The sequence below is a fragment of the Phodopus roborovskii genome, unplaced genomic scaffold (genome assembly GCF_943737965.1).
Source record: "Phodopus roborovskii unplaced genomic scaffold, PHOROB, whole genome shotgun sequence".
In the NCBI taxonomy this organism is placed as follows: Eukaryota; Metazoa; Chordata; class Mammalia; order Rodentia; family Cricetidae; genus Phodopus; species Phodopus roborovskii.
Genome location: NW_026126461.1, coordinates 14,827,249 through 14,891,895, shown reverse-complemented (window position 1 = coordinate 14,891,895; position 64,647 = coordinate 14,827,249). Strand labels below are relative to the sequence as shown.

The 64,647-nt window shown below is 41.4% G+C and overlaps 1 protein-coding gene and 1 long non-coding RNA gene across 2 annotated transcripts; both read left to right on the top strand.

Annotated features, from left to right (window-relative positions):
- The first annotated feature begins 6,113 nt into the window (after positions 1–6,113).
- On the top strand, positions 6,114–22,531 carry Tmem232 (transmembrane protein 232). The gene is made up of 6 exons (XM_051190673.1): positions 6,114–6,232; positions 17,179–17,290; positions 17,600–17,705; positions 18,668–18,825; positions 20,631–20,730; positions 22,335–22,531. Exons 1-6 carry the CDS (start codon positions 6,114–6,116, stop codon positions 22,529–22,531), a joined length of 792 nt encoding a protein of 263 aa, XP_051046630.1.
- A 6,547-nt stretch (positions 22,532–29,078) lies between these two features.
- On the top strand, positions 29,079–36,526 carry LOC127226756 (uncharacterized). Its single transcript, XR_007834922.1, has 3 exons — positions 29,079–29,217; positions 31,699–31,822; positions 36,365–36,526. It is a non-coding gene; the product is annotated as an uncharacterized LOC127226756 (long non-coding RNA).
- The last annotated feature ends 28,121 nt before the right edge of the window (positions 36,527–64,647 follow it).

Here is a 64,647-nt window from a genome sequence, read left to right as displayed (position 1 = left end):
TTTTCTGGATCGTGGCTATTGATCAACTTGCAGAAACACAGGCCGGTTTCCTAAGTGTTCAAAGCTTGCTTCCGCGCCTGTTGGTGCTGTAGGAGAGTTCCACTGCTCCTCTTTACAATGGAGTTAGAAGCAGAATTCCACTATAATCTTAGTCTTCATTTTCCTAAAGAATCTTATTTCAAGTGTATTGGCCTTTTAAAATCTCTCAGGTGTTTCCTACATATCACTTATATTTGTTGTTTAATAGAGTAAATTTTGCTATTTTTTTTTTTTACCCTTTATGATATTGCTTAATCTCAATACGTCTCAATGCAGATTCACCAACACGCGGCTCTTACAGGGGATCTGGAGAATGGGGCAGGCTGTGCAAGTGTGGGGAAAGGATGCTTATCAGATACTATCTTTTCTTCTCATTTTTGTGAACTTAAAACTGCTCTCAAAATAGAAAACCATTATTAAATAAGAACCTCACAGAACAAACACTGAATTTGAACATCCACCTTCTGAATGTGACACTTGACCTTCACGGTTCAATTGTGATTGCCAATTAAAGGAGACTTAGAAGCACCGTGATGACCAAGCCCTGGGCATGACTGCAAGTTCTCCCATTAAGTTGTATCAAAACTAATGTCTAAGAAATACATTGATTCTGTATTTACAAACCTCTGTCCTTGAATATTTATTTTCGATAGACAATACATTTTTGTTTTAGGTTGCTATCACCACAAAACCAATTACCACAAATCAGAGGTACAAGACAACATTTAGTACACCATGGTTCTGTATATCATAAATGTAGGTGAGCTTGGGTATATTCTTTGTTCCCTGTCTTAAAAATTAGAAACGTAGATACCAAGCACAGAACGGATAAGAGGTTGCCATGGAAGGAATAAGAGCTGACTAGTGCCCATTCTGATGGAGTCTACGGAGACGGAGATGGCCTTGGGGGGTGTTCATTGCAGGCTAAGAGCCTAGATACGGAGTCAGCACAGACGTCTGGTGATCAATCAGCAGAGAAAGAAAACACAGCATGTAGGTATGAGTAATAAAGGAAAAAAGAAAGTGTACTTATTCATCACAGAATGAATGGGCCTGAAAGATGTTTTGCTAAGTGAAATAAAGCCAGACACAAAAAACAGTTACTGCCTGACCTCACATGTGTGTAGACTCAAAATATCAGGCTCAACAGTCAGAGAGTAGAATGGTGTTGGCCGAGGCTGTAGTCAAGGGTAGACACAAACCCTTAGACAAAGGCACACATCTCAGTTAGACAGGAGGGTGAGTTCTGTGGATTTATTACAACTTGGAGACCATAGTTAACAACGTACACATGAAATTTGCCAAGGTAAGCCTTAAATATACTTACCACACAGACAGACAATCTTTCGTGACGGGATATGCACTTTTGTTAACTATGGTCATCTTTTCACAACATTTACATACTCAAAGCACCGCAATCTACTCCATAAACACATACAGGTTTGTCAATCAAATCTCACTAAAGCCAGGAGAGAAATGGCAGATGAGCCACAGCCTGACCTGGACGGTGCATTTGGTAATGAATGCACTTCAAGGTCAAGCACATGGCTTGCCAAGGTCAGAAACCAAATGGTAGGGCTAAGGTCACCTGGCTTCATTTTTAAAAAAATGTTTGTTCCATTGTTCTCTGCTTGTCTGAATTACTTCCCACCTCTGACAGAATCTGATTCCAAGATGATAATTTGTCACTGCTGGTGCCTTACGCAAGCTTAATTTTAGCAATTTCTCTTCCATCTCTGTCATTTTTAGGGTAGTGCACTGCTAATTTTACTTGTACACAATAATTACTTTTGTTATTTTTTAAAAAATAGATTTCTTTGTGTGTTGTTAGAACGTGGCCCAAGACTGAATTCTGAGTGCTTGTGAGAAAACTCCAAGAAAACAAGACAGGGTCTCATGGCATGCGCTTCTTCAGGGACAAGGAAGTGTTCTGGATTAGCTTCATTGTCCTCCCAGGTGCAGTGGTAGGGTTTATTTCAGATTATTCATTGCAGCTGGATATTATTAATTGTTTATGTGCTCCTATGGAAAAACATGCTTTTGCCACGTGCGGCTTGTCTGTCATGTGCCTTCCTAGTGACTGCATATTTTACTCATGTGACTCTTCTATGGAACAGAGGGTTATACCACAAAACAAAAACAGGCTTCCTTCCGTTTGGGGGGGATGTTTTTTATTTTTTATTTTGTTGATGAATGTTGTCTAGAATCCTGGGTCACAGGAAAGAAAGTAGTTAGCCACCCGGATGCTTCCGTGGTGAGCATAGATGCTGTTATTTTAGACATGACTCCTCTTAATCCGCAGAGTTTAAATAGTCTGATTCTCTGAGTAGACTTTAGTAGTCTGTCTCGTTTATCAGCTCTGCTCTCGCAGGTTTTTACCACCTCCAGAATGGTGACTCTGTGTGTGTGTGTCTGTCTGTCTGCCTCGAATATGCGCCATTGCATGCCTGTGGAGGTCAGAGTTTAACTTCCAAGAATTGATTCACTCTTTCTACTACATAGGACCCAAGGAGCCAGCTCAGGTCTTCAGGCTTTGGAGCAAGTACCTCTACCCTCTGAGCCATCTCACCGGCCCTAGTAATTCTGACTGTAGCTAGCTATTATGTTAAAATTACAAGGTAGCATAGCAATGGTCAGTGTTAGTAATATGTGCATTTATCAAGTTGCAGTGGAGACTTTTACTGGGTTTATGTGTTCTGTGACTATGTTCCTATACTGTAATGCTAAAATACACTGAAACATGGTGTTATTGGAAAGCATTTTGTGAGCTGATGTCTGTGCTGAAGGACCAACCTTTTATAAGGAAACAGCTTTGATGCAGCCCTTCACTGTTGGCTTCCAAAACTGAACGCATTTTAAAGGCTAAGTAACAGAGTGCCAAATTAAGAGATACTACGATGATTTGAGTCTTCTGCTGGCTTTTAAACTTAATGCTTCCTGTCAAAATTCTTTTAGCTTTGAACTTTTGTTTTTTTAAAACTTAGGTGGCATTTAAGGGTAACATTTATTTCTCCCTTACACAGAAAGAACACCCTTTTGTCTCAGTAGTTTAGAAACATCAAACTTGATATGATACACCCACACAGATAGAAGTTTGTATCTTGTTGTCTAGTGTGTACAAAACATGGATTCATTCCCCAGTGCCACAGGGCCAGGCTGGTGACACATTGCTGTGATCCCAGCACTTGGGAGGTAGAGAAAGTAGCATCAGAAGTTCAAAGTCGTCCTCAACTACATAACGAATTAAAGTCCAGCCTGGGGTAAAAAGACCACTGATGGGATATGTGATTCTGTAAATATGTTTCTCATACTGGTTAATGAATAAAGCACGGTTGGCCAATAGGAAAGCTAGATAGGCAGGACTAGGAGACAAGGAGGAGAGAGGAAGTAGGAAGGAGTCAAGATGGAGAGACTGGGGAGACGAGACACCTGCCCCATTCCCCGGTAAGATTAGAGCACGTGGAATACTTATATTTAACAGAAATGGGTTAATACTTAAGACAGCCGATAAGAAACTAGTACCTGGCCAACAGCATTATATCAAATACAGAGTCTCAGTGTGTTAATTGGGGCTGGCGCGGCGGCGGGAGGAAAAACCATATTCTTTACAGACCATAACCTATTAAACATTAGCGTTTGAAAAGAAAAAAAAATTCTTTTGGTTTCTTATCTTTAAAAACACGCTTGACACTATTTGGCATATTACTGTTGCCGGGGTCACAACTGCTTTGTATTGACAAAAATAGTCTGGTGAGGCTTATCTGTCATGAGAAATTAGAACAAATTTATCAAAATTATATTTAAGCTTTGCTCTGCTAGTTATGCTAAAAAGGGAACAAGACTTTATGTTAAGTAAAAATCATTGAAAGTATTAAAATGTATCTTAGTTGAGAAAAACTTAAAAAAATGGATCTCAACATAGCACACAATGTAACAGCGTTGTTCTGAAAACACAATAAGAACAGGAACACTGGTAATTCTTTTACTGATGCATTCACATTGGTAGCTGTACTGAGAATTTGATTAAAAAAGTCAAAGAAACCAAAACCACTTGAGAAAAGCACTGACCCTTCTTACCTACTTTATAAACTGGTGCCTGATGTATCCAGTTTCCAGGGTTACCAAGGGTCAACCAGAAGTGGAGAGTCAGCTTTTGCAGATTTTAACAAAAATGTGATGTTCTCCTCTACTCGGAGACTGTCCACTCTTGTACTGAGCAAAGGCCAGAGGCATCTGACACAGTGACCAGTAGATGTGAGAATCTTGGAGCGATCAATCCCACGCTGTAAACTAACTAGGGGCTGGCTTCCTGAAAGCTTAAAATCATAACTAGTTCTGTGTTAAGTGCTGAGTCAACAAATTCAAAATGCGGCCCCAGAGACCCCACCCTTCCAACACTTGTTCTTCCTGTACATTTTCCTGTCCATCCATTTGACATGACTTTAATTAACCTGCGCATCTCAGCTGTGTTTTGGGTATTTGCAACATTCCACCAATGGCTAACCCTTGGAGATTGGGGGAGGGGTGGGCATTGCCTTCTTTGGAAGATAATCGTTCATAGGTTACTTGAACATATATCAAGAATTTTATATCATGTTAAAACCTTGTCAACTTTGCAATATTTATTTGGTTTATCGGATGGAGGCAACTGCTTATTTCTGCTTCTGGGCTGTCTGTGAAAAAAATCATATGAATTTGATATGAATTTGAAGTTTTCTTTCCAGGCACCTTTCAAGGTGGAAAGGCACAGTTTTAATATTAGTAGCTGTTAAATAAAATATACTCTTAACACATTAATTCTGCATGGAGTAGCTTGCATTCTACACTCATTCTGAATGACACCACCCAAAGTTGCTCTGCGAGCCTGCTGACTTAGGACTTCGCCTCAGCATTCCGAAAGGTGGGCATGGTTGAAAGCAAGCCTTGCCATGGAGCGACAGAAATAGAACGTTTTACATTTGTGAGCCATTTTGTGGCAGACATTGTCCTGCCACCCTCAGCGCTTGCTTCCCATTTGTCTCCCTTCTGCTCCAGTTTGGCTTGGCCTAACCAGAAGCACAGGCAGATGCTGGTGCTGGTGCTGGGGTGGGGTAAGTGGGGTCTAGTCTCCAGGCCTCTTAGAGGGCAGCCTCCGGCTGGTGGCATTGCTCAGCCAAAGGACACGTTTTAAATTAAACCCCATTCTCCTGCAGTCTCTCATTCTGTGATTCTCCTGCAGTCTGGTCCAGAGAGAGGTATCTTCTTGTTAGGCCCTAAGAACAGCCTCTTGTTTATAAGTAGCCATGGTTGTAGAAAGAGTTCCTTCAGTTACTCCTTTTGCACATACTTTGTTTTCTGTCAAACTGTTAAATTACACGAAGGAGTAGCTTTTGAATTCAGTTATCGTAGAAATGAAAAACAATTCAGTATAAACGTGATCAACCTATTTCTTTACTCTATTTTTTTTGCATTAAATATTCTACTACACATGTATAGCATGTCCCGGCTTTGTTTATGCATCCATAAAAATATGCTCAGGCATTTTGCAGAAGGAAACAGAAGATGGGTAGTGGAGAGAGCATAACCCAAGTGTTCAAAAAGACAACAAACGTAAAAAGACATTAACACATTGTCTCAGAAAACCTCACTAAGCATAATGGTCTACAGTCACCAGCATTGAGTGGAAAGCCTGCTGCATGCTAGCTAGTCCCTGCTCTGGACAGCTGACATACTCCATGCTACTCCCTTCCCCTGCACAGGGCGGAGCCATTCTCCCTGCTTAGAGTGGAGAATTGGGCGCAGGGCAGTGATGCTACCCCACCCACCCGGGCCTTGTTGTGTAGCCCGTTATTCCTGCATGGTTTCTCAAATCATGGGACTGGATAAACTTGCACAGTGACATAATAGAAAGCACACGGGTTCCAGCGCCCGCATTAGATTTGAGTTCCACAAACCAGTTTAAATGACTCCTCAGTCTGCCTGGTTTTCTTCTTGATACTTTCTGTAAGTTTTCACATGACTTGTTACTTTGTGTTGTGTTGAGTTGTATCCTAACAAGAACTTACAATTTTTCTTTAGGTTTCTGATCTGTAACTATGTCGGTTTACAAGTCACCCGTGATGAATAAGTTTGGAGTAATATCTTCCACTTACTATGAAAAACTCTTGAAAGCTAATTTGGAAAGTGCAAATAGAAAGAAGGATCACAAACCAAAGTGAGTTTGAGATTTTGTGTTACTTTATGTTGGGCTCCAGTTCATTATAGATAACTTTGAAGGTTTAAACAATTGTGAAGTTTACCTTTCTTTTTCTTTCTGGTCTTGTTTGGTACTATCCTAGGTCTCTGGGTCACCGGTCTCTGGTCCCTGGTTCCAAGCTGCGTCAGGGGGGTATTTGTGGTTGTGTAGCTTGATCTTTTCGTGGAACTCCTAAGGGTGGGAGTGGGCTGTCTCTGACTCTTTTGCCTGTCATTGGGATCTCTTTCCTCCTTTTGGGCTGCCTCATCCAGCCTTAACACAGGAAACACACCTATTTATTATTATTATTATTATTATTATTGCAACTTGAAGTGCTGTGTTTGGATGATATCCCTTGGAGGCCTACCTTTTTCTGAAGGGAAATGTGGCAGGAGTGGATTGTGGGGGAGGCTTGGGGAGGTCACTGGGAGGAGAGAAGAGGGGGGGAAACTTCAGTCAGGATGTGATACATGAGAAAAGAATAATTAAACATTTGTGAAATTATAAAAACAATTGCAGCTCTATAACTGGAGATAAAAATGTGAAGGGCGAGTATTTCCAATTAGTTTCATGTATTAGTACATGTTGCAAGAAGTTGTGAATTACACAAATTTTGTTTGAAACAAACATTTTCTATACTTTCAAAGAATTTAAATTGCTATTGGATTAATAAAGTGCATGAGCAAAAACTTTTAACAGTTGCTGTTTTAGTTGCTTTTAGGCATTTGCTTTTACATTTAGACATATTAGGATGTTTTCCCATTTTTAAGTTATTGGGATAAAGTTTCTGAAATGGAAGCAAGTGCAGCTTAGGATTGCTGTTACAATCAAAAGAAATGGACTTTTCCTATGTTTATTTTGTTTTTCTAGTTGTAGTAGTTCTGGTTTTTGTTCTAACATTGTACTAATCTGTATAAAAATGAGGGAAGGCAGGAGAAGTTATTATCTATCAGCAACCCCATAGTGATGTATTCAATATTGTGCCAATAATCAGATAAACAAGTAAAAGTGGCCATGTATCTAAACAGGCGAAGACATTAGAAATGGAAACAGTAGGCCCGAGTGATGTCTACTTAGTAATTCCTTTACTCTTAGAAACTCAGCCAACAGAGGAAATTCATGTGTATGAAGATGTTCATAGCAGGACTGGCTACGTTTAAAATTGCATGTTTTCCAGTGCTTAATGTAGGCATAGCCACATAAATGAAGTACCCTTAACAGTGGGCTATACTGGAATATTTGTAAGGAAAAAGAAATTTTATTTTGTCATGTTTAAAGGAGTTTCACAAGGAACTGGATAATTCTAACTGGTTAATGTGTATCCCACTAACGTGTTTATATGTATCTAACTAAGTTGTTACTGTGTATCTCATACATGTCTAGTTCATTGGTGACCAGAGTTAACTTCAGGTATCTTAGGGGCTCAAATAAGTGCTCAATACCAATTCTACTTACCTGACACAATTTGAAAGGGCTATTCTTTAACTTTTCTCCAGATCTGAGATATTCTCCGGTAGTCTGACCTGATCACAGATCCGTGTCTCACACTCTGTCCCAACACATCCAGGAAATCATTAAACTTCTCAGTTGTAGAAGCAAGCACGCTCCGTCCCCATTTTTCCCCTTCACCCTCATCAAATCGACATTGCCAAGATCACAGACGCATGATAGGGTAATGGTGCATATGCTTTTCCTCCACGGTCTAACATTTACCTTAATGGGGTTACAACTGGAAATTAGCCCCATGCAGCAAAAATGATAACCTGAGAATTGATCACACTAGTGACAGTTGGTATGATCTACTCAACTTGGGGTGTAGTCACTGTGGCAAAGACTGCTAATTGCTCCTCTCCTAGGCCCATCTTCTCGTTTGCTCACATGGATAGTTTTTTTTAGTAGGATACACAGTAAAGCATCAAAGCACTCATTTCCCAGATCTCCTAGCTCTTAATGTGACCATGGGTGTGGTCCCTTTAAGCGCCATGTTAGCGGAAATTTTGTTAGTGTTTAGATTGTTAGTGTTTAGTGCGTGGTTGGTTCCTTGTAGTGAGAACTGGGATGTGATTGCAGCAGCTAGTACAGATGCTTCCAGATGTCTTTTAGGACAACAAAGTAGCAAGAATCTCCTATGCAGACACACCATCCTACATTGCATATCTTAGGTCTTCTACCTGAAAAAGAAGTGTCTGTGTTGATTGTAATACTTTTGCCATTTTATAGCAGTTAAACTCTTGCCTTTGAAATGTTCCAGGTGGATTGCGACTTTAATGTCTCTGTAACAAAGCTACTAGCAATGCTCTATAACCCCAGTTTGTTTTTATTCTCTTTCCGGAGGGCTCACTGATTGCTCAGCTGAGTAAGACATTCCCTTTTGGGCTTTGAACCGGTTGGATTAATGAAGAATATTTACCTCTTACGGCCATAGGAAAGAGATGCTTGTATGCCTTACTGACAAATAGTACGCTGACTGATGCCCACTTGCAGACACCTGTGTTTCTACTTGAGCTGTCTAAATTTTAGTGTTCTCTGACATAATGCCTACCGATGGGAAGAAAATTAACCTCCCCCCATCTCACTGCTTTTTCTCCTGGGATGTCATTTCCATTACACATCTGTGAGTTTATTCCCAAGAAGGGATATTATGATTTCATCTTGTGGTGTCAGAAGGTTACCTCATGCTCAATGAAAAAGTATCATGCATTTAATATTTAAAATTTTACTTTAATTGGTATAGTATAGACATTACATATTGTGATAATTTTATACTTATGAAGAGCATGTGATGTCAAGTCGGAATGCTCATCATTTCTTTGTTCAGGGAACCCTTGAACCCTTCAAGATATTTTTATTTATGGTTGTGAGCCTAGCCTTTAATGGCTGAGCTATCCCTCCAGCTCCCTTCAAGATATTTTTGAGGCACATAATTTCTTTTTCTTATTGAGACAGGGTCTCTCTGCGGCTTTGGAGACTGTCCTGGAACTAGCTCTTGTAGATCAGGCCTGGTCTTGAACTCACAGAGATCCGACTGCCTCTGCTTCCTTAGTGCTGGGATTAAAGGCGTGTGCCACCACCGCCCAGTGAGGTACATGATTTTTAAAGATACTCACCTTGCTATTCTATAGTATACTGTCTAGAATTTATTACTATCTGTGTGTTGATTGGTATCTGATGTTATCTTTCTCTATCCCTTCCCTTTCCCCCCATTATAGACTTTATGATCACTATTCTACCCTCAAATTTGAAGAAACAAACTATGTTAGCTTCTACATATAACTATGAGAATCTGTTACTGTGCCTGGATTATTCCAACCAGCATAATGCTCCCTAGCTACATTACATTGCTGGAAATGACAGGCTTTTATTCTTTTTATGGCAGAATAACATTGCACTGTGTGCTTATACCATATCTCCTTTATCCATTTATTCCACAGTGGGGCTTCCTTTGGCTCCCAGAACTGATGGGTCATCTGACAATAGCATCATTTTTAGTTTAGTTCTCTCTATTTTCTTTCTTTCTTTCTTTTTTTTAAAGAATATTGACACCATTTCCAATATTGGCTATTCTAGTACCTACTCTTACCCACAGTGGAAAGAGTATACTTTTCTTCTTACTTTACTGATTTGCCCTTCAAATATAGCCGCTTTTGTCAGGGCAAAGGGGCGTATTATTATCATTGGGATTTCCATTTCCCTTATTATTAGCGATGCTGAGAATTCTTTCTTCAGATTTGTTGGCCATTTATGTTTCTTCCTTTCTTAAAAAAATGAATATCTATCAAGACCATCTCTCCATTTTATTGCTGTGTTGTCTAGTTTTACTGCGTTGAGTTGTTTGCGTTCCTTACACATTGCACTCACCAGTCCTGGTCAAATTAATCTTGGCGAATGTGTCACCCCTGTCTCTCGGCAACCCTTTTCAGCTTCAGTCCTTGTCTTTGTCGTCCCAAGTTGTGGTCCCTGCATCTCTCTTGCTTTTGTTTGTTGTCTGTGTTTGGGGAATGCTGTTCAGAAAGCTTTTGCCCAGACGCATGTTTCCTCCATATTTTCTCCTGGTGTTTCGCAGTTTATGTGCTGCGTTCAGTTCTTCGATCTATTCTGATTTTAGTTTTGTGTTTGCAGTCTACTTTTACTTCTGGCGTACAGCGGCCCAGTTTCCCCAGACCCACTTCCTCCAGGATCTATGTTCTTGGCATCTTTGTGAGAAATCATTTGGCTGTGAGCACATGAATATGTTCCTGGGTTTTCCGTCCTGGGCATGTGTGTGTCAGGAGTTTTGGGAAATCACATGCATGTGAATCTGTCAGTCATGTTATTTCACTTCCGATGAATAACGTGAGAAATGCAGAGGTGCAATGCGCGAGTGTCATTTCTTTTTGTTTTGAAGATTATATTATTATTTATACATGTATATAATGTATTTATATCTAACCTACCCTCCTCCACTTCAATTTTTCACCTACCCCTGCTTCCTCTATTTTTTCCCGGAAGGTCCTTTCTTAAGCAAAACATTTCAAGCAAAACTTGTCTTTGTTATTGAAATACATGAATTCAAATACGGTTACCCCATGTAACTGACTAGATCTCTTTGAGATCAATAACAGCATTTGAAGACAGATGACAGTAAACATCAGAAGTCTGGGTGTTTTAATGTGTGCTTCATAGGGACAACCTTGAGAGGCCCTGGGCCAGTACCAAACTCAGAAGAGAAAGTTTATAAAGTCAAGAGCAAACATTTAGAAAGGAAAGCATTCTGGATGTTCTTCTACATGGCTTTTGCTCAAAATTCAGCACGTGTTAATGTTTACTAGTGGCTATTAAGTTGGAGGACCTGCATTTTCAAAGTGTTTACAAAGACTGCATCATGGATTTTAAGTCTAAGGACACATAAAAATGGAATTAGAGAGTATATCAGATTACAGATGTTCTTGTTCTGGTTTTGCACCATGAAGCCCATTGGACATGCACGGTGTGAAGATGCTGGAGCCGTTCACGCAAGTCAAGTGTGACAGAAGGTATTTCTAGGCCAGGCCAGGATCAGTGAGCCAGGCATGGCCAATTCAGGCCAGTGCTGTGTTCACACTGCTGTGCACTGCCTTGTCACCGAGTCAGCTCCTTGTCTATCCTCTTCAGGTTAATGAGTCTGCCCCAGAGTTCCTGCCACATCTATCTACATGCATCATGGCCACAGCGGGGGGGGGGTAGACCTCTTTCATCCCGGGGGGGGGGCACTTCTGATTTTTAGGAGAATTGATTTGAAATTGCTACCTGTGATAGCGTGAATGAAATTGGCCACCCTAAGATCACTGGGGGTAGTACTATTACGAGGTGCGGCTTGTTGAAGTAGGTGTGGCCTTGTTGGAGGAAGTGTGTCACTATGCAGGCAGGCTTTGAGGTCTCATATATGCTCAAGCTACTCCCAGTGTCTCAGACCACTTCCTGTTGTCCGTGGATCAAAGACGTAGAATTCTGAGCTCCTTTTCAGCACCGTCTGCCTACGTGTTGCCATATTGCACGGTGATGATAATGGACTGAATCATAAGCCACCCAATGAAATGTTTCCCTTTATAAGAGTTTCTGTGGTCATAGCGTCTATTCACAGTAATAGAAGCCCTGACTAAGATACTGTTTTTACCTGCTGTGTCAAATTTATATATACAAAGAGTCAGTATTTTAAGTTTTTGTTGCTTTTTTTCATCCACGTATTGACTAACACTTCAAAAAACAATTTTTTAAAAATGTCTATAATGAAATTACTTTCATAATGATTTCACCAACTCTTTAAGTATGAATTTTAATGTCCTTTGGTCTTAAGTATTGCTAATTCAACAGATATGTACAGTTTAGGGATTGTTTTCCACTTTTTGTTTGTTATTTGGGACTATGAAGTTTTTTTCATGAAATAGGTTAATTTTCAATTAATAATGATGAAGATGATGATATAAAAGGCTGCCTTGTGGAACTCCACACGAAAGGTACAGCCAGGCCTGTTTTCTTCGTTGAGTACTAACTGTGTGTTCTTAGCACATATTGAAGGAATCATGATTAAGTTGACAGATACAGTCTGAACATTACTGCCTGTCTTAGTTACTTTTCTATCGCTGTGAAGAGACTCTCTGACCCAGACCCAGGAAACTTATACAACAAAGGATTTAATTGTGGGCTTGCTTACAGTTTCAGAGTGTGAGTTTGTTGCTACCATGGCAGGGAGCATGGTGGCATGCAGGCAGGCATGGTTCTCAAGAAGGAGCTGAGAGCTCACATCTGATCTACAAACAGAAGATGCAGAGAGTCGGGGGGTGGGGGGTGGGGGGGTGGGAGGGCCTGAGGTGGAATTTTGAAACCTCAAATTCTCCCCACCTTCTCCAACAAGCCACATCTCTTAATCCTTCCTAATCAGTTGTGAACAGAAACCTCTCACACGAAGCTGTATCTTCGCATATGATGGACTGATTAGAATTCCAGTTCTCTGGAGAGGTTGGAATGTTGCAGTTCCAAAGGCTACCTACGTCATCTTAACCTAGACCTAGCCTCAGGACAGCTGTTCTTTGCCCACCTCTGTGTTAGAACTAACACCCTGTGACTAATAGAAATGTGGAATCTAATAACTCAGCAGACCACTAGCTTCCCCCAACCCCAAAGCTCAGAGAACATCTCTCCCATCTCCCTGTACCCGGTGATGCACCACCAATGTATTTTACATTTATCTTGACTAATGACTTTCTTCTGTAAAGACTCCTTGAAACTGATTCCATATTGGAATGTGAGACTTGGGGTAACCCAAATCTATGTTGAGCCAATCATTTACAGTTCCCGGAGAAAGGACTGGGTTGAACCTGCTTGTATCAGATCCACTCAACAGTGGCCAGAGGGTGCCATGACATATGGGTCAAATATGGGCCTTCAGTCCACCAGTCCAGCAGGCATTCTGAGTAATGGACAATTACCTGTTAATTCAAATACACCTTGGACCCCACTTTCTGGACTCCTAGATACCTTCCTGTTCTTTTTACTTAATTTCTCGCTCTCTTGGATTCATCTCTTCTTGGCTTTCCTCTCCCCCCCCCCTTAGGAATTTTCCACTTGAAAGGTCATACCTTTATCTCTGATGCAGAGATAGATTGTTGCTTGCAGGTGTCATCTCCTGCCTCATGAATATAGAACAAAAACAAAAATAGAAAGAATCAAGTGCATCTTGAGTAGTGTAAATAACCTGGCGCATTCTTTCTGTCCAGTTCTCATGATGTTCTTTTCCCGTGTAGGGTAAAGCTCCTGAGCCCAGCTGCGTGCCCAGCCCACAACCTCCCCCCAATTAATCATGACGCCATCTTAGTTCAGTTTTTTAGAGTCTAGCTTGATTTAGCATGGCTTTCATTGGTTTCTGCCCAATCCCTGTGCCCTGTGTGAACCCAAAGGGCTGTGAATGGACAAGTCGCTCTTCCGCTGTCCTCCAGTTCCGGTCTTACTGCGGGCAGGTGTGTGGTTCTAGTACTGGGCTTTTCCTGAATCGTCGAAGGAAAATAGTCATGTTATAACTAACTGCTACCTGGCATCGAGTTAATGCCAGCAAACAGGTTCATGTGTTCCGGGTTTTTGCTTTTTAAAACCTTGTGAGGCACTGTCCGCATTCAATCGATGGGATATTACAGCTCACCTATACCGAGTCACCAAAGAGTATTGCATGCTCATGGCATTTCATCACCCTCCCTAGTGTGTGTCCGTTACGTGGAATGCTTTGTAAGGAGTGGTGGTTTGAGCGAGAATGGCCCACGTAGGCGCATCGATTTGAATGCTTGGTCCCTCTAGTTGGTAGAACTATTCTGGGAAGGGTTAGATGTAGGCTTGTTGGAGGAGCTGTGTCGCTGGGGGTGTGCTATAGATTTCAAAAGCCCAATAGCTTTCTGTCTCGTGCCGGTGGCTCAGGATGCAAGCTCTCCAGCACCATGGCTACCTGCCTGTTACCGCATTCCCTGCTAAGGCAGCCACGGACCCTCAGACACTGTGAACAAGCCCCCAGTTAAATGCTCTCTTTTACAAGAGTTGCCGGGGTCATGGTGTCTCGTCGCAGCAACAGAAGTCATAGGACGTAAAGAGCCACATTCCTTTCTCAGGCTGTGAGCTTCCTGAGGCTGGATCTCATCCCTCACCTAGCTCTCCTTGGAGCTAGCAAAACGTCTTCATTATGTTTTTACGAATGAACTGAATCGCAGCTGATATAAACAGTCAGTTTGGATTAGGTATCCGTGCAACCAGGAGACTTTAGTATGTTTGCTTTCTATGTAAAATTAAAATGATGGTCTTTGATGGCTGCCTGTTAAACAAGATTGTACGTTTTAGGCCTGGAATAGATTGGGTTATCTGTCTGAAATCCTTCAATATTTTGAAGGAATTGGAATGTAGGAAGCAAAATTATATTTTATTTTTCAAATGCCTGTACTAGTTTTTTTCCCATTCCTCCTCTGGCTTATCATATATTTATGTTTATATTCTATATGACTAATATAAGGGTTATTTTGTTCTTTTCTCAATGGGAAAGAAATGATTGAAATATAGCTGTATTTTTCCTGTTTAATATTTATTAACATGGTCTATGGGAGACCAATTAAGGCATTCAATATCTGTACTGAAAGTAGGAAATTATTAACTTTGCATATTCCCAATGGAGCATTATAGACCACAACCTATATTGAAAAATAATTGACAAAAATGAAATTATTTATAAGATGGTCTAAGCACATGGATTTGAATTGGATTCTATTTTCATCCCATGGATTTCTTTTGCTCTAGAAATAAATGCACCTCTGAGTTTATGAGGAAGTTAAAGTTCATTAGTGTTGTTTTATTATGAAGACACATACATTGCAAGCTCCAACAGATGATTCTGACTGATACTACAAAAGAACTCCAAGATCTTAAATTGCAGCTTACTTATTTCAGTTAATTTATTATTAGTTAAATAATTATTATTTTTTTTTCAAGGCAGATTTCATTTTGTTGTGTAGCCCTGGCTGTCCTGAAGTTCTCTCTGTTGACCATGCTGGCCTTGAACTACCTGTCTCTGTCTCTGGAGTGCTGGGATTAAAGGCATGTACCAGCATCGCCTGGCTGAGTTGCAGCTTGTTATAAATAGTTTTTTTTTTAAACTTTTGAAGATATGCACTTCAGTGTGATATTTAAGCCTCTTTTCCTTTCCATAATACAATGTACATTCTGTACATTTCAATCAGCATATATAAAATAAACACCAGATGTTCGCTGAGCAAATTTATATACATTAATTTAATATATATTTAATTAATATATTAGTAACATATGTTAGTAACACACATATGCATACATAATACAGAGAAACTTAAACTCAAACCACAGGGAAGAATATTAGATAGCTGCATCAATATTAAATCAAAGCCTTTTTCTGTGGTCTTATAGCTAGACCTTAGCTTGGTGCTTTGTGCAGGGTCTTAGCCCAACCACAGAAGGCTGAGCTGGGTCTGAGGAAGGGAAAGGGTGCCGCTCTCCCATTCCCCAGCCTCCCAGGATCCCAGAGACAATCAGATGCAGCAGGGAGTCTAGTCAACCAGGAACTCGTTTATTGTCCCATAGCAAGCATCTTTTAAAGCAAAAATCTGCAGCGAGCCAGTGGTTTTAAAGGTCAACCTATCACTTGCCTAGGCGCTCTATGCTTTACCTAGTGAACATAAGCCAATCATGCAGTGACCTCATCTGGCTCGATGTTGGCAACCAATCATCCTTTTTTATGAACATCTCAGGACTCACCCTCTTGACTTCCTCTGGGCACCATCTTTGGAATAATTCTCACGAAACCCTTCTCCCTTATGATGCTAAGTACTGATATGTAGCAGGACTTTCTTTAATACCAATCCCCAGATAATGACACGGAAACTTATTATTAATCATGAAAGCTTGGCCTTTAGCTTAGGCTTGTCCCCCAACTAGCTCTTATAACTCAAATTAACCTGTTTCTATTCATCTACATACTGCCAAATCGCTCTTTACCTCTCCTCCATTCTGGATGTACTGTGTCTCACTGGTGACATTCAGTCTGTGGTTGAGGCTTGTATGCCCACATTCACTCTCCCATCTGCGCTTGTCTGGCTGCTGTCATCTCAGCGCCTGCCCAACACCCATCTCCCTTTCGCCCTCCCGCCAAGTATGTGCCTCTAGCGGTTGTCCTCACTTTGTGTCAGTAAGTAGCAATTCGGTCCTTTCAGTGAGTCGGTTGAATCACGACTCCCTTCTTTAAGCCTGATTGATGCACAGCGCATACACCATCCAATCTGTTCTCTTTGCCTACATTGTATCGCCACTGCCCGGGTCTGCTCCGTCATCACTTGCCCAACCACATGTGTGGCTGTCCCTGCACATGCCCCCACTGCCTCTACCCCAGCTCTCAGCAGGTCATGGGAACAAACTTGTGAAGGCTCGGGGCCTGGCCCCTCTTCTTGCAGAAGCCCTGTAATGGCATCGCCCTCCTGCAACATCACTGTGTCCACTCTAGCTGACTTTGCTCCTTGTATCTTTCTCCCTCGACATCTCACTGTAGTCACAGTTGTAACGAACCCACGTGGACGGACTAGAGTTAGCTCAAATGGGAGCGACACTGGCTTATGGGAAATAAACCAGCCTTGAGCTTTGTTCAATTTTATCTATGAAGAAAATATCCAGAAGACTGCTGGCAGCCATTTCAGGAGTGTTTCCCACAAGACAAACACCTCTGGAAATGAGGATTTGGTTCCCAGGAAGTCTGGGTGATCTGCTCTGGGATCTTTGATTCTATTGATCGTTTGTATGTGAAACATTATAAGTTAAAAAAAAAAAAAAAAAGAACTTTTCCTAGCACTTAGACACTAGAAAATGATTAATTAAAAATCGAAGGTGATAGCCATCATCATTGTTTTTCTGTACAGGCCATCGTTTTCCATCACCAAAGAGTTCATTCTGAAATTTAACTGCACAGAGAATCCATCAGAGCAGGAAGAATTGTTGGAACAAGCTAGGAAACTCCTCATCAGGTGTAAGGTAAGGGTCGATTCTCTGGTCCACTCCGTATGTAAACTTCACTTTGTAGTTTGCAAATGCTTACCTGCTGCATAATGCTGAAAGAAAAGGTAAATATGTAGCTGGAGCTCAAATATTAGTGTTAATTAAGTTTAAAGTTTGTAACCAAATACTTTTGGTGAGAAGTTCTCCATAAGAGAAAACTTGGACTCTGATCACAGAACATTGTTGTGGAAGAGTGCCTTTCAGAGTATAAATAAGACGCGATAAGGCAAACAAAAGGTTACACACTTCCATTTGCTGTGTTCATCATTTGCTTTTCCATCGCAGAGGAAGCTGGGTCTCAAGACCCTGGGCTCCGGGAAGCATGTGCATCTTCCGACTGCGTGGGAAGAGGTCATCTATCTGGCTCAGTGCAAAGGGGAGATTCAAGACGGTGTGTATGCATGTTTTGTAAATTCTCCATCAAAATATCTCATGATGTTTCATTATGAAAATTCCTCTGTAATTGTGCACTCATGACTTTGACTATCAAGCTTTTTAATTACAAAAAATTTTTAAAAAGCTTTTTCTCAGTATAGTCTGTATATCTTTCCCCAGAACTGGTAATTAATTTGAAAGTCACTGTATACTGTCATTAAGTGAGCCCGCCTACAGCAGGCACCTAGATAAAAGTGTTTTTACACCTTATAGTCTTACTTATATAGAACATTAATCAAATGGCCCTTGGCTTGATTTCTTTCTTTCTTTCTGCTTTAAGACAGGAAGCTCATTCCCCTTTTACTTATTACTTCCCAATTATATGGCTTCTTTCAAGCGACCTCTACCCAATCTAAAAAGGAAATTAACACTATTTTTAAGGGGATGAGAGTCCTTCTCTCGTTAAACTAAATGTTATGCGTATGCCTTGTAAAATGAGTTTGGGTATGTTAACTGCTAAGGTCGGCGGAGGATATTTCCCACGTATACTGGGATCTGTGATGCTGCCTGAGAGCTGCCTTAACTTGTTTTTATGGCTTGGCATCGAGACACTGCCGCCTTTAGTGGATGCTTAACGGATTTTGTGGGAGGAAGGTCTGGTGGTCTCACTGCTGTCTGGGAGAGGGGGAAAGGCAGAGAGGGGAAGAGGGAGGTCAGGGAGTGTCGAGGGTTGGAGGGTTAGGCAGAGGCTGAGTTTCTTTTGGGGATTTGGCCTTGGAAATCACCTACTGTCAAGTCTTCTGGGTTGTATTGATTGAAACAGTCTGCTGAGGTTTGGGGTACCTCTCACTGGGTGGAAAGCATTTTTGGGTACAGCAGAGCCTCAGAATCTGAAGGACAAACAGTGAATTGCAAGATGTGAGTATAATAAGCAGAAAGGCGAAGTTAGTGTTTCAGTGACACAATTTCACCTTTCAGAAGCTTTGAATATGCTCCACGCCTCCTTGGACCAAGTTTCTTTCGACTACAACCAGCTCCCTGCCCTGTTCTTTCTCGCGGAATCAGTTTTATATCGGCTCTGCTGTGATGCATTCATGAAGAGATTTTTATATTCGGTTGAAATAAAGTTGCTGAAGGTATGTTTTTAATTTTAGAAAGGGAAGGGCATTTATGGTATCCTTCCCACTGTTGCTCAAATTGTTAGTTGGGGTCAGTCTTGTAGGTCTCTGGACACTTCTCTAGAGTCAGTTTTCTCTTCAAACCTATAATGGCTCCATCTTTTATGGTATCTCTCTCGTTTTCTCTTGTCTATTCATTCCCTGACTCAATCTTCCTGGTCCCACGTGCTTTCCTCTCCTCCCCTTCTCTTTCTCCTAACCCCCTCTCCACTCACTGCCTCCTCCCAATGTGCTCAGGAGATCTTGTCCCTTTCCCCTTCTGTGAGGGACCTTATATGAATCTCTTAGACTCCTCCTTGTTTCCTAGTTTCTCTGGCGGTGTGAATTATAGGCTGGTGATCCTTTGCTCTATGTCTAAAATCCAAATATGAGTGAGTACATACCATGTTCCTCTTTCTGTGACTGGGTTAACTCATTCAGGATGGTTTCTTCAAGTTCAGTCACCAAACCTTTGTAAAATCCTAAGCAATTCTCCCTCCCGACTAGCTTATCAGCCTTCATCTTTGATTGTGGGAACTTGTGGCTGGTAGAGCATCGTTGGGTTATGGTATATGGTACTGCTGTAGATTCTCACTTCCTGTTCTCTTACTACACAGAGACCGCTTGTACATGCATGGCAAACACTTTATTTCCATATGTGCATCTGAAAGGTTGGTGTTTGTAAGTTTTAGAAAAATTCCTAAACACCAATCACTCTTCATCAAATTGACTTTAATCATATTTCTGGTACAAATAAAAGCGCTCGCTGGGATTCGGTGGTTGCTTGAAAGCGAAGCGGATTTGCAGAGAGGGAATCCAGCCTTCACATCCCTGCACTAGCTTTTATTTTTCCAATTTCCTTAGTATGCTGGGTGAACATTTGGGACTTTGTCCCAACTCTCATACTTTGTTGTATTTTAGCGTAGATCTCAGTTAATATTTGGCATCACTGTTAAAGCATTTGGTTTCTCTCACATGCAAACTTGATGGTAATTGTTCCTGTTCTTTTATGGGGCTCCGTGGTTTAGAAATTACACAGAATGCAGTCTATTTGCTTTTAGAATTTATATTTTTCATATTATTGTATGAAATACCATGTGTTATATGTGTCTGCAGACATTCCACTTTCTGGAACTTGCATCAAACTGCTCTCTCTCTCTAAATATATATATATATGTGTGTGTATATATATATATATATTTGGTCATAGCAGTGAGAGTTTGCAGAGTTTATCATGTGACATGACATGATAAAGTTTTTTTTTTTTTTTAAATGGGGGTGGGGGCTCAGTACAGAATGCTGTGAAGAGCAGAATATTTTCCGTCATTCCCCAAGTCTGTGTTTCAAACTGTTTCGGTTAAAAGCCATAGAAAGAAATGTGTAACACACTGTGATCTACACATACATAATATACAGACTCCAATATACCGAAACAAAGGGAATTGTGAAGTTACAGCATGGTATTTTATTTTTATGTAAAAACGCCATCAGTTCATTTCATGAGTTATTTAGGGGCTATGATCTCAAGTTTGCTCGGCATTCAGGGAGGGCCGTTTGGAAATGGGTGCACAGGATTTATTTCAGCTCTTCTTTTGGTTGAACCTAGCATTTCAATCTTGACATAAAACGCTTTAAAGTTATTTCAAAAACACATAATACCAATGGAGTTTGAAATTGTTTTATCAAAGAGTAAATGTAATAATAAAGCGGTTTATCTTTCTCTGTGGTTTTTAAGCATTTATTGGTGCAACACAAAAATGCTTTTCTCTCTTCTCTCTTGACAGATTGGCTATTTGATCTTCTTACGACTTTTTGTATTTTTCCTGCATGGTCACTTAGAAAGTTTTAAACAACATTTACTCAGGCTGCAACCATATTTATACGGTAGGATATTTTTTTATCTTTATGCTTATAAATGTTTCATGCAACATTTGAAGATGACTGTCACTATAAAGAGCATAAGCTGCTTTATGTTTCATGAGCAGTAATACGTGCAACGATGGCTCCTGGGCCCGGAAGCCTTCCTTCAGTATTTAATGTTTTCCCTCAGAAACTTAGAAATTCTCGTGGTGAGAACGTTTAAAAGGACAGCATCTTTGCAACCCGAATGTGATCTGCGTTCTTATGAACTGTGGTCACCACCTGTGCCGTAGATGTCCAGGGTCTCACCGTCACTGAAACCCGGTCTTCTTTGACCATCACCTGGCTTTTTCTGTTCTTCTCCTGACCCTCCTCCAGCCTCCTGTGGACGGTGATGACTGACACTCAGTCTTCCTACTTGTAACCGTAACTAAAGCAATGAATCCCACACTCTAAAGGAGGTCTGCCGGCACGGTAGATGCTGGAATGGAATAGGGAGAGAGAGGATTCTGGTTCGAGTCAGTCTGGTTGTGAAGCAGGATATTGTAGCTCTACATAAAGCAGACTAGGGCCCTTTAAACTGTTCTGATTGGCACTGCAAGGAAGAAATGTCATTTGCCCTGCAATTCAGTCATGGTATGCACCTGCTTATACACTCCAAAGTCGGGATTGCGGAGGGATGGGTATTGAAAATGCAAATGAGTGCTACTGGAATGTCATAGGGCAAGGCAGCTGACTTCAGTTAACTGGTTCTAGGTTGCTGTGTGGGAAAGTGAGGGATCAGGAGGACGTTGATAACTTCTGTACCGTCTAACATGGCCAAGATCTGGAAAGAAGTGACAGCAACTTGCCAATTACTAAAAAGGGAAGAGTGGGATCTAGAGGGTCTAGCTAAGAACACCCGAGGGTTTCCTGGGGAGTCACAACCCATGCAAAACCCCTCTGAATCCTTTTAATGTTGTCCATATGTAAATGTGTGTAGTGCTGACCACTTGAGACTGGATAATCTATTGTGGAGCTCACCCCTGGAGAAAACCGAATAGTAACCACATATGTGTATTGGCACATACCACATTTATAATTAATAATTATATACACAATTTGTCAAACCATATACACGTTTTAATTAAATCTTTAAGAATTTCATAGTTAAATACTGCGCTTACATCATCCTCACCCCTCTCCCCCCCTCCGTTCTAAATTCATGGCGTCATCTTTAACTGTATCCATGAACCCATGTATCTATCAACAGAGCATGCTGGATCCATTTCATATTACTCCTGTGCATTTGTGTTTCAGCCTGTCACTGGGGGGGGATCTCACAAAGCCCCACCCCTAAGTGAGGAGATACCCGTCGTTAAAGGCTGCCGAGAGAGGGAGAACACATTATTTAATTGTATGTCCAACCATCACACAAAGCTGCCCTGAGTTATAAAAACTCTAATGTGATTCACTTATGGTGTAGTTTTCTTCCTCGCCACCAGAGGACACACATAGCATTATAAATTTTAACTAGTTAGGGCATCAAGGTACTGAATATAATTATGCCTTAGTAACTAAGAGACAAATGGGACACAATGCTAGGTGCCAGTAAAAATGCTTCTCACCGATGATTTCCCTCCCAACAGCACTTTATTTCTCTGAAGTGTCCTACCACAAGTACCCAAACATCTTCTCAAACGTGCAGTTCATTCTGAAAACGTCGGAGATTATATGTAAAAGGGAACTCCATTCTGAATCATTCGTGGGAAATACAGGCAGCACAGAGAGCGTATATTCTGATTTGGTAGGTAACCAGATGCAGTGGGTATGCCTTACCGCGTAGCTGTAAGATAAAATCGCTATGATTATATGCTCGTTCTTGTCAATCCAGCATGCATGCACTTTTGAAGCTGAGCTCAGTGGGGTGGGGGTGGGGTGGAGGCGGGAAGGAGAGGGGGCAGGAAGAGGAGGGTGACCAGCGTATACTCTCGCTTATGCACAAATCTTGGATCATAGATTGGTAAATGAGGAATGGACGCTCAACGTGATCTGTTGATCTTAGAGGCACAATGATATGACTCCCCTGCCACTTAGTGACAAATAATAGCATAGCTTAGGTTCCTAAGTTAACATTTTAGCATGTTGTAGTTCATTAAGGGGAGGGACATAAAGTATAGACTGGCCATGAAACTCATGTGATATGATGGGAGATGTTAGTCTGAATATGTTTCTCTCATTGGTTGATGAATAAGACCAATGTTTGGCCAATGGCCAATGAGGCAGCAGGATAGGCGGGACTAGGAGAGGAGGAGGAGTCTGGGAAAGGTAGGCAAGAGAGCCCGCCAGAAGAGTCAGGATGCTGCTGGAGGAGTAACACCACGCGAGGCATTACCTGGTAAGCCACAGCCTCGTGGCAATACATAGGTCGATAGAAATGGGTTAATAATTAAGACAGAGCTAGTCAATAAGAAGTCCTAGTCATCGGTCAACAACTTTATAATCAATATAGCGTCTGCGTGTTCATTTGGGGCTGATGCGGACCTGGCTGATGGGAAGAATCATTCGTGGCAGTGATACGACCGCCATGTTCTTCCTGTTTTATGTGAAATAACATTTAATATGCCATTACTGTCAACCGAAACCTTCCCAAAGTTCTCAAATTGTCCAGGCCTGGTGGCGCATGCCTTTAATCACAAGGAAAGCAGAAGCAGGCAGATCTCGATCTCTGTGAGTTCAAAGCCAGCCTTGTCCCGTCAGTTTAAGGCTAGCCAATGCTACACAGTGAGATTCTCCCCACATCAAAAAAGTTCACATTGAGAGATTAAAATAAGCCTAGTACAAAAGTTAAATGTTGTACTTACGTTTTTAATAATCACTTTACACAATAAGTAGTAATTATGCAAATACAAGTTCAATGAGCCATGTAACTGTGTATAAGACATACTTTTCCAAGGACACACTTCGTTCTCTTTGGCAATAATCTCTTTATTTCCTTTACTCAAATATTTTTTGAAAAAGTTTTTTTCATTATTTCAACTGTATAGCTTATAAATGGAAAATGTATTCTTCTTACCTTCCCAAAGAGGAAAAATATTCTTGTCTGTTGCTCGTGTGTGTGGGGTGCATGAATACATTTATTCATGTTTGCATGTGTGTGGGAATGCATATGTGCAATGTGAGCGCTTGTGTGTTTATGTGGGTGGGGAGACCAGAAGGAGATGCTGGAACCTTCTTTGGTTGCTCTGGATTCTCTTGGCTTACGCAGCGTTTCCCAGAACCTGCTAGACTAGCTAACCAGCTTGCTCTGAGAGCCCGTCTCCAGTCCCACAGGTGGGATGGATGTCGGGGCAGCCCAGATTTTATGTGTGGGTGTGAATTCACACTCTGGTTCTCACACTGGTGCAGCAAACCCTTCATCCACTGAATCATCTCCCTGGCCTGGAAAATACTTTTAACCTAATGTAAGTTCTAATGATAAAGACACTTGTGAAAATTCCTTTAAAAAATAGCTTTATGTGGGACCTTATAGTCTTTCCACAGGCCCTTTAGTGCCTTTCAAACCTTAACTAAATTTAACAGGTGAGAAAATGCATCTTATCGTGTACATTTGCAATTTTTAAGTCTTTATTTGTCTCTTGGCTCATTGGTGATAAACCATCTATATAAGGAGAGAGGTTTGCTAAGTAATTTGAACCAGTTGGTTATAATTAGGAATGTCACGCAAAAAGAGGCACTTGTCTCAAAGTTTAAAACATGTTTTGATGACATACGTACAATAAGATATCAAGCTGCATAAAGAGCATTGATCCTGAAGAGTTATGACATGCTTGACCGCTGCCTGTGTGATGTAGATGTCTGTTTAGCTTTTCTAGACCACCATTTGCTCATTGGAAAAAAAAAAAAGCTGTGTTCATGATCAGGATCGTCATCACCACCATTATTTCTATCAGAGCTGCTGCCTTAACGGAACAGATAAAATTGTACTTTGTGAATGAAGAGACATAAAACACAGACATCGGCCACTGAAAATGTGTTGAAGGATTCGCTCTAGCCTAGGCAGTTCGCAATGGCTTCCAGCCGAGACTGTGGCTACACGGAAGGAAGGAACGCAGCGATCTGAGTGTTGTATCTCTTAAATCTGGTCTGCGCTATCTGCATGCTACACAGATGCTTTGGCTCAGGGGAGGCCACTGTAAGTTTCCGTGCTGGGGCTCTTGAAGAACAAATCTGTTCACCCTTGGAAGCAACGGAGGTGTGCTGCTACCAGGGGCAGAGCCGACAGTTTCAAGGAACGGATCCATCTGCCCGGAGTGACATGCGCAGTCACTCAGCCTTTCTGTACCATTTCCACTTTGTAGAACAAAAGACCTAAATTCTATTTCAGCTCTATCCGTGTGATTCTCTAAGGGGACTATAACACATTTGGGGCTGTCAGGTTTATTGCCTTTCTTTTTCTTCTCCAATTACTTCATAATATACAGACTATAAAGGATAGTGGAACCACAGCGCTCCTAAATCACCGGTGGCTTGTCTAATCAGCACTGATTCATGGTGTGATTGCAACCCTAAAGTTCCCTAGTTTCCACCCAATTTCTCCAGTGTGGTATTTCTCAGCCAGCCTCTCCAGTTCAGTTGAGCATCTGCCCATTCAATACCCATTTTGTTCCTTACTTTGGGGAATGAAAGAGGAAGAAGACGATGCAATAGAATGTAAAAGCTGCAGTAGTGGCCATTTTTCCTCCTGTCTTTATTGGTGCTATATTACAGCCCAGGATTTATCGATCTATCCATCATCTCTTATGTTCCGATTATACTGAAAGGTCCATCCACAGCCTGTGTTGGCCACTGTAAAATACTTTATGTGTAATGTCTATAGAAATGAGTGCAGGCTGTTGCAAGACCAAAGCTAGAGCTGCTTTAAAAATCCTGTAGAATTTGCATATTATTCGATACACAATATGGATTTTGGTTTTACCTACGAATAGAAAACTTCCTTTCCTTGCTACTGGTCACAGATTCTTCTTTTAACGTCCTTTTAAGTGACCCAGACACACAGTTCCCACCAACTTCGGCAAGCAGTACACTTTTATTAGCTTTGCAATCCCAGAGCCCCATCTGCAGGACTGATTTTCTGTCCCGTGCTCAGTGGCAGAGCTGAATTTTCTAAGCATAGCTGTCGCATCGTAACAATAGCATAGTTCTTTGGATTTTAAACCTAGTTAAAGTGGAGCAGACCCTTTATTCGATAGTATTGTCTAAAGTATAAGTAGTTCCCTGAAAAGCAGTAGATACATCAGTTTGATATTCCGACGTGATTAATGGTTTTCCTCTCACACATAAGCATGACAGCATTTGGTTGACACATTTGTACTAAGAGGTCTTTTCATGGCAACGTCACCGTCCCCTAAAATGACCGAAAACAGGACAAAATGTCTCATCTGAGCAGCCACAGCAGAGCCCACACCTCCAAGCTCATCTCTGTTGTAAAGGCCCCATCGGTCACCCAAAGGTAATGCTCTATAGTCTATAAATGCCACGGTGTGCAAGCTGCAGGCGGCAGTCTGAAGCTGGGCAGCAATCAAGAGGGAAGGAGAAGTCACTGGAAGTAGTAAAAGAAAAGAAAAAGAAGAAAAAAAAAAAAGAAAAGAAAAAGAAGAAAAAAGGAAGGTAGGCAGGCAAGCGGAAATGGATGGAGAAATATTCTCCGAAGTTACCAAATTGTCATGGAGTAGGACACTCGCTTTTTTTCTTTTTTTGGGGAATGTGTTTGTATACATGCTCGCGTGTATGCAGGGGTGTGTCCGTGTGTGTGGGAGCCGGGGGATAGCACCTGGCATCTTCTTGCCTCTGTCTACCTCCCATTACTGAGGTTACTGATGAAAACCTTTGTTCCCAGCTTTGTTGACTGCTGGGGATCCGAACTCAGGTCCTCATTCTCATGTAGCAGACATTTCACAGGCTGAGCTGCCTCCCAGCCACACCTCTTTTCCATCTCAAAGCCGTCACAGCCTGGCAGTTTCAAAATGAAGTAATGCGTGATTATGAGAAGAAAAGAAAAGTCCGTCTTAGTTTTTATTAGATCAAACATGTATATAATCATTCTGCCAGAGTGTCGAAATGCTTCTAAGCATTTGGTAATCTCTGTGCTCTTGTGGACGGCTTGTGAGCAGCGTTTGTCTCCCAACCATGTTAGACCCAGTCAGTGTAAAGACAGCAGCAGACTTTGTGGCATGTGGTTAGTATCAGGGCTGTTCTTTCCTGGTCTGTGTTGGGTTGAACCACGTGATTACGTTATTACATTAAGTCTTTTCTTTTGATAATGCCAAGGCCTGTTAAGCCAAAGGTCAAGAGGAGGAGCATGCATCTGCCAGAGACAGCATGGGTTATTCCTTGGTGGAGGGAGAGAGGAAGGAGCCCGGGCTTCCTGGGGGAGCTGTGGAATGCTTCAGCATGAGAGAGCTGAGTGCATTTAGACCTCCTGAGACCCAGGAGCGCCTGAGGAGCAGCGGTCCTCCTTAGATTCTCCAGTTCAAAAGCGGGGACGACTTTACGACTGGGTATTCAGTGGTTTTGGTTTTGTCTGTGCTTAAGAATGAAGATTGTTAAATGGCTTTTTAGAAATCATGGTCTTGTAGTACTTACTGTCCAAGCCATGTAGTTTGTGCTTACATCAGGCAGAGCAAAATGACCCGACCGTGTCAGACCCACCCATAGTAAGTGACAGCGTGTAGACAGTGAGTAACCCTGAGTGTAGACAGCGGAGGCTGCTTTTTCTCATTCTCCGTGGTGTGTGAAAATGACATCTTACAAAACTGAAATAAACCATAGGTCTTGTTCATAATCCCAAACTTTATCTTTGTATTACGTTATTTATTTATTTTTTTGAGATGGTATCTCCCTAAATTCCCAAAGGTAGCCTCAAGTTTGCCTTTCTCCTGATTCAGCCTCTCTTGTTGTGGGGTCACAGGCTTTGGTCACACAGCGTACCTCCTAGTGTTTTCTTTATTATGTGTTAGCACACACACATACACGCATGCACGCACACATGCATGCACACACACGTAACATATTTATATATTTATATATGACATAATATTTCTATAGATATAAATATACATGCTTACTTAATAGTCTTTGTAGCCATATAGTATCTGTGATCTAGGAGAGTATTGCTTTAATTTAATTGGCTAGGGCATCTCAAAGTTTCACAACCGATCTCTGTCTGTATTTATGTGGACTTGAAACCTGAGGACTGTCAGACACACGGCTGAGAAACCTGAGGCTGTTGAGACAATTTCATTTATGTGGCCTTTACTTTTTGAATGGGCTCCACCACAAAGCGGAAAATTGAGTTATGTGTGCATTTGCCGAAGTCAGCATGTCTCAGTCCAATGCCCTGCATTATCTCAGAAGACAGCTTCTCCGTGGGATAGTGTAACACTCCAAATGTGGCTTTGCTTACAGTGTCTTTTCTGATGGCCAGCAGGCTTCTGCACAGCCTGACTCTAACCATTCTCTCTACTCTCTATCTGACTACCCCCAACACAGAAAGGATAGACACACTTCCAAAGAACACGACTAAACAGCTTGCCAGAAACTCGAGAGTTTTAATTTGAAATTTTATATGAGCCTCCAGCTTTTAAAGAAGACACAACACAAAGGCTATCTTTAAATTTGGCTACCCTATTTTATATAGTAACTGAAGACAATGGAGCTCTTTGGATTAGAACTACTTCTGATCTCAGTACATAGAACAAGGCGTTATCTTTGGCCAAAATAAATAAATAAATAAATAAATAAATAAATAAATCTGAGAGTGTTATATTATCACAGTAGCAGAGCAATTATTTAATGATATTTAATGACCCTGGCAGGCAACACTGGAGAGAAAAAAAACCTAAAGCTTCTTTGTATCTGAATTTGTCTTTTAAACATAGTTGCTTAACAGGCATTGGCAGTGTTCTGTAAGACATGCATTTGGTTGTTAATGAAGAGGAACCCACACCTCAGAGCCTGGTTTGTCACTAGATCTTTGCTTAAATTTACCCTGTTGCCTTTTGATCAGCTGCTGTGAAGAAGGGAGACACACAGGGTCTGGGAATTGTGCATCCAATAGTGGCCCTTCAGAGGATCTGGAAATCGCAGCACATGGATTTGTGGAAAAAAATATAAACTTACATAATGAATACATATATTTATTATAAAAAGCTTCTGCCGGCCACGCATACCTAATAGAAATATTTGTAAATGACTTCACTTAGTAAAGCATGAAGTGTAAGTGAATATTCACTTTGATTTTTGTATTTAAGATGTATTTTCGAGTCTTTGCGGGTTAAGGGTGCCTTGGCAGCCTGCCTCCATGTTGTCGTTTCAGGGGTGTTTCCAGCCGAATGAGGGGGGCTACGAAGTCAACCACCTGCTCTGGCACTGCGTGGCCGCCTGGTCTTGTGTGCAGAACAATAGTCCTCAGCTGAACGAAGTGCTTGAACATCTCCTCTTCCACAAGAAGCAGCTTCAAACGAAATGCTGGTAAGGGCAATTCCATAAATCCGGAGTGACTCAGAGAGACCTTTGCTCTGACATGTTAATCACGGCTCAGTTGACTATGAATCCACTTTATAGTTTCGGCTCCAAAGACAAAGGCGGCGTGCATATTTTTTATTGGTTGTATCAGTGAGTTGTTGCAGTCCCTGTTGTCTTGTTTTGCTGGATGCTCTGTGTAGTTTGTCTCTATTAAATGAAATGTTACAGATAAGAAATTCATCCCCGTGTTTAAGACAGTTCCTTACTTCTCATGTTGTTAGATTCCCAACAATGAAGTCATCTGTTATGTATTTGAAAGGAATGTATCAATACTATTTTCTCTGTGCTTTTCAAAGAGATATACAAGAAAATTGAATCTCAGGAAGGGTTAGCTTCTTCTAGTCCATGTGTTAATTTAAGAAGGGACATAGTTGTCCCATAAGAGCAGGCTGGGTTCAGTGGAAGGAAGGCTGTAGGTTTTTATACATTGACCAGTAATAATGATCTATATTTGTGAAGTTCAGTGTTCTGTGTGTGTTTCTGTGTATTCCATGGGTACATGTACCCCTTTTAAAATACATTCATCTGTTGGACAATGGTGGCCCACACCATTGATCCCAGGATTAGGAGGCAGAGGCAGGTGGATCTCTGATTTCAAAGCCAGCCCGGTCTGCAGAGTGAGTTCCAGAGTAGCCAGGGCTACACAGAAAAACTCTGTCTTGACAAACTACAGAAATGATCCCTGAATGTATAGTCTTGAAATTCTGTCTTGAAAAGCCAAAAACCCAAACCAAACCAAACAAAAACACCAAATCAAATAAAATCAAACCAAACCAAAGATCCAAAACCAAAACAAAAAACCAGAAAAGCCAAAGAAGAATGTTGTGTCAAGCCTTTGTCTTTTCAAGTTGGGTTATTTGTTTGCTTGATCTTGAATTGTTTGCGTTCCTCATTTATTTTAGATATTAATTCGTCAGATGCATACTTTTCCTCCACATATGAGTTCTCTCTCTCTTTTCCCCTTCCTCCCCCTCTTCCTCTTCCTCTCTTTTCTTCTGTTTTTTTTTTTTTTTCGTTTGACAGAGCCCCGGGTAGCTTAGTTTAGCTCAGTCTAGGCTGGCCTTGAACCTAGAGACTAGAACAAGATCCTCAGAGTCCTAGTAGAGGATGTTTCCCAAGTCATCACTGCACTGTAAACTGGTAACTGCCTGCGCCATCCAAATCTTTATTTCTTTTTTTCTGGGTGGATGTGAGGATGGTCACATAAGGTAGGAAAAGTCATGCGTAGTGTTGCAGAGGACAGGGTAAACCGATCAAATTGTCATCAATGACCGCAAATCATAGAAGGGACATAGCAATTGTCTTAATATTGCCAAATCATTTCTTGATTTTTTTTTTTTTCATTTTAAGAAAGTCCCGAGGTCTGAAAAACTCTACCCGGGTTTTTACAACTGTTATTGTCTCCTAAAAGACATTCCATTTTTGACTTTTTATAACCTATCTTACTAGCATTAATCGATTGCAGAGCTTAATGTAGAACATTGTTGACTTTTCGTAGGAGCACAGGAAGTACATTGCTCTCCCTCAATCTCTTCACCCCCACCCTGCTGGCTCCCATCTCTTTCCCACAGAGGACCCGTTCGGTGCTTTCCATCTTCATGTCTTTTGGGGACATCTAGATTCTGCATATAAGGGAAATATGGACACTTGCTGAGCCTGGCTTAGTTCACTTAACATTGAGTGTTTTCGTAAGGAAAGAATGAAGAGCAGACCCTAACCTTAAAGACAGATGGCACAGTAGTGAAATTCAAGCATACTTGTTAAAGTCCTGGATATAAATTTTTTAACACTTGAAGCCAAGGCAATAAGCAGCTCTATAGGCAGGCAGCTTTAGATTTGCTGCCTCTTAACTCTCTTTCTGCCTGTTTCCATTTCAGTCAGGGGAACTGGAAACAAGGGTGTGAAATGTAAGACTTCTGAAAACCTCATTCCCTATGAACATGAAGGCTGACAGCTTCCATTATAAATTCCCACTTACATAACGTTAAAAAAAAGCTAGCCTATGACCTTACTCGTTTTTGAATGAAATATATATTTTATTTAGAGACTTACATGTCACGGGGTTTAGGGAGTGTTTACCTAGTTTGCCCCTTGTTCTGTGAGCTTGGAAAGAAAACATCCTTCAGATTAACCCCACTGAAGGAAGAAGCTAGAGGCCCTTGTGAGGGCCTGCAGGTTCCCTGCAGAGTTACAGCCCACGGATGCTGTATCAGGCAGGATCTACGAGCAGATGGGGAGGGGAGGATGCATAGTTCTTATTATGCCAACCCTGAGTCCAGTATCTTAAATTCATGCCAGAATCTTTCACTATAGAAAATAAATATACTTGATAACCCAAACCTTCATTCCTTTTGGCTTCAAAGGTTTTTCATTAAAATTGATTATTGTTATTTTTATTAAAGTCTTTGTCACTTGTTCACAATCCAGGTTGGATTCAACGCTGGCATTGTTGGTTCTGGGGGAGGCTGCTAAGTTGAACATGGCCTGCTTGAAGACTCTGATGGATCTAGTGAAAGATTTTCTTCTGAGCATCTTCTCTGTTCAGAGCCAGGTAACACCTTGTAGTTGAGATGTGAAAAAGATCTGCCTGGAGGCATGCTTTATGCTTTTCATCACATAAATTATACGCACGTGTGTGTGTGTATGTCTGTGTATATATATGTGTGTGTGTGTATGTGTGTATGTCTACGTATATGTGTGTGTGTGTGTGTGTGTGTATTTGTTTTCTTGATATTTTTTAATTTTAAATTTGAAACAAGCATGGTTTACATGTCAATCCCAGTTCCCTCACCTTCCCATCCTCTCCTGTTCCCTCCACCAATCCCCATCCCATCCCCTTTCTTATCCCCAGGGAGGGTGAGACCTTCCATGGGGATCTTCAAAGTCTGTTGTATCATTTGGAGCAGGGCCTAGGCCCTCCCCCGTGTGTCTAGGCTGAGAGAGTATCCCTCTGTGTGGGATAGGATCCCAAAGTCCATTCGTATACTAGGGATAAATACTGATCCACTACCAGAGACCCCATAGACTGCCCAGTCTTCCTAACTGACACCTATGTTTAGGGGGTCTGGGTCTGTCCTAAGCTGGTTTCCCAGCTTTCAGACTTTGAGCTCCCCCTTGTTCAGGTCAGCTGATTCTGTGTGTTTCTCCAGACTGGTCTTGACCCCTTTGCTCATCAAAGGGATTGTAGGCTTGTAATCTTTTGCTCTATGCATAAAAAAATATATGAATGAGTATATACCATGTTTGTCTTTTTGTAACTGGGTTACTTCACTCAGGACGGTTTATTCTAGTTCAATCTATTTGCCTGTGAATTTCAAAATTCCATTGCTTTTTCCGCTGAGTAGTACTCCATTGTGTAAATGTACCACATTTTTTCCATCCATTCTTCAGTTGAGGGGCATCTAGGTTGCGTTCAGGTTCTGGCTATTACAAATAATGCTGCTATGAACATAGTTGAACAGATGACCTTGTTGCATGAATGTGCATCCTTTGGGTATATGCCTAAGAGTGTAATTGCTGGATCTTGAGGTAGACTGATTCCCATTTTCTTGAGGAACCACCATACCGATTTCCAAAGTGACTGTACGAGTTTGCACTCCCACCAGCAGTGGAGGAGTGTTTCCCTTTCTCCACATCCTCTCCAGAATAAACTGTCTTTGGTGTTTCTAATTTTAGCCATTCTGACATGTGTAAGATGGTATCTCAGAGTTGTTTTGATTTTCATTTCCCTGATAGCTAAGGATGTTGAGCACTTTCTTAAGTGTCTTTCAGCCTTTTTGATTTTCGCTATTGAGAATTCTCTCTTCTGTTCTGTACCCCACTTTTTAATAGGGTTATTAGGTGTTTTTGTGACTAGTTTCTTGACTTCTTTGTATATTTTGGAGATCAGCCCTCTATCAGATATGGGGTTGGTAAAGATCTTTTCCCAATCTGTGGTCTTGTCAACTTATCCTTTGCCTTACAGAAGTTTCTCAGTTTGAGGAGGTCCCATTTATTAATTGTTGATCCTCAGTGTCTGTGCTACTGGAGTTATGTTCAGGAAGCAGTCTCCTATACCAATTTGTCCAAGGGTACCTCCTACTTTCTCTTGTAAGAGGTTCAGTATGGCTGGATTTATATTGAGGCCTTTGATCCATTTGGACTTGAGTTTTGTACATGGGAATAGACATGGATCTACCTGCAGTCTTCTACACACCATCATCCAGTTGTGCCAGCACCATTTGTTGAAGATTCTTTCATCCCCCCCATTGTATACTTTTAGCTGTTTTGTCAAAAATCAGGTGTTCATAGGTGTGTGGGTTAATGTCAGGGTTTTCAATTCAATTGCATTGGTCTACCTGTCTATTTTTGTGACAATACCAGGCTGTTTTCAGGACTACAGCTCTCTGTAGTACAGCTTAAAGTTGGCAATGGTGATGCCTCCTGAAGTTCCTTTATTGTATAGGGTTGTTTTGGTTATCCTGGGTCTTTTGTTTTTCCATATAAAGTTGATTATTATCCTTTCAAGGTCAGTGAAGAATTGTCCTGGGATTTTAATGGGGATTGCATTGAATTGTAGATTGCCATTTTTACTATGTTTATCCTGCCTGTCCAAGAGCATGGGAGATCTTTCCATTTTCTGGTATCTTCTTTAATTGCTTTCTTTAGAGCCACAAAGTTCTTGCTATATAGGTATTTCACTTGTTTGGTAAGCGTTACCTCATGATACTTTATGTTGTTTGTGGCTATTGTAAAGGGTGATGTTTCTCTGATTTCTTTCTCTGTCTCTTTGTCGTCTGAAAGAAGGGCTACTGATTTTTTTTTAGTTAATCTTGTGTCCTGCTAGTTTGCTGAAGGTGTTTATCAGCTGTAGGAGTTCCCTGGTAGAGTTTATTGGGTCGCTTACGTAAACTATCATATCATCTGCAAATAGAGACAGTTTGACTTCTTCCTTTCCATTTTGGATGCCCTTGATCTCCTTTTGTTGTCTTATAGCTCTAGCTAGAACTTCAAGTACAATATTGAAGAGATATGGAGAGAGAGGGCAACCTTGTCTTGTTCCTGATTTTAGAGGAATCACCTTAAGCTTCTCTCCATTTAGTTTGATGTTGGCTCTTGGTTTGCTGTATATTGCTTTTATTATGTTTATGTATGTTCCAGTTATCCCTGATCTCTCCAAGACCTTTATCATGAAAGGGTGTTGAATTTTGTCAAAGGCTTTTTCAGTATCTAGTGAGATGATCATGTGGTTTTTCTTTTTCGGTCTCTTTATATGTTGGATGACGTTGATAGATTTTCATATGTTGAACCATCCCTGCAACCCAGGGATGAAGCTTACTTGGTCATGGAGGATGATTTCTCTGGTGTGTTCTTGGATTTGGTTTGCCAGTGTTTTATTGCCAGTATTTTTGCATCAATGTTCATGAGTGATATTGGTCTGTAGTTTTCTTTCTTAGTTGTGTCTCTGTGTGGCTTGGATACCAAGGTGATTCTGGCCTGGTAGAAAGAGTTTGGTAATGAACCTTCTGTTTCTATTGTGTGGAATAATTTGAGGAGTATTGGTATTAGCTCTTCCTTGAATTTCTGGTAGAATTCTGCACTGAAGCCATCTGGCCCTGGGCTTTTTTTGGTTGGGAGGCTTTTGATGACTGCTTCTAGTTCATTAGGGGTTATAGGTCTATTTAAGTTGTTTATCTGTTCTTGACTTAATTTTGGTAAGTGGTAGTTATCCAGAAATTTGTTCATTTCCTTGGAATTTTCAAATTTTGGGGAGTATAGGTTTTCAAAGTATGACCTGAAAATTGTCTGGATTTCCTCTGTGTCCGTTGTTATGTCCCCCTTTTCGTTTCTGATTTTGCTGATTTGCATGTTCTCTCTCTGGTTTTTGGTTAATTTGGATAAAGGTTCGTCTATCTTGTTGATTTTCTCGAAAAACCATCTCTTTGTTGCATTGATTTTTTTTTTTTGTATTGTTTTCCTGGTTTCTACTTTATTGATTTCAGCCCTCAAATTGCAACACTAAGTTTCCAGGCATGTGGGTGCTGGGGATCTGAACTCAGGTCCTCAGGTTCACACCGAGTTACCTCACCTCCAGTGGCCTCATTTCCTTTCCTATAAACTTTCCTATGAGTCTGTTGCTATGAACAGTTTTGATGGGAGACATGATTCTGTAAATATGTTTCTCATACTGGTTAATGAATAAAGCACTGTTGGCCAATAGGAAAGGAAGACAGGGGGGACTAGGAGACAAGGAGGAAAGAGGAAGTAGTAAGGAGGAGTCAAGATGGAGAGTCTGGAGAGAGCTGGATGCCAGCCGGCTCTCCGGTTAGAGCACATGGAAATAGTAGATTAACAGAAATGGGTTAATAATTAAGACAGAGCTAGCTGATAAGAACTAGTACCTGGCCAACAGCATTATAGCAAATACAGAGTCTCAGTGTGTTAATTGGGGCTGGCGCGGCGGTGGGACCAGACCAGCGGTGGGAGGAAAAGCCTTACTCCCTACACAGTTTCTTGGGACACATTTTTAAATTTTGTTCAACAAGTTGTAATATTTTTGTATTTCTATGAATATGAAAGTTACACACACTAGAAAAGATGCTTTCCAACATTATGTTGAGAGTATTATATCTTTTAATGTATTTTTTGGGAACTTCATGCACATAAATAGTCCATTTTTACCAAATCCATCTCCTACTTCCATACCACTTTCTCCTCCCAATTTAATATAGTTTTCTTTTTAGCCCTCTGAGAACACTCAATGCTGCCAGTATGTGGATGTGTATAAGGCTATCCATCGGACAACCACTTGAGCAATATATCAGGCTCACCCTCAACGGATTAATTTATCTTCCATTGATTACTAAAGAAATTGAATGTTTGTTGCTTAACATATTTTTAGTTACTTAAATTTGTGAGCTACTTTTTAATAAAACATACCCATCCCAAAGTAAGTTTTAATGAATACATTTTACAAATTTTAATTGGTTTTATTACAACTGCATAAACTTTGAATATATATATATTTTGTTATCATCCTACTACACATATGGTTTCTAGGTCTGATGGACTGTACTTGGTTTTTCTAGTGCATCCTTTCGGGATTTCGTTTCAGGAAGAGAACTATCAGGCACATGAACTTCCCTGGGCCTCTGATGTCATCTTCTCATATACAACAATTATTTCAGAAGTGTGTTTGTACGCAGCTACCTCTTATCTGAGGAAAACGGCTTTGATTGGGTTCTGTGACTGTACAAGTTCGCAGAAGGAGACTTTACCCCTGGACAAGTCAGAAAAGCAGTCAGAATTAGAGGGGACGAGCATTTTAAGTCTTCTGAAATATTTCTCCTCCAAGATCTCTGTTAACTGTAAGTAATGTACTTTCCATGGCTAGTACTTCCTAAGTGTCCTTCCTTGCCTTCTATGTGTAGCAACAACTTTTCACAAAATGCTTACATGTAAATGTGGAAAATAGCTTTCAGTTCAGCAAGACTTCCTGGGGACAGTGCTCTGTAAAATGGACTTTTAAAAATAAAAGTCAATAATTGTAAGACAGATGATATGTAAAATAAGCTCAGTAGGTTTCTTGTTTCGGTGATGCAACCTGCAAAGTTAAGATGGCGGAGGCGACTGTGGAATGGGCTGCTCTGCTCTGTTCACTCTGTTCCTCCCTGAGGAGTTTTCTTCTCTGTTATTGTAAGTAGCTGCTCTTTCTCTCCCCCTCTCCCTCTCTCTCTTTAATCACTCTGTCCTCATAGTCATCATCAACAACAACAATAGCAACAATTACTATTACTATTACATTTTGCTACAGGGTTTCAGTTAGCCAGAAATTGGCCATCTTCCTGTCTTGGCTTTCCCATCCTGGAGTTCAGGCTTGTGTCCGTACATTCAACTTCTACTCATTGTACATCTCAGTGTGGTTCACTTTTCACCCCTGACTCCATGCCTGCCTTGAATGCCAAATCTAAAAATAATCTTAGCGCTTCGATTCCCGAGACTAACAGAAGCACTGGTGTGTCCTTGTAAGAGGGAACCTGATTTGAGAAGTCCTTTCAGGCTGACTGACCCTCACAGGTCTAATGAGAGTCGCCAGCGGGCATAACTGTTCAGTCTGTTGTTGGTGTGACACTGCCCTCTTATGACTGAGCCTAGAGAGCCACCTCATAGTTATGTATCTTTCCTCAGAACCATAATTTACGGGTGCAGCATGAGCTATGCTTAACGTGATTTGGGATAGAGAGATTTCACTGGCACACTTTAAGATTTCCCTCTTCAAACCTGGCTGATAGTGTTTTTTTTTTTTCCTCCTATTTTTCTTCCATGCAATATATTCTGATTATGGTTTCTGTCCCTCAGTTCCTCCATGAGCCTCCCCACATCTCCCCTGTTTTAAAATCCTTCTCAGTACACCATGCTTCAGTTAACAAATTGGGTCCTATCATTTTTGAGTCCGTATGCTTCACCTGATGGGAGATGTCATTCTGTAGATATGTTTCTCTTATTGGTTAATGAATAAAGCACTGCTGGCAAATAAGAAGGCAAGATAGACAGGACTAGGAGACAAGGAGGATTCTGGGAGATGTAGTAGAGAGGAGATTCAAGATGTAAAGACTAGAGAGAAGAGGTCCGGACCCTCTCTCCGGTAAGACAAGACCATGTTGAAACACTTAGGTGAATAAAAATGGGTTAATATTTAAGACAGAGCTAGCCGATAAGAAACACTAGTAGCAGGCCAACAGCTTCAAATCTAATACAGCATCTCTGTGTGTTATTTGGGACGAATGTGGCGCTGGGACCAGGCTGGCAGGAAAACTGCTCGAAGCATTCACCTTTTCTCATTTTTCAAGATTATTTTTGTCGTAGGTGTCAGTTCTAAGCAGGTCTTTATTATTTTATACACAGTTATATTTCTCCAGTGCTTGTAATACTGATAAAGTTTAGAGATTGCGTACACCCATATTGGTATTCACATTTCTAATTAGTCTTCTTCTCCTATAGCAACTCAATATATGTTATTTTAATCTGCCATGAACAAAGTCTTCTACAGACCATAGGCTTTTATTCCCATGTTGTCTTGTGCAGCTTGGCATGCCTGATCTCCGTGTCAGTGAGTCCAGACACAGTGTCTTCAAGCGGGGAACCTTTCCTCAGAGGATGACTCTTAGACACCCTGAGCTGGGACCTCCTTAAAATTGGTCATTTCCTCCCTCCTTTGAAGTCTATTTTCCCCAGATACTGATAATTCATCAGGTTAGTTTGTTCATTGTCAATGTTTTCTTACATTTTAGATGCTCTCATTTTTCTAGGAAGTTTTATGTTGATCCAGAATCTGGGTGAACCTTGGGCAAGGCTGTAGTGAGATGTCCACCTGCCCATGCCTATTCTCTGACCATTGCCCATTTGGGCATGGATTTAATGTAAAAGGAAAAGTACGATATCCCCAAATTCCAAATTCTGTTTTGTTTTTTGTTAACTTTCACAAGCATAGGTACTTGTAAAAGAAGCAGTAGTCTTATTACTATTGGTGTCACAACATAGCTACTTGTCATGGGATAAATTCTCCAGGGATTTCTGAATCCCATTGCACCAGCTATTAGGCAATGCTATGGATTGAAGATGCAGGTCTACAGATGACTGAGCATCACTGTTTTATTTTTAAATGAATAATTATAGAGGGAAGGCACAGGTTCTTGGTATATTCACACAGGATGTAGAGGCAGTGGACAGCTTTTTCTTCATTGACACCATGATGCTCTTGAATTCAGCCATGAAATACTTAGTAATATTTTTGCATTTCCTTTTTGCAGTGGACAAGAAGATTTTTTTTTTTAATCAGTGGATGCTTTTAAAGACTTGGTTCTCGAGGAAGAAAATAGATGTATCAAAAGCACTTAAAAAATATCAGTATATGTTCTACAATTAAACATTTTGTATCTAATAAATGACACCAGGGGAACTTGTGTCGTTGAACATTCTTCATAGTTCAGAACAGTCAGTGGTCACCAGTCTTTGTAATTTCTTTATGAAATGATTGAGTTCATTTGGTTACTCAGTGGCATTTGGTTAAATACTGGTCAAGGCAGTGTTTTACAGTTTTACGTCTCCCTATCAGAACAAGAGAATGCTTTACGTTTGAACATAGGATATCTGTTCCCCAACTCTCATGTTTCTATGGCTTCCTGTGTCAGTAGCTCTCATGAAATTCTATTACTTGATAAGTGAATGCCCAATATCAGTTGTACAGTAAGAGTTAAGAACTGCCCTCAGACATTTTCCTACAGTTTGAGGCTTTGTAGCGTTGTTAACACCTTTTCCACAAAGAGAATATGATTTCTTTGTTCCGTATGCGTGGTCATTCATTTGGAGGGCGCACACCACACTGCCGTGGCTGGCACTGCCCTCGGTGCAGGCTTTCCAAACCGGTCGCTGGGGCAGGTAGGCTTACCATTCTGAAAAGTGATTGATGAAAATTATAGAACCTTCTTCTGTCACAAAACCTGGGCTTTTAAAAACTTCTTTTTTAAAAATTGAAACTGCATTCTAATCTGAAAATATATTCTGGTCACCATTTTCTCTTCCTCAAATCCTCCCATACCCTCCTTTCCTTCTCTCTCTCTCTAGAAACAAACAGGCAAATAAAAACAAACCAGAAAAAAAAAAAAAAAAAAAAAAAAAGGAAAAGCACAAGAAACACACCCACCCCAGCACATTCACTCACCCACACAAAACCACAAAAGCACAAATTCAGAAACTATAGCACACAAATAAAAGAGCAGTAAGGATAAAAACCCTAAACAAAGAAGTATGAGATTTACAGAAATGCGGCTGCGTTTGTTTTATGTGGGCTAAATTTACAGAAATGCGGCTGCGTTTGTTTTGTGTGGGCTGTCTCCTGCCGTTATTATTTTTTGAGTCCTCCCAGCTCTTTTACTTCCCACCCCTACAATTCCTTTTTCCACATTTACGTTTTTTTTTTTTTCTTTTTTAATTTTGTGACTTGCTGAATTTAAGCGTGGCCCTTTTCATGGCCACGAGTTTCGAATTATTTCTTGGAGCCGGATGGGCTCATCAGTGGCTGTGTGACTAAAGGCGGTATCTTTCCATCTCCCAGAATTCATTAGTAGCTGGTAACTTAGCAGGAAGGAAGGGGCAGGGACCAGTGAGCCTCCCTCCTCCCTCCCACCCTCCGCCATGGTTACTGCTCATTAGCTCCCTCTGGTGCCGGTTGCAGGCAGCTGCAGGTGGTGAGAGACCATGACAGTGGTGTGGAAATGTAAGGCGAAAGAAACAAACTCCCCCACCCCCAATTGCTTTTTTTTTGGTTAGAGATTAACACAGCAGAAGGATGAAAAGTAGAGCAGGCATATCATTTTATTTTCCAGACACCTGGTAAGTGTCCTGCCTGTCTCAGTCACTATTCTACTGCTATGAAGAGACTTTATGAGAAGTCAGTTCTTAGGAAAGAAAACACTTAATTGGGGCGTGTTTACAGAGGTTTAGCCCGTTAGCATCATGGCAGGCAGTTGTGGAGAGTCCCACATCCCCGTCCACAAGCAGCAGGGAGAGAGACTGGGCCTGGCAATACTTTCCCCAGCAAGACCACACCTCCTAATCCTTCTAAGCAAGCAAAGCGTTCCACTCGCTGGAGACTGAGCATTCAAACATGAGCCTATGGGGTCATTCAACCACCACAGTTATTCACACCACCACGATGCTGTTTTATCGCATTCACACGTGACCCATATGTGTCTCTACAGCTTAATAAACACGAACTCTTTTTATACTGGCAACGTCTGTTCTTAATTAAAATGTATCCTTTTTTAGGTACGAATTATTTTTGTCACATCTTTCAAATACCACCTTTCCATTTTTTTTTAAAAAAAAACTTTATAATATTCTGTTTTTCTCACTCACTTTGTGTGCTATTCTGTTCCAGTTTTCTCGTCTTTCAAAAAAAGGAATAGTCAGTCGCTCAAACACTGAGCTCCTGTGAGAATATTGCATATAACTTGACAGTTACTTAGAGCTTGACTCAACGCGTCTGAGCCTTGGGCTAATCTACAGTCTCTGAGGACTGACCTTGGCTTGGCCCAGCCTGTCTGTGTGGCTTGTGGCTAATATTTTGTGAAAAGTCCGCCCTGGAAAGAGACTGCTCTGCTGTGTTACCATGCTCCACCTGTGAGGAAGGCTTCAACAAACAGCATGGCCTGGGCTCTCTGTGTGTTGCTCGTACTAAAAATATTTGGGAGCTGGGAGATATAGTTTGCCTTCAAGCTCTGTGCTTCCCAGTACATCCTGACACACATACACAAGCATGTACATGGACATAATTACATGCATGAATGTGTGCCTCAAATGTTTGTTTACATGCTGTATGTGGTGGCATTTGATAAATGTAGCACTCAATGGCGGGGGGGGGGGGGAAGAATGATTAGTAAGTTGAATTTGTATAATTAATTATTCGTTTGGCATTTTAAATTTTAATGATCACACATCGTAACTGTACAGGATAAGTCCATAGTTCCTCGTGGAATAGCCCATTAAGTAACTAAAGGAAAATATAATACAATATCTTTATGTCTACAAAGGAAAGAATCCATAAAATAGGGAAAATCACAATTTTAAGAGATATGATTAGATAATTCACAACAATGTTTTATAAAATTTGTGCATAAAATTGGTTGACATTAAATGCAAATGAAGTTTGGAGAATGTGTATGCTTTATGAAGTAGAGAGGGCGAGAAAAGAAACTCCTGAAATTACTGTTGCTGGCACCTCCCAGTGCCGTTTCTAGGCGTATGGTGGCCATTACTGGACTAAGAGCGAATCCTAACTTTTTCCCAACTTCCCCCATCCCTGAGATGAAGCTGTGTGCTATTATATAACCTGTAAGTCAGGTTTTGGAATATTAAACACATTCCCCCTCCTTGTAAGTTTCTCAGAGAGAGTGCCTATAGCATCCAGTGTGAGATGAGCTCATCATCACTCTAGGCTGCAGCAGGATGCTGAGAGGGTGCCTACAGCAGCATCCACAGTGAGATCAGCTCACAGCTCCCAGGCTGCAGCAGGATGCTGAGAGGGTGCCTACAGCAGCATCCAGTGTGAGATGAGCTCACAGCTCCCCAGGCTGTAGCAGGATGCTGAGAGGATGCCTACAGCAGCATCCACAGTGAGAGCTCACAGCTCCCCAGGCTGCAGCAGGATGCTGAGAGGGTGCCTACAGCAGCATCCAGTGTGAGATCAGCTCACAGCTCCCAGGCTGCAGCAGGATGCTGAGAGGGTGCCTATAGCAGCATCCACAGTGAGAGCTCACAGCTCCCCAGGCTGCAGCAGGATGCTGAGAGGGTACCTACAGCAGTATCCACAGTGAGAGCTCACAGCTCTCCAGGCTACAGCAGCATCCACAGTGAGAGCTCACAGCTCCCAGGCTGTAGCAGGATGCTGAGAGGGTACCTACAGCAGTATCCACTGTGAGAGCTCACTGCTCTCCAGGCTGCAGCAGGATGCCTTCTGTTTTTTTACACTTCGAGGTAGGGCTAAGGGGACCTGGACAAACCTTACTACAGGGAAGATGGCCTTGGGCCTGGGCCCCTGGATACAGAAGCAGCTGGTCGGAATTGTTATGGGCTCTCTTTCTTCTCCCGTGGATTGCAGCCTTGATCTAGGCAGAGTGCAGGAGCCTGCAGGGGAAGTAGAAGGGAGTGTTCTTGTTCAGAACGGGTGACGAGGACTGCAAATAGTAAGGAAAGGAAGAGGAGACTACATGCCCATTTGTACTTCCATTTCCAAAGTGAGGTTAACGGCTACGTTCCGTGGCCTGTGACTGTCTGTGCTCAGCAAACCCTGTAACCGGCATCCCCCCTGCCAACATAGCTTCAGGGAAATGTGATCTGTTATGTCTGTAGGAAATAATTACAGATTTTAAGGCTGAAACTGCTCTTCTACATTTATTTTAAGATTTTCATAAAATCCAAACTAACTAGACAAAGGGTTACTGGGATATTTTAGAGATCAAAACTACTACATTGTTCTCAGGAAGTTTTGTCATCATTCCTGTCCATCTCTGTGTTTAAATTAAAGGGTGCCTACTATTTTGTTCTGTTTATCTGTGGTGTGGTTACTATGGGACAGAGGTTCTCAACCCGTGGGTCATGACCCCTTTCGGGGTCAAATGGCCCTTTCATAAGGGTAGCCTAAGACCATTGGAAGACACAGGTACGTATATCCTGATTCGTGACAGTAACAAAATTATAGTCATGGAGTAGCAATGAAAATAATTTTATGGTTGGGAAGTCACCAGAGCATGAGGAACTGTGTTAAAGGGTCACACCATTGGGAAGGTTGAGGAACCATTGCTCTAGGGTGAAATACAAATGGGACTTTTCAGGCACTTTACAAACACACAGATAATTCAACAATCTTATGAATGAAGCACAGACAGTAGGAAGTATTTCATTTGGTTCAGTCCTCTAAAATCCACCCTCAGCTGAACACAGATGGAAAAGAGCAACCACCTAAGACTAAAGTACTTGGATACATTCTAAACTGTCACTTAAGCACAGTGTGGATACATTCTAAACTGTCACTTAAGAACAGTGTATCAGCAGTGAAGGACAGAGCTGTAGACTTCCTGTCCAAATCAATTAAGGAGCTGACACATATGTGTTAATAAAAAGTAACTCATTATGTACTTGTAAATTTTATGTTACAGGTGTCAGAATTAAGGGCACAGGTGTGTTTTGGAATGGTTTATTTGCATATTTTATCTGGCCTGGAAGTTAATACTTTCCTTTCCAGAATTTCAATCTATCAAAAGTCACTTGGTTGATGGGTGGTGGTGCACACCTTTAGTCCCAGCACTCAGGAGGCAGAGGCAGGCAGATCCCTGAGTCTGAGGCCAGCCTGGTCCACAGAAAGAGTAGCCTGGTCTACAGAGAGAGTTCCAGAACAGCCAAGGCTACACAGAGAAACTGTCTCAAAAGAACCAAAAAGCTACCCCTAGTCCCTGCCAAAGGAAACAAAAACCCAAACTAAAACAACAAAAATACCCCCAAATAAAACAACAATAACAAAGAACAGAGAGTGACCCAGTAATGCTCAGGTAGAGAAATCACTAATTTAATCTTGCACATTATTTGATCTGATACTTGTTGAGGTTTTGAGTGGATAGACTTTTCAGTGTTTTGATGTGTACAACATTAAAATTTAATATTATGTTGTGTATGCGTGTAGAGGCACACACGTGTGCATGCATGAAGACACACATATACACATATGTAATTACACATCGCCACATTTGGAACATTGGTCCTTTAGGATTATTTATAAATTAAGGAGTATTTTAGACATGCCAAGGGAGAATTACTTTTTTAAGCATATCTAAGCATACAGCATGGTATTTGTCTGTGGTCACATCCCTGATCTCAGGACTTGTAAGTCTGCGCAGCGCGTCACCCCGGTACCCACCATCCTACTGTTTCGTTCTGACTTTAACTATTTTTCCTTGTCACGCGTTTCCCTTTTTAGAATTCACAGACAAAATGATTCATTGACATTTTCATCCAAAAATGTCGCGGTGCCTGCATCCTGTTCATCCCATTGCCCACCTTTGTCCTCTCTCCCCTCCACTGCCCCCTCCTTCCCTTCAAATATACAACTATATAAGAAGTACATAAATGCATGTGAAATAGAGAAATATACGGAGAGAGCAGTGAACGGAAATAAAACAGCATTTCCACAGTTAGAGTGACAAGGAAGATTCCAGCCTGTCACTTCACAGTGGCCTAGCAGTGAGGAAAAGAGAGGAGTTTAGGTTTCCTGTCCAAATTAGACATAAATTATAGATAACATGTTATTGATGGACAGATCGAGATACACGGGACTAGGTTTAAAAATATGGGTTATTATATCTTTTTCGGGGAGAAGTCACTTACACGAGAAACCAATGACTTGCAAGTTACTGCTCCAAGGATCCACACCAAGGCTGCTTCCAGAGACCCGACTGGAACCAAGAGACTGAGCTGGGGTCCGGGACCCAGACAGACCTAACCTCACCCTCCAACAGGTCTGTACCAGTGACCACGCCCATGGTCAGTGCTACAGGTGTGGGCAAGGTGGACATCTCACTACAATTCCCCTTCTAGTCTAAACAAAAGACTTAGGCTTGACACAAACTATATACAAAGACAGTAAATATCAAGTGTGCTCCAGGAAAGGGAAAATTAAGAACATACACACTTAAACCCTATTGCCAGTGACTTAACAAGAGCAAATGGCAAGAACTACATATCCAGTCCTAAAGTGAAGGCATAACAGAGATTATTATAGAGATGTCCTAAGCTGGAAAGTTTAAGTCTAGTACCTAATATTTCTATCTAGGAAGAGAGGACAGTAATCGTGACAGTCTAATCTTCAACCTCATCAAAGACCTGAGAAGGAGGATAACAAACTAGGGTAGGCAGGAAGTGCAGGTGAGCAGCTTCCAAATGGTGCAGCAAAGACAGAAACAGTAGCCTACCTGGACAGTCACCCAAGGTCTCACAGAGTCACAGCAGGGTAGGGCCAAGTCCTAGAGTAGCTGACTGACCAACACAGAAGCAGAGAGGTAGCAAGGCTGTCTTACCCTGACCTGGCAGGGTTCAGCGGTCTTCTATGTTTGTCTCCTGCAAGCACAGCAGGACAGCATGTCGAAAGTCAGCAGTTCTTGCCCAAGAGACCATTAGTTGAGGAGAGGACAGACTCCAGAAGGATGACATCAGTGCCCAACAGACTTTTGGGAACAGCTTGGTGCTGTCATGAATAATTGTATTTCATGTCAACAGAGTACTAATATTAAAACATTTAAGTACCATATTCTGCAGGTCTATGAAGTGTTTGAGGATCAAAATCTATGTCTGACTAATCTCATAGGTATAAGAAATGTGGGTGAAAATACTGTATATATCCCAGGAACATAGTTGTACAGTGACTTAATAGTTTAGCAAGGACAGTGACTTAAAAAAATGCAACTGCATATATTGGGCCCATTTTAAGGCATCCAAAGCCAGTACCTGACCTTAGCATTTTGTTACCTGCCATATGCACAATGGAAGTACTTTCCTTCTGTGACTGGCTTGGTTCACTTGCCGCGATGTCTTTAGGGTTCACCTATGCTATTCCTGCAGGTCTCATGACCACAGGAATGCCAATGTGCTCTTAGATCTCCATTTTAATTCTTTTGGATAAGTCCCCTGAATTAGAACGATTGGGCAGCGTGGCGGTTTGCCACATCGTATCACATTCTCAGCAAAGGCATAAAAGGGTCCTGTACCCTTCGCAGCCTCGACTGCATCCCTCTTGATTACATTTGGCATCAATCACATTCCTTTAGCCATTTGTGTATCTTCTTTAGGAAAATGACTTCCCAAGTCCTTTGTCTGCTATTCCTTTTTTCTTTTTGGTGGGAGCAAGGTAATTGCTGTGTTGCTTTCTGAGAAAGTCTGGGTGAATTTATATTTTGATTTTGTGCGTCTGTCTCTGAGATAGGGTCTTGCCATGTAGCCACTCCTTGTCTGGACCTCACTAGGAAGCTTTGAAGTCTTGGCTTTCACTGCATCCCCTGAGTGCTGGGACTGTGGGCGTTCGCCAGCCTCCAGGTCACCCTGTGGATTTTCATCCTGGCTGTGGCGAGAGATGTGAATGGGAAGTCATCCTATGTGACTTTGAAGATTCAGAAAGGACACACATCCCTGGTACAGAAAACTAGAAAATGTTTTTTACAAAATGTAATCAAATATCGGCCAGCCCAAGACCAATAACCCAGCACCTCTCCTCACAGTATATGTTTTTAATTTTTGAAATAATAATTATATTTCTTCTCTTTACTTCTCCCAAATCACCCTGTATAGTTTCTCTATTTCAAGTTACACATATTTTTAGGATGCACATATTTTTAACTTTTATGTCTTATCAGTGTGAGTGTGTAAGGTATAGGGGTACACATGTCACATTGTGACTGTGAGGGTCAGAGGGCAAGTTTGTGGGTTGTTTCTTTCTTACCATCGTGTGACCTCAGGCTCTCAGGCTTGTGCAGAGGATAGAATGCCTTGACCCTCCGGGCCATCCTTTTTTTTTTTTTTTTTTTTTTTTTTTTAATTCACTGAGTTTGTAGCTCCCTTATCTACTTTGGAGATTGATCATTAGCATACATATGGTTTGCAAGTATATTTTCCCATTGTTTTCTTTAATAGTATTTTAAACAAATGTGGGTTTGCTTCTACTTCCTGGCGTTTCTAGTTTAGAGATTTCATTTAAGACTCTGTAGTGGTTATGCACGCTTTGCATGGCAAAGTCTCTCACTTAAAGCTTTATTTTTATTATTTTATAATCACGAGTGGGTATGTGCCCACGGGCTCTGTGACCACGTAGTCCAGAACAAGTTGGATCTCTTGGTACTAGAGTTACAGATGGTTGTGAGTTGCCTGATGTGGTTGCTGGGAGCCGTTCAGGTCTTCTGAAGAGCAGCAATTTTTTTGAAACTACTCCATCCATTTCTAGCCCTCTGTTCATTTTTTTTGGAATCCAGTTTTGCAGATGTTACTGATTAACGGTTTTTTTTTTCCCTAGCAGATGTAACATAACATCCAGCTCCTTTCTCCTCAGGACAGTATCTGAAAATTCTGCTTTTGGTCTCCTGGCACTCACTCACTAGTCTCCTGGCCCACATTGTACACGACAAGGGATTTTTCTCCTATTGCTTTCAGGATTTGCTGGGCTGACCATTTAAATGTAGTTTGCATGGTGTGGATTTATTTGTACAAATCTTCTAGTTCTGTGGGCTTCCTGAATTTAGATGTCCATTTCCTTCCATAGGCTAGAGATGCTTTAGCTGAGTGCCCCATTGCAGGTTTGAAATGCTGTGCTTGGGGAGAGGTTACTGCGGTGTGGATGGTTCTATCCTTACTGGTGCTGGTGCGGTTAAATTCCCACTTCCCAGAGTGCGGTCCTTCTCATTTCTGCATCTCTCCCAGTGTGAACTGCTGAGCCTCTGTAGCAGGAGGAGGACCTAGGCTTTCCTGTTGTGCCCTTGTTCTGTTTTTAAACCAAAAGTAACTACTGATCTGAAAGAATGACAAATAAGACAATTGGTGAGAGCTTTATGTAAGAGTGGGAGAGAACTGCATAGCAAAGACAGATTCAGGTAAAAACAACAACAACAACAACAACAACAAAGCAGTTTGTTGGACATGACTTGGTGTCAGAATTTCTGCAAGCCTGAAGCTCAAGATGAGCATAGTCCTGCCACTGAATTCTGAGTTTAAGGAAACTTAACTCCCAGGATCTCAGTCTATTCAGGCTTATAGACTTTGAAAGAGAGATGGATGGATGGAGGGAGGGAAGGAGGGTGAGTGAGGGGGAGGGGAGGGGGAGGGGAGGGGGAGGGGAGGGGGAGGGGGAGGGATGTGTGTGAGCTTGCTACTGTGGACATGTGCATGAATGTGTGCAGGGCCTAAGGTTGATAACGGGGTTCCTGATAATGGGGGTCTTTTCCAGTCTCCCTGCCCCCACCCCCTCTGAGTGTTTGGGACCGCGTTTCTCATGGACGCTGGAGCTGGTGTGTCAGTTTGGCTGTGGCCAGTGAGTTCACCTGCTTCTGCTAACCTCAGTGCTGGTCCCTCAGGATGTGTTGCCTCAACAGCATCTTTCTGTGCGCTCAGGGAACCTGAGTTCAGGTCTTCAGGTCTGCACAGCAAGTTACTGACTGCGCCATCTGCCAGTCCGTAAAGGACGTTTTTGTGGCTGCTTTATGTGTGTGACACACCTCTAAACACAGCCAGCGTTTTTATTTCTTTGCTTTACCTCCCAAAGTTGTCTTGTAAATTCTCTTCTTGTTCCTCTTTTGTGCCTTGGGATATAAAAGCTTGTTAAAATCACCTGCTTCTGCTGGGATAATCCATATCTCATGGTAGCATAAATTTAGTTTAGTGAAATTTAATAGAAATCAAGGAATTAGGAGTCTTGTATTATTAAGTTTATTTGTAAGAACCACAGTTGGTCCCGATTTAAAAAACAAAAAAACAAAAAAACAAGCCTCTCTTGTTCTTCTCAATTACAACTCCAGAAAATAATTATTTTTAATTAACAGATTTCCATAATTTATAGTTGGAAGAAATTATGAAATTTAAGTAAGGCAATTTCTGCTCACTTCCTTAATTATTATACATGAACATTTTGGCTCCACAGTTGGCATTCGATTCCAGTCAACTTTTACACTCTAATAAAGGAATCTGCTGACTTTTAGTCTTTGGCATCCGGAATCACCTGCAAAAATGATGAGCATATTTGTAAGGATGATTCTCCTCAGTTTATTCTGTCGCATATTGTGTAACATGTGTACTAGCAATCCACTGGGATTCTATATGAAAAGTAACGTTTGATGCTATTGTATGTAAATGCGTTATATGTGTCTAATAGCATTTTTTTATAGTTTAATAATAATTTGAAGAGAGATCATATTATCCAACCAAAACTGCAACCTTCATTTTCATACTCCCTGTTGTTACTCTGAAGTTTGGGAGTCTTCAAGAATATCTCAACTCTTGACAGCAGGTGCAAGCATGGGGGGGGGGTCCTGGAATCCTGGGGGAATCCCCTAGACAACTCTTGTATCTGGTATTTTGTTAAAGGACTCATAAGTACCCAAACCATTTATCCTTCATTATGGAAGGACGTGAATTAAAACCAGACCCACACTGAGAAAAAGTGTGTGTGTGTGTGTGTGTGTGTGTGTGTGCGTGCTCACGCACACAAGTGTATCATGGCATGCTAGTGGAGGTTGGAGAACAGCTTGGGGGAGTTGGTTCTCTCCTACCAGGCTCAAGTCACCACATCTGGCTTGGCAGCAAGCCCCTTTACCCACTGAGCCCTCTCAGTGGCCCCTCTGTTTTTTTTTTTAAGCAGAAAATTCTTTCTTTTATTTCTCTAAATGTGTAAGCTGCCTCAGGACCAAAGCCTTTGCGGTGCCACTATGAACTGACGCTGTCTTGTTTACTTTCTTCATATCTGCTTTCCCACCAGAATGATGGGTTCCAAAGGCACTGATGTTGTAATTTTCACTGGTGTAGAGGTCAGCGGCTGGCAGAAAGCCCGGCTTCTGCATTTGTCAGCGTGTGGCTCTCGGGCGAGTCTTACCCATGCTTTGGTTTTCTCACACTGGTCTCATTAGTCTTAGCAGAACTTTGAACTGCATCATCACACATTTGAGATACCTTTCAGCCATGTCTTGATTTCACAACACAGAATTTCATTTGTTGAAATCATAAGGGAGTATTCATTCTCATACACACAGAAACATTTATATGCCACGTTTGCTGACTGTTTGGAGTCTATATATCCAGAATGCCAATTAAAGGCCATAATGAGTTCAATCAGTAAAACGAAACATTACTATAAAAGAGAGCCTAATACTCACTGGCTTCCAAATGCCATGCATTCTTAATAAACTATGAGAACTTACAGTTTGGGTCTGTTTCCTCCCTTCTCCTGGGGCACACTGCCTTCTTAGTTGCACACAGAGACACGGTTCCTCTCGATGTATTTAAACTGACACATTCGATAGCTGCCATAGAGTCTCTGATAGCAGGACGGAAGTCTGCCTTATGCTGTGGCTTTGACCCTGGACTAGGAGTTTTGTCATAGGCATGCTTCACAGGAAGTGTCTAGATGTGCACATGAGAAGAGCTTTCTGTGGCAGCTCCAGTGCATGTCATCTGTCTCCAAAAGGTCATCCCATTGTTAGCTGTCAGCACACTGGATGCGATAGGGACCCCTCATTGATACTGCCTACCAGCGCTACTCCAGGGGAGTTTAAGCAGCTTGCTTCAAAAAAAAAAGTCATAAGGAATTTTGAAAAGAATTTTGAGTTTGAGAACACAACTATCAGAATCTACTTTGTAGGTTTGTTATTGAGCTTAAGGACTATAAAACCAAATCCTATCCAATTTGATGTGAACTACCATAATCTTATAAGATATGTTTTCTTCAGTTAATAACTTGAACGCATGAAGAGAAGTGGTCTGTCCATATTTTAATCACTCTCCTGTAAGTTCAAAAGGTTTGGAGCTGGGCACTGTGGCACATCAGCGTAAAGTCAGCTCTTTGGTTTGGAGCTGGGCACGGTGGCACATCAGCGTAAAGTCAGCTCTTTGGGAGGCTGAGGCAGGAGGAGGATCAAATGATTGATCGAGGTCAGGAGAACAGAAGACAGAGCGATACACATAGATCAATCTATTAGAATCTCCGGTAATAAACAGTGGGACATTGGGTAAAGGCTCTCAGAAGAGATGGGTGACGGCTAAATGTCAGTGGCTTAAATAGCAAATTGAAATGGGAAAGTATAAAATCAGGAGAAAATCTAGAGCCCACCCCTGAGGAGTCGGTGCATTTGAAAGCTCTTCCCTCCTAGGGCGGCAGGGATGCAACAGCAGAGGGTAGGAGCCATGGCGGAGAACTCCAGAAAGAGAATGGGTACTATGTGTTCATTAACAGTCATTTTAAAGACCAGAGAAAGGAGAAGGAGATAGAAGCTGTCCCCTGCACTGGCTGAGGGAGGAGACAGAAGCTGTCCCCTGCACACAGGAAGAGCCTTCCTTCTAGGCACTCTACTGGAGCAATGATGAGAAGCCATTAAAAAAAAAAAACAACAAAAAAAACAAAAACAACAAAAAACAAACAAACAAAAAAAAAAAAAAACAAAAAACCAGATCCTGCTTCAGGAGGCAGCTTGACTCTCCTAGACCCTCTGTGTGTTGCAACCAGGGAGACCCAGAGCAAAGGCAGACAATGAATCCTGAGCAACAGGATACTTGTGGGTTGTAGGGAAGAAACAGAATCGGAACCGTGTAGTATTCGGTGAGATGGAAGCCTGGTTAGAGCCAGAGTGCGAGGATTGATGCGCAGTCTCCACTCACATGATAGACATTGAGCACCGCCCCGGGGACACATCAGGACTCCCAGCCCACCCTGTGGAGAATTCTCACTGATGGGCCCAGTCAGCATCTGTGTTCTGGCCTCCCACAGATGTGACAGCATCTGGAAGTCCTGGACGGACTCTGAGAATCAGGACTGCAAGGGGCCACGTTCGGACTGCACCCAGGCTCGTCTCTCTCTCATTGCCCCTTTATTTAGCGACCAGTCTGAAGTTAGCAGAACACCTGCCTATTTTTATTCTCTCTTTCCTTCCCTATCTCTTTCTTTACACGGCGACCATGGTGATGATGGTGGTGATGGTGATGATGGTGACGCTAGGCTTTCCGAGAGATCCTCCATATCCCAGGCTCCAGAAAGCTGGGATTGTTTTTTCTTCAGCTCCTTCTACTCTCCAGTTGGACACCTCTTCCCCCCGGCTTGTCCCCATTGTCCCTACTGTGTCCCTTAACCTTAATGGCAGAGGACTCTTCAGCCCTGTTTTCCCTTACACTGACCTCTCCCTCTCTTCTGTGTTTCTCTGCTATCCCAGTACTAACCAGCCTTATTCTGCATTCCCTCCGCTCACACGCAGTAACTGATACCTCCGTGTGCACAGAACCACAGGCATTCGTCTACTCCCTAACATGGTCTGAGCTGCAGAGGTGATAAGATTTTTATTTGATGGTCACTGCATTTTCGTAGTGGCCCTATCCTTTAATAGTTGTTCTTCTAGAAACTGCTCTTCTGGAGATATTGGATATTGATCCTGGTGCTGAGGGTCTAACTAGTGAGTTATATCCAATGAAAAGCTTGTTCTACTCTAACCGAGTACCTCTTAAATGTGTTTGAACACTGCAAACACTTCCACCGAGTGAAAGGGAGCGATTAAAAGACATATCTACAATAATCTAACTCCATATGTGCACACACCAGTGTACGGATATGAAGAACATGAAAAACCACAGCAATGTGGTTCCTCCAAGACTCACAAAGGTGTCCTCTAATGAGGGTAAATCAGTTGATGCTCCAGGCAAGGACATAGAACAATTATTTTAGGTTTGTTCAAATAAATCTAAGAAGTCACAAATACACACTTAAATGAATTCCAAGAGAACATAAACAGCAGAATAAAAAGAAGGAATTGGTATAAAAGTGGAATTTAATAATGATAAAGAAATATTGGAAAAATAAATATGAGCGTCTGTAAATAAATGTATGGGATGTCGAATAAAAAGCTCTGCAAAAAGCTTCTGAAATAAAATGGACCAAGGGGGACGGAATACAGGGATTGAAGACAAGAGAGATGAATTGAGTATTCAGATAATGATAAAGTTAGAGTAATAAGAAAGCACACACTGAACGTATGTGATTTGTAGGACTCTATGACCAAACCAAGTCTATGAATTGCGGACATAGAAATAGGAAAAGAATTTCATGTAAAAGACATAGAAAACATTTTTTAAAAAGCCATAAGAGAAAACTTCTCAAGTCTATACAAGGTGGTGTACACCCAGGTATGACAGGCATTTAGTGTCCCAAACAGACAAGATGAGACTAGAACCTGTCCATGGCACGTTATAGTTAAAGCACTGAATAGACACTACAAGTATGGATATTGGCAGGTGTAAGAGGAACTCCAGATCATAAAGGCAAGCCTATCAGAATAGCAGCAGATATCGTAACAGGAACTTTAAAAGCCAGAAGGACTTAAAATACTGTATTTCAGTCTCTGAAAGACAGTACATGCCAATCTGGACTACTCTATCTGGCAAAAGTGTTGTAATTGAAGGATGATGGAAAGATTTCATAGTAAAAACAAACAATGGGTCTTTGAACACTAAGCCAGTTTTACAGATGATGTTGAAGGAATCGCTTGGACTAAAGAGAAAGATAAGCACATTTATGGAGCAAGAGGAAAGTGCAATCCCTTTTAAAGACTGCAGAACAGTAATTAGTGAGAAACAGAAACACCACGCTCTAAAAAACCAAATGGGTGCACACCCTTCAATAACTCTAAACACCAGTGATCCCGTTCCTCAATCAAAAGGCACGGACGAGCAGGTTGGATTGAAGACAGCAAACCGTGGGGTCTATTTGTGCACTCCATGGAATGCACCTTCCCACCGAAGACATTCACACTCAGGGTGAAGCACGGGAAGACATACTGAAGACACACAGAATAATGAAGCCAGCACACGTCCCTCAGAAGCCTGCATAGCAAATCAAACAAGTCAACCCTTACTATGGAATACATTGGCTAATAAAATGGAACAGGTACAAATAGACACTGTCAGCCACCAAAGAGATGCAAGTTTTCTCACCCAGTCGGAAGGGTAGCCTGTTAGGAAAACAAGAGGGAGTCTTTATGGACTCCTGCTGGGACTGTAAATACTACAGTCTCAAGGAAATCAGCGTAGAGGACCCCAAAACTGAAAACAGATTTAGCACGTGACCCAGTTAAACCACTCTTGGGCATTCATCTGAAGAACTCCAAGTGAACGTGTATAGAACATACTGGCACGTATGTTCAACACTGCTCACAACAGCTGACTTACACAACCAGCCTAGATGCTTGTCGGCAGGGAGACGGACAAAGAGAACCTATTTATAGAAAGCATGGAAACCTTTTCATTATAAATGTTTACAGGAAAATGGGTTCAGCTGTAGGTGATTTATTAAATGAGTTAAGTCACTCTGAGAAAGTCAAATATTACCTATGACCTTTCATTTGTTCTTCCTAGATTTCATACAGATTCATAAAATCACACACACACACACACACACACACACACACACACACACACACACACTAAATTAAAAATGTAATACGAACAAAACAAAGCCAAAGCAAAACCCCAAGCTCTCAAAGTTGCCCTTTGCCTGTAATTATTCCTGTATTCTCTTGCTGCTGGTGTGTGAAGCAGCATCACCCATATCTGTCTTCCTGCATTTCCTTCAGCCACGAAGCCAGATTCCTCCCTCATCCTTCCACATTTTCCTAATACACTTCTCATCTCCCAAACCGATGCCTCCAAACAACAGTGTCGGTTTTTTGCAAGTGATTGCATTATTGCTTCTGTCTCCTAAGTTTAGACATGTGCCTGTCCTTTGACCTTCACACCCTCCGCTCAAAGCTAAGACTTGATTAGGTGCCTTCCCTGATGTGCAGCGTCTGGTTTTTTCCCTCCCGTGTCCTGCCTACCACAGTCAGGACCTAGATTATCTCATACAGTTCCTGTCCAGTCTGTCCAGCGCACCGGTTTGCATGGAATTGCCGTCTTGTTGAAATGTCACCCATTACATAGGACACCATTTGCCGTTAGCTACTCTTCAGCATCTGTGTGGATATGAACGCTCTTCCTGGGCCCTGTATGAAATCCTCTCGGACACCACGCTCCTCTCCCTTTGTAACTCCATCTCCCCAGGAGTCCTTTTATCAGTTCGGCGAGCCTAATTCTCTTTAACACAATTCCAATTTTGGCCTCAAGAGCACTGTGTCCTAAAAAAAACACCTTAATCCTAGACAAATGGAAGCAGTTTTCACCCTACATCCTCTTATGCACTGTGTTGTCCTGACGCCAAGTGCTAGGTGTGTCAGAGTGAATCAAATAATCCGATAATTCCCATCTTCCTAGAACTGTGGACGACACGCACAATTCCAACATGTTAGAAACACAATTTTATAAGGGCAAGGCAAGAAACTATCCTTGAGGACTCAGAGAGTTTCTCAATAGAAAACGAGCAGAGCAGTGGATAGGAGGCAGCTGCAGTGTGGATACACAGAGGGATGGATGGACTTACGGTTAAATGAAAGGACCACTTGGACTTATGGTTAAATGAAAGGAACCACTGGCATTAACCGTGAAGGTGGAATTGAGCATTTACTCAAAAACTCCAGTCTGTGCGTTCACTTTTCTGTCTGTGGTATGTTTGCAAGTGGGATGGGGATGGATGAGGGGTGATGGGTGGTCTTTAAAATGATGTGCTAAAGTAGCAGAGCCATGGTTGCCTAGCTCTCCAGTTTGGCGTTTTCACAGAGACAAATGCCATGGATTGGTTACGGGAATGCAGTCTGCAGTAAGCACGCATGTGAAGGCGGGCAGGAGTCTGGCGTGACAGTCATCGGCAGAGCTGACTTCTTGTCAGTTGTCTCCCTGTGGGTAGCCATTCTCCGATTTCCCCGATGCCCTTCTCTACCCTTTCTCCAAATGACCCTACTTGACAAGGTCACGGAAGGCCGCGCCTTCTCCAGCCCCCCCTCCTTACTCCGCCAGCCCTCGCAGAGAAGCCTGCTCTGGCAGTCCCTCTACATCATCTTTTCAAGGGTTTCTTTCTCTCCGAATCCTCATGTAAGTCATCGTAGCTCTCCAGACTGGCTCACTGCTCGAGGCCGCTGGTTGTTTATCTCCCAAGAAAGAAACATATACTTAAGTCTGTATTTCTTGATTATATTCTGTTTCTGTAGTGGGAAACATTACTAATCATTAACACTAATCATTAATAGTCCCCCCTTTTTTCACTTACAGAACTTTGAACACCGCAATCCCTTCATTGTACATAATTTAGTGGACAAAGGGACGAGGAGCTCTGTAACTGTCACCTCCTGTTTGCACTTCTCACTTTTTACCTACACACCAGCGGTCTAGAGAGTGACAGACAGACCTTCAGGGAGGCTCTTCAACTTCCGTCTCAAGTGTCTGAAATGTGCACACACATTTCTCTTTCCAATGCCTGGTCCTCTCCCTTACTTTTCCTACCCTGTAGGCTTTCCTTTCCCTGTGAATGATGAACCATGTGAAGTAAAAAGAGAAGTCCTTGTCTGAAATGGAGCTCGCATTGCATGGTATAAAGTAGATAGGGCTTCGCCTGTTTAACTGATCATCAGCTGTGTGACACTAGGGAACCTTCTATACACGTTGACATCACACGGTTCCTTTTATGTGCTAAATCTAGTAAAGCCTACAGGACAACTATAATGCAGATTAGAATTCAGACCTAGTTGGCACTCCAGTTTATGCCAATTAAGAAATAATTATTCTTTATTTTGAGGAAGAATTTCACGGTGTAGCCCCGGCTGTCCTGGAACTCATTCTGTAGGCCAGGCTGGCCTCGAACTCACAGAGATTCTGCCTGCTTCTGCCTCCTGAGTGCTGGCCTTAAAGGTGTGTGCCATTATGCCTTACTTTTTAAAATAATAATTATTCTTGTTGAAGTTTTGGGGTTTTAAAAACTGCTATAATTTTTGTGAAAGCTTATTCTTTTTCTTCTGAGAATTAAGTAGGCTCAGTATTTTCATATTGTTCTTTTACCAAATTTAGTTTATCTCCCTCAGAGCACTGTATTATCATTTAATTATTAAAATTTATTTTCTCTACATTAGAATTACCTATGTTAAGCATCACCACATGGAAACACAGCATCGCCATGTAAAAGGAGTAATGTAAGAATAAGTGAAATTACTTCGCTCTTCCTAAGAATAATCTTGAGAGTGGAACTTAATATAGTCAAATTCCTAACTGTTTTGTGGCTTTTAGGTTGGGGAGTGTTCTGAATTTCAATTTCTCTATATTAATAAGCATTAATTATTATCAATGTGGATAAAATTCTATTTTTGCCTTTTTCTTCATGCAGCTATAAGATAATATATCCTCACAGAATTATTGCCATCATCTTCCTCGTCATTTTTGCAGGTGATAAGGTGATCTGGGTCGGATACTACGGCATAGTGTGTAACATGGTGAAGATGTCATGGGAACTTCAGGGTGATGAGGAACAGGATGGGCTTAGAAACTTGATTTGGCAAACACTGCAAAAGATAAAGGACTATGAGCAAGACCCACGAATCCAAAGTGCATTAACTATAGCCCAGGTAAGTCCATAAATGTGTCCTTTCTGTTAGCAGGAAAAGTGGAATCCTCACATTCAGTGAGTAGCAGTGACTCATCGCCAAGAGTATGGGTGTTAGAGTTCCATTCCTATTTTTGTTTAATGATGAGACGTAAGCTCTACCTGACAGCATAAAATGAACCCCTCGAAATTTTTAGTATAAGTAGAACTAAACAAACTTCAGAAACCCAGGCCAAAAACAAACAAACAAAGCAGCCCAAACAAAACTAGTTCAACCACCGTATCTGGAGATGGTGAGCAGTCCTGACAGATGTGTAGTCGGCACACACCACCGACGTTACAAAGTCATAGCTTTTCCCCTCTTCAGAAAGCAAACAACAAACAAAAAGTTGGTGCAGAATCTTGGCAAGTAATAGACGTTTCAGGAATAGTACGTGTACTTCTGACTTGAGGGCTGTTTCTGGGAACGGAGGGGGATTAGATGAATGTAGGCACTATTTTCTACAAGGAACTGTCAGCGAGGCCAGCTGTCCTCTGACTTCTCAGTTTGTAGACCACCACCTGTCCAGCTCCTTCTGGCTTTTAGAGTCTTCATTTAGAGTCAGCTGTTATCTAATGGATCTGCCTCTGTGTGTTACACAGAATATTTTAATATTCTGATGTTTACCTTTAGTGTTTTGATTAATCCTCAGTAGGCTGTGAGTGAACTATGTAACTACATAAGATAGTGAACTATCTTTAGGAACTATGTAAAATTCGGAGAAAACAGACAATTGACTGCTCATTGGAACCAAAATCTTTTAATCTCACCAGTTTGCCATAATGAAAGTTTATCTTTACTTTTTGGTCAAGAATGCAGAATGAAACAATGATAAAAAGAAGGTATAAATCAATTGCAACGACCACCAGCATGTCACTCAATAATCCCTCTACTGGGGTCCGAGACTCAGGTTCTCTACAGTCTAATATTCTCTGTGACCCTCACCCCTGGCCACGGATGGACTTGATGTGGGATGTCTTTCTGTATGCTGTATGTGTTGTTCTCATTTGTTGATAAATAAACCTGCCTTGGCCTATAGCAAGGCAGGGTAGAGTCAGGCGGGAAACTCAAGCAGAGCTACAGGAGAAGGGCAGAGACTGAGAGATGCCAGGAGCTGCTCAAGGAGCAACATGCCCAGAGCACCACCAGTAAGCCATAGGCCATGTGGTGATCCATAGCTTAATAGGAACGGGTTAATTTAAATGTAAGAGCTAGCTAGTAATAAGCCTGAGCCATCATCCAAACATTTATAACCAATATTAAGTCTCTGAGTGATTACTTAGAAATGACTGTGGAGCTGGGCAGACAGAAAGGCCCCTGGATACATGGACTCTTTGGGAGCATACCGGGAATGGTAGCCAGAGTTCTGAACAACTTTTTACAGAGTAGGGCATGCATTTCTCTCACAGAGCCTTGTTCTTGTCTGTTTGTTTCTGTGACTCTTTCAATTATGTCTGCTGTTCCCTGATCCTTTATCTATTTTCTACGCTACCTCAAATCTCAAGTGGGTGATACTGCAACTCAGCAAGCCAGCTGTCATTTGTGTCCTTCTGTTTTCAGGGTTTTAGTAAATATCTGTAGATAATTACATTTGAAATTCATGAGTCAATCAGACATAGCAAATACATTAGACACTGGATGGTGCAAGCAAAGCCGTGGTACTCAGGTCGTTAGCAGACGAGCTAGATGAGCTCAACCACTACACGCGATGATTGGTTTTCGACACTTAGAAGACTTTGGAGGGCTATCAGCAATTTGAACTTGGAAATGATTGGGAGACAAGTTTTCTTCAGAGAAAATGCTAAATTAGAAATTTCTGAAAGCAGCTATATTAATCTAATGTAAAATTAAGTTAGCATTAAATTAGTTTTATATAATATGACGTAAGTATAATGTATATGAGGAAGACCAAAAGACACTCAGTCTAGACCTGTCTTATATCAAGGCTATCTAGAGTTAGATAGAGCCAATTAAATCACTGAACAGCAGAAATATGATTTCTAGACACAAACCCTAAGATTCTACTCTGACTTTGAAGTATTTCATTTATTTTGCATTTGCTTACTAATAAGATAGTACAAACGAAGCAAAGTTATATATTTCCTATAGGCTAATATAGTTTTCAAGATAGCAAAAACACTCCCCCAGCTTCCTCCCCAGGCTGAGGTTGTCCATGTGTACTGGCTGGCTCCGTCTTGGTGACTCAGAGCTCCAGTGCTGTGATGAGTGATGATAAGCCAGACTATGTTGTAGATGTGTTTTGTTGGCCTAATCATTCTGCTGAGGGCTTGGAAAAGGTGTTTATTCCCTGTGGCCTGATTCTGGACAGGATTGAAAGACTTGCTGAAGATGTCATGAGAGAGATGGAAGCACATTGCATTATGGATCTCTGTGTGCTCAAGGGGAGCTATCCATTCTTTGCTGAGTTGCTAGATTGGATTACTCTCTGAAGAGAAAATAATGACAGGCCACTTCCCTTCTGATGACTGTAGATTTTGTGTGACTGAAGAGCCACTCCAGTGGTTAGTCAACAAGGGGCATAAAAGCTATTGGAGATGATGAAAATATAATTGACAACGATATAACAATGTAAGCATTGTTCTCCTTGGTCAAGCAGAACACCACCCAAATGTTTAATGTCACAAGCTTGCTGGTGAAAATGACCTCTGTGAGTGTTGGATATAGGCAAGACTTTGTTGGAGTTAAAATTCCAGACAAGTTTGCTGTTGGGTGTGCCCTTAAATATTCTGAAAAAAAATATATATATATATAATTTTTTAAAAATTTAAATTAGAAACAAGCTTGTTTTACATATCAATCCCAGTTCCCTCACCCTCCTCTCCTCCCCTGTTCACTCCACCAACCCCCATCTCATTCCATTTCTGCTCTCCAGGGAGGATGAGGCCTTCCATGAGAGTCTTCAAAGTCTGTCACATCATTTGGAGCAGAGCCCAGGCCCTTCCCATGTGTCTAGGCTAAGAGAGTATCCTTCTGTGTGGAATGGGCTCCCAAAGCCCATTTATATACTAGGGATAAATACTGACCCACTATTAGAGGCCCCATAGACTATCCAGTCCTTCCAACAAACACCACATTCATGGATCCTATGCTGGTTTCCCAGCAATCAGACTGGACTCCATGAACACCCCCCTTGTTCAGGTCAGCTGTCTCTGTGGGTTTCTCCAGCTTGGTCTTGACTACTTTACTCATCATTCCTCCCTGTCTGCAAATGGATTCCAAGAGTTTGACACAGTGTTTAGCTGTGGGTGTCTGCTTCTGTTTCCATCAGCTACTAGATGAAGGCTCTAGGATGGCATATAAGGTAGTCATCAATATCATTATCAGGGAAGGGCATCTAAAGTAGCCTCTCCACTATTGCTTAGATTGTTAGTTGGGGTCATCTTTGTAGACCTCTGGAAATTTCCCTAGTGCCAGATTTCTCTTTAAACCTGTAATGGCTCACTCTATTATGGTATCTTTTTTCTTGTTCTCCTCTATTCTTTCCCTGACTCAATCTTCCTGCTCCCTCATGCCCACCTCTCCCCTTCCTCTTCTCCCCCTCTCTTTCTCCTAACTCCCTCTTCCCTCCCTCCATGCTCCCAATTTGCTCAGGAGATCTTGTCCCTTTCCCCTTCTCTGGGGGACCATGTATGTCTCTCTTAGGGTCCTCCTTGTTTCCTAGCTTTTCTGGCGGTGTGACTTGTAGGCTGGTAATCCTTTGCTCTGTATAAAATTCATGTATGAGTGAGTACATACCATATTTGTGCTTTTATGACTGGGTTACTTCACTCAGGATGTTTCTTTTAGTTCCATCCATTTCCCTGCAAATTTCAAGATTCCATTGTCTTTTACAGCTGAGTAGTATTCCATTGTGTAAATGCCCCACATCTTCTTTATCCATTCTTTGGTTGAGGAGCATCTAGGTTGCTTCCAGTTTCTGGCTATTACAAATAATGCTGCTATGAACATAGTTGAACAGATGTCCTTGTTGTATGAATGTGCATCTTTTGGATATATGCCTAAGAGTGGAATTCTGTATCTTGAGGTAGACTGATTCCTATTTTCCTGAGGAACCGCCATATTGATTTCCATAGTGGCTGTACAAATTTGCACTCCTACCAGCAGTGGAGGAGTGTGCCCCTTCCTCCACATCCTCTCCAGCATAGACTGTCTTTGGTGTTTTTGATGTTAGCCATTCTGACAGAAGTAAGATGGTATCTCAGAGTTGTTTTGATTTGCATTTCCCTGATGGCTAAGGATGTTGAGCACTTTCTTAAGTGTCTTTCAGTCATTTTGGATTTCTCTATTGAGAATTCTCTATTTAGTTCTGTACCCTGCTTTTAATTGGATTGTTTGGTGTTTTGATAACTAGCTTCTTGAGTTCTTTGTATATTTTGGAGATCAACCCTCTGTCAGATGTGGGGTTGGTGAATACCTTTTCCCCTTCTGTGGGCTGCTATTTTGTCTTGTTGACTGTGTCCTTTGCCTTACAGAAACTTCTCAGTTTGAGGAGGCCCCATTTACTAATTGTCAATCTCAGTGTCTGTGCTACTGGTATTATGTTCAGGAAGCGGTCTCCGGTACCAATTCGTTCAGGGGTATCTCCCACTTTCTCTTCTAAGGTTCAATGTGGCTGGATTTATGTTGAGGTCTTTGATCCATTTGGACTTACGTTTTGTGCATGGTGATAGATATGGATCTAGCTGCAGTCATCTACACACCAGCAACCAGTTGTGCCAGAACCATTTGTTGAAGACTTTTTTCCCCCGTTGTATAATTTTAGTTTCTTTGTCAAAAACCAGGTGTTTGTAGTGTGTGGGTTAGTATCAGGGCTATTCCATTTGTCTTCCTGTTTATTTTTGCATCAACACCAAGCTGTTTTGAGGACTATAGCTCTATAATAGAGCTTGAAGTCTGGAAGTTTCTTTATTGCTTAGGGTTGTTTTGGCTATCCTGGGTCTTTTGTTTTTCCATGTAAAGTTTAATATTGTCCTTTCAAGGTCAGTGAAGAATTATGCTGGGATTTTGATGGGAATTGCATTGAATCTGTAGATGCTTTTGGCAAATTTGTCATTTTTACTATGTTGATCTTACCTGTCCAAGAGCATTGGAGATCTTTCCATTTTCTGGTATCTTCTTTAATTTCTTTCTTGAAAGACTCAAAGTTCTTATTATATAGGTCCTTCACTTGTTTTCACTTGTTTGGTTAGTGTTAATCTAATATATTTTATGTTGTTTGTGGCTATTTTAAAAGGTGATGTTTCTCTGATTTTTTTTCTCAGCACCTTCATCATCTGTGTAAAGTAGGGCTACTGAATTTTTTTTAGTTAATCTTGTATCCTGCTACTTCAGTGAAGGTGTTTATCAGCTGTAGGAGTTCCCTGGTAGAGTTTTTTGCATCACTTATATAAACTATCTTATCATTTGCAAATAGTGAGAGTTTGACTTCTTCCTTTCCAATTTGTATTCCCTTGATCTTGTTTTGTTTTCTTATTGCTCTAGCTAGAACTTCAAGTACAATATTGAAGAGATATGGAGAGAGTGGACAGCCTTGTCTTGTTCCTGATTTTAGAGGAATAACATTGAGTTTCTCTCCATTCAGTTTGATGTTGGCTGTTGGTTTGCTGTATATTGCATTTATTATGGTTAGTTATGTTCCTGTTATCCTTGATCTCTCCAATACCTTAATCATGAAGGGGTGTTAGAGTTTGTCAAAGGCCTTTTCAGCATCTAGTGAAATAAATGATCATGTGGTTTTTCTTTTTCAGTTTGTTTATATGGTGGATTACACTGATGGATATTTGTATGTTGAACCATCCTTACATCCCTGGGATGAAGCTTACTTGGTCATGGTGGATGATTTCTCTGATGTGTTCTTGGATTTGATTTGCTGGTATTTTATTGAGTATTTTTGCATCAATGTTCATGAGGAATATTGGTCTGTAGTTCTCTTTCTTAGTTGTGTCTTTGTGTGGCTTGGGTACCACGGTAATTGTAGCCTTGTAAAAAGAGTTTGGCAATGACTCTTCTGCTTCTATTGTGTGGAACAATTTGAGGAGTGTTGGTATTAGCTCTTTTTTGAATTTTTGGTAGAATTCTGCACTGAAGCCATCTGGCCCTGGCCCCTTTTTTTTTTTTGGTTGGGAGATTTTTGATGACTGCTTCTATTTCATTAGTGGTTATTGGTCTACTTAAATTGCTTATCTGTTCTTCATTTAATTTTGGTAAGTGATATCTATCCAGAAAATTGTCCATTTCCATTGAATTTTCAAATTTTGTAGAGTACAGGTTTTCAAAGTATGACCTGAAAATTCTCTGGATTTCCTTAGTGTCTGTTGTTATGTTCCCCTTTTCATTTCTGATTTTGTTAATTTGCATGTTCTCTCTCTGCCTTTTGGTTAATTTGGATGAAGGTTTATCTACCTTGTTGCTTTTCACGAAGAACCAACTCTTTGTTACATTGATTCTTTGTATTGTTTTCCTAGTATCTACTTTATTGATTTTAGTGGTCAATTTGATTATTTCCTCCTGGGGTGAGTTTGCTTCCTTTTGTTCTAGAGCA

Coding starts and splice junctions, on each gene's coding strand:
- Tmem232 (XM_051190673.1), top strand. CDS start 6,114: ATGTCGGTTTACAAGTCACCCGTGATGAATAAGTTTGGAGTAATATCT. Junction 17,706..18,667: donor CAAAGGGGAGATTCAAGACG/GTGTGTATGCAT, acceptor TTCACCTTTCAG/AAGCTTTGAATATGCTCCAC. Junction 18,826..20,630: donor TTGAAATAAAGTTGCTGAAG/GTATGTTTTTAA, acceptor CTCTCTTGACAG/ATTGGCTATTTGATCTTCTT.